General features: G+C 55.2%; 2 protein-coding genes across 4 annotated transcripts; both read right to left on the minus strand.

Annotated features, from left to right (window-relative positions):
• Positions 1–18,730: 18,730 nt before the first annotated feature.
• Positions 18,731–40,826, minus strand: gata2b (GATA binding protein 2b). Of its 3 annotated transcripts, none has more exons than XM_088915671.1 (6): positions 40,434–40,826; positions 30,182–30,688; positions 28,463–29,059; positions 24,007–24,152; positions 20,818–20,943; positions 18,731–19,939 (listed from the first exon to the last, which is right to left on the minus strand). In XM_088915671.1, exons 2-6 carry the CDS (start codon positions 30,414–30,416, stop codon positions 19,655–19,657), a joined length of 1,389 nt encoding a protein of 462 aa, XP_088771797.1. In that variant the 5' UTR covers positions 30,417–30,688; positions 40,434–40,826; the 3' UTR covers positions 18,731–19,654. The 3 variants fall into 3 exon arrangements, with proteins under 3 accessions (XP_088771797.1, XP_088771798.1, XP_088771800.1); XM_088915672.1 differs by lacking the exon at positions 40,434–40,826 and adding an exon at positions 31,053–31,567; XM_088915674.1 differs by lacking the exon at positions 40,434–40,826 and adding an exon at positions 30,962–31,017.
• Positions 40,827–64,412: 23,586 nt separating this feature from the next.
• rpn1 (ribophorin I) lies at positions 64,413–69,353 on the minus strand. The gene is made up of 10 exons (XM_088917093.1): positions 68,856–69,353; positions 67,883–67,947; positions 67,466–67,772; positions 67,032–67,241; positions 66,344–66,536; positions 66,158–66,257; positions 65,926–66,064; positions 65,723–65,842; positions 65,294–65,539; positions 64,413–65,147 (listed from the first exon to the last, which is right to left on the minus strand). Exons 1-10 carry the CDS (start codon positions 69,102–69,104, stop codon positions 64,965–64,967), a joined length of 1,812 nt encoding a protein of 603 aa, XP_088773219.1. The 5' UTR covers positions 69,105–69,353; the 3' UTR covers positions 64,413–64,964.
• Between the last annotated feature and the right edge of the window lie 84 nt (positions 69,354–69,437).

Raw genomic sequence — 69,437 nt, forward strand, 5'->3', positions numbered from 1 at the left:
TACTCTAGACCCCTGATCTACTCCAGACACCTGGTCTACTCCAGACCACTGATTTACTCCAGACTCCTGATCTACTCTAGATTCCTGATTTACTCCAGACTTCTGTTCTACTCTAGATTCCTGATCTACTCTAGACCCCTGATCTACTGGAGAGCCCTGATCTACTCCAGACACCTGATCTACTGTAGATTCCCGATCTACTCCAGACCCCTGATCTACTCCACACACCTGTTCTACTCCAGACCACTGATTTACTCCAGACTCCTGTGCTACTCTAGATTTCTGATCTACTCTAGACATCTGATCTACTCCAGACCCCAGATTTACTCCAGACACCTTTTCGAGGAAGAGAATGGGAGTGGAGGGCAATGGAGAATTTGGCGAACTGGCCGATTAGAATTGTGAGTGTGGTTATTGTTGTCATCAGAGTTGCTGGGGTGTCTTTCACCCCCCTGCGGAGATGGGCTGCTCCTCCGTGAGCGGGGCTTGCTGGTGAGGGAGAGGCTACTTGTGAACGTGATGGATGTGCCGGCGCGGTGAGTGTGCATTAGCGGCCTGGCAGCTCTATAAATACTTCAGCCTTAATTCAACAGGAAAAAGAATGAAAACCTTTTCATTTTCGCTGTGGTGTAATTGGGTTGAGATTCCTGCCTCTCGCTCAGAGCTGTCTTCAGGCTCCGAGCGGGAGAATGTGAGTAACGAGGTTAGTGCCTCTCGTCGCCGCACTGTCAGAAGCCGGAGTCGGGGCCCCACGAGCCTTAATTCACTGTGTAATGCTGTTTATTATGGGTATCAATGTTCTTTTATGCATTAGTTAAATGGGCTGGCACATTATAGTAATGGAGTGGCTGTATGAAAACAAGGGGAACTTGATCTCTCTCTCAGTACTGATTTGATGTCTACCTCAGAGACTGTATTTCCTGCTAATGGCTTCCTAAATTTTCTGAAAAGGGCTGCTCCTGCAGGGCTCAGATTTCAGCGGCTGGTAATTACCCAGCTGACAGCGGGGCTGGGTGGCCGCTGTCCCTGCTGCAGTGGCTGTGTCTCCAGACTGGGAACAGCCAGACCTCGTCCTCCTCTTCCTCTTTACCTTCTTTCTCTGCTTTCTCCTTCTCTTCCTCCTCTTGCTGAACAGCCTCTCACAGCTCCTGACAGTGTGATTGAGTCTCTGCACTGACAGTGTGATTGAGTCTCTGCACTGATGGTGTGTGACTCTCTACTCTGACAGTGTGTGACTCTGCTCTGACAGTGTGTGACTTTCTGATCTGGCACTGTGTGACTCTCTGATCTGGCAGTGTGACTCTGCTCTGACAGTGTGTGACTCTGCTCTGAGAGTGTGTGACTCTCTGCTCTGACAGTGTGTGACTCTGCTCTGACAGTGTGTGTGACTCTGCTCTGACAGTGTGTGACTCTGCTCTGGCAGTGTGTGGCTCTCTGCACTGGCAGTGTGTGGTACCAGTGGCAGTGGCCCCAGGTGCTGTCTGAATTCTGTCCTCCGATCTGGCCAGGCCAGGAGTTGCAGATTCTCTGTAATATGGGCTCCTGCGCTCTGCCAGACATGATCCATAATTCAAGAGCTCCTGTTAACAATTCATCAAGCCCTGCACTGGTTTAACTGATACCTGCCATTGTTCGGATGCAGAGGAGTGATCACCAGGGCTGGCTTTTATTTTAGCACCAAGGAGAAGAAGACAGAGGTGTGCAGGAGCAGTAGGGTTTGGAATTTACTGTTCCTGTTCGCTGTCCTGTAAAAGTGCAGAGTGTCAGGGTGTCATACGTGTATCCTGGAACACCCTAGAATGTCTCCCCACTGACACCCCACACTGTCTCTCTAGTGACACCCCACAGTGTCTCCCCACTGACACCCCACACTTTTCCCCACTGACACCCCACACTGTCTTGTCCTGGCTCGTCCTGGCTCTTCCCTGCCTTCCTGGCTCATGTTTCCTGAAGGATACTGGGAGGAACGGGTAGCGACCCCATATATCCAGCCTGTGCGAATCCGGGCTCGGCAGCTGTCCTGCGCTCCTGCGCTCTTGCGCTCTTGCGCTCGCGAGCCGCACGTTGTCTCGTTGTGCTGTGTGCGAGCCCCTGGCAGGACAGCCCCAGTCACATGCTGCCCTTTCGGCTGCCCTGCCAGGCTCTGTGGGCGCCAGGACGCAGACGGGAGACACATGACTGAGCCGAGCCGCTACAGCACGGCCCCCCCCTCGGCAGCCAGGCGGGGCCAGAGAGGGGGGGCCAGCGGGGCTCGCTAGCTGCCCAGTCCTGCTTTTCAGAGCCAGAGATAATCTTCACGTACCCTAAAGACTGACACCCTTCAATCTTAGAAGATACCCCCACACTGTCTCCCCACTGACTCCCCACACTGTCTCTCTATTGACACCTCACAGTGTCTCCCCACACTGTCTCCCCACAGAGTCTCTCTAGTGACACCCCACAGTGTCTCCCCACAGTGTCTCCCCACACTGTCTCTCTAGTGACATCCCACACTGTCTCTCTAGTGACACCCCACAGTGTCTCCCCACACTGTCTCCCCACAGACACCCACGGTATCTCCCCACACTGTCTCCCCACACTGTCTCCCCACGGACAACCCACACTGTCTCCCCACAGTGTCTCCTGTGGGTGTGTGATCAGGAGTGGACAGTGGGATGCGGTGTGGGTGTGTGATCGGGAGTGGACAGTGGGCCGCGGTGTGGGTGTGTGATCAGGAGTGGACAGTGGGATGCGGTGTGGGTGTGTGATCGGGAGTGGACAGTGGGCTGCAGGAATGTCTGGGCGGTCAGCTCTTGCTCTGGCTGCAGGCCACAGCGTGACACAGCGCCCGTTCTGTGTCTCAGCATCAGTGAACCTCTCAGTGCTGCCCCTGTGGGGCTCCACGTGCAGTTTTGGGGCACGGAGGGGGCCGCGGAACCTCCAGCCCCTGTGTGCATGAGGGGGACTGTGGTGCGAGGCAGCCAGCGGTCTCAGCACTGGGGCTGCGTGTGCATCGCCAGCACGCGGCTGTCAGGAGCCAGCAGCGACGCACACTGGCCCCAGGCCCCAGACCAGGACAGTCTCCCTGCCTCCGCGGCTCCAGCTCTTCCAGTTTCTCCTCTGCCTCGCAGACTCCCGCCCGCCCCACCACCAGGCCCCCTGAGTCTCCCCATCCTTGGTGTGCAGAGCGCCGACTCCGGGCCTCTTTCCTGTCATAGAATCGCCGAACAATACCCCTGCCTGGCCACCCCCCAACACACAGACTGCCCCCAGATCTGCGTAGGTGAGTTTCGCTCTGTCTGGGCTGCACACAATGGGGTCTGCCTGCTCACCACTGCTGCCACAATGGATGAATAAATAAATACCAGGAGGACCGTGCTTTGTGCTCGGTCACGCAGGAGGGTGTGCTCGGTTTTGCACGCACTTGCGACAGCTCACGCCGCCCCCGGCTTCACAGGGACCTGCGTCCGAGCCCCCCCAGCGTCCAGTCTCATGAGCTCGGGGCAGAGCTCTCCTGCAGGCCCCAGTGTGGGCACACGCAGAGCCCCCGTCCAGAGACCCACCTGCTCTCCCGGCCTGTCTGCGCGGCGCTCAGCGATCCGGCAGCCTGGCGGAGCCGAACAGAGGCTGCATTGCGCCGGCCGGCGGTTTATCCACCAGCAGTAAGTGAGGACAATTATCCTGTCATCTCCAGCTCTCTCCCATATTAATCAGCGTCTCCCGGAGTGAGTGTGAGCCCTTGTCATTTCTGTTTGCAGGCCGGAGGAGTAATGTGGCGCCCGGGGCTCCTTGACAACGGGCGCGAGGGTGGGGCTGGGCGCTCTGGGAGAGTGACGGGACAGTGTGCAAATCGCCCTGACAGTGTTGTTGTGTGAGGCGTGTGGAGCCGCACAATGACCACACTGTGCCCCCTCCTGCAGGCCCCGCCCCTGCCCTGCACCCCGGCCAATCAGCTGCACCCATCTCCCGATGCACACACGGCCTCCACAGCTTGACTCTGGATTGGGACCATGTGTGGGGAGACTGCATGCTCTGCTTCGGGCCTCACGGCTTTTCTCTGGGCACACTGGTTTCCTCCCATTTCACACAGACATGCTGTCTGGGTTAACTGGAGACTCTAAATTGTCTTTTTTGCACATACTGTATGTGTGCTTGTGCACAATGAGACGGACTAGAGCTCCAGGACTGAAGGACATTCTGAAGACAAATTAAATGTATAATTTATATCTAGAAAGAAAATACTGCATAAGCATAAAGGTCTTGACTTAGAAAAGGGCATTCTGTTTGGAAAACGCAGTGCGTTGCTGCACTAGAGAGCTGATGAGGTCAGGCCACTCGGGTGGAGGAAACAGGCCTGAGTGCAGTGAACTGGGCACCCCAGCGCTGCGCCCCCTGCAGGTCTAGTACTCTCACTGCGGGTTGTACTGGGAAGCGCTGGGGGCGTTTCGATCTGTAAAAGAAAATCCAGTGCGCTCATGAGGTATGTACTGGGGAGTCTGGCTGTTAATTGTAGTTTTCTGGCATCCCGGACGGCTGCGGTCAGGCTCTGTCACGGAGGGTGAAGCTTGTTTTCTGTCTGAGCTCCCGGCTCCCCCCGTGTGCGAGGAGAGAGGCGCTCCTGGCCCTGCTCACGGGGTCAGGCCTGAGGGTGGCGGCAGGGTGACCGCGTTCGTCTGGAAGCAGGGGCTCCGGAGTGGCTGGCCGAGCTCTCAGTCACGGCCTGCGGGGGGCCGGGGGGGCGTGGGGGCTGTAGAGAGAGGTGCTCTTGTCCACTCGCTGGCAGGCAGGAGGGCGGGGGGCTGTGTCTCGCTGTCGCTCGCTGCGCTCAGCTCCGGCAGAGGGGGGGCAGCAGATCAAGGAGACGAGAAGAAGACACGTTTCTTTCTCTGTGACGCTGCAGGCTTACTCAGCAGCAAGAGCTCTTTCTCCGCTGCCTGCATTCCTTACGTTTTTGCTCTCCTGCCAAGGAAGTGAATCAAACAGCTTTCTTCTCCCCTCCTTGTCTCCAGACAGCCAGGCCTGCCCCTGCCTCTGCAGGCTGCAGACACAGTCGGCCTGGTGACTCCTCACACGTCACGGCTGCTCCTTCATATAGCGCCTGAGCCGCTGCGTGCCAGAGGAAGTGAGAGATAAACATCCAGGGCAGCTCGTCACAGGAAGCACCTCTACTGGGGCCAGATCTGTGGGCTTGAAATCCCGAAAGCTCCCTGACAGACTCCGCCCCGTGGACCCGTCCAGCCCCTGCAGTGAAACGAGACCCTGAATGTGCACTGAGAGCTGAGAGCAGGAGGCATGTCTTTGCACAAAGAGCAGCGGGGGTCTGAACCACCAGGATCCTTGGACAAGCAGCTGGATGGGACCCTCAGCTAAGTGACCTGTCTTATGGAGCCGACTCCTGGGGGTGGGAGTGTGCCCACCAGCAGGTTTCTGCACAGCCTCTGATTGCTCTGAAGGGCCAAGTCTGGGGCTTCGAACTCCATTCCCACTGGTCTTCCCTCAGAGCCAAGACCACAGCCAACCCAGTGCGGCAGCTGGAATTCCCTAGTCTTCGAAATGAGAACGGTCCTCTGGGAATAACACCACCACAGTTTTAAAAAAACATCAGATCTAATGGGGAAACGGTGGGATTTGATTGTTGCTGAAAGGGGCAGTGTGAGTCTTTTGGCCCTGCAGGGTGAAAGTGGGTTTGGGGAGGATGGTCGGTGTCAACGCTGGTGTCAGTGTCGGTGCCGGTACTGGTGCTGGTGTCAGTGCTGGTGTCGGTGCTGGTGTTGGTGTCGACGCCGGTGTCAGTGTCGGTGTCGGTGCTGGTGTCAGTGCCGGTACTGGTGTTGGTGTCGGTGCTGGTGTTGGTGTCGGTGTCGGTGCTGGTGTCAGTGTCGGTGCTGGTACTGGTGTCGGTGTCAGTGCCGGTGTCGGTGCTGGTGTTGGTGTCGACGCTGGTGTCGGTGCTGGTGTCAGTCGGTGCTGGTACTGGTGTCGGTGTCAGTGCTGGTGTCGGTGCTGGTGTTGGTGTCGGTGCCGACGTTGGTGTCAGTGTTGGTGTCAGTGTCGGTGCGGGTGCCGGTGCCGGTGTCGGTGCTGGTACTGTTGTCAGTGTCAGTGCTGGTGTCGGTGCTGGTGTTGGTGTCGACGCTGGTGTTAGTGTCGGTGCTGGTACTGGTGTTGGTGTTGGTGTCGACGCCGGTGTCGGTGCCGGTGTTGGTGTCGGTGCTGGTGTCAGTGTCGGTGCTGGTACTGGTCTCGGTGTCAGTGCCGGTGTTGGTGTTGGTGCCGGTGCTGGTGTCAGTGCCGGTGTTGGTGTTGACGCTGGTGTCAGTGTCGGTGCTGGTACTGGTGTCGGTGTCAGTGCCGGTGTTGGTGTTGGTGCCGGTGCTGGTGTCAGTGCCGGTGTCGGTGCCGGTGTTGGTGTTGACGCTGGTACTGGTGTCGGTGTCAGTGCTGGTGTCAGTGCCGGTGCCGGTGCTGGTGTCAGTGCCGGTGCCGGTGTGAGGTAGAGAGCCCACCCAGCCGGGACAGGCCCGCTCAGCGAGGTGTGAAAGTGTGTGTCTGAGTTGCTGTTGTCCCGCTGTGCCTGACAGCGCTGGGGATGGACTGGCAGGCTGGGCGGCGGCTCCTCCAGCCGTGTGTCTCCTGGGGGGGGTGGCTGCTCTCTGCCCTGGCCTGCAGGCTGGGCCGCGGAGCGCTCCCTGTGAACGGAGCTCTGCAACTCGATCCCCGCGCTGCCCGCCGTGAGATTCCTGTGGGATTCCAGTGGGATTCCAGCGAGGCTCCAGCTCAGCTGGGAGGGGACGAGTCACACACGGCTCTCGTTGTTCCTGTCACATGGGTGTCGGCGCTGCGGACAGACCGGCCCCTCTCCTCGGTCCGCCAGCCTGTCCCGGGACGGGCCCAGAGCGCTTGCAGGCCGGCTCAGCGGAGTCATCGCGGAGGCGTGGTGCGGCACAGCGGCCGGAGTTACGGGAAGCAGCCAGAAGCCGAGACAGAGTTAATTCTCGGCACAAACGTTTTGCAACCATGGTGAAATTGCACATTTACCATAATAAACTTTCATAAGCGTGACTCCGCTGGCTGTGTCGGGCACTCTTGGCCGGCAGCATGCCAGACTCTGACCCCGAGGCAGCCTGTGCAGAACTGAAGGGACAGGTCTGTCTGCAGCCTCTCTCCTTCGTCTCCCCAACACTCCCTGACTGGCTCTGCGCCCCTTTTCTGCACACACCTGTGCCCTCATGCCCTTTCGCTCCTCTCTGTGCGGACGTGATGTTCTGCTGACAGAGAGCTGCCTTATCTGTGCCTGTGGCGAACGCACACAGGAGATACACATCTGGAGATACTGCACCTTCCCGTGTTTGAGGGATTCCGATCTACATGCAAACCAGCTTGAGATAACCAGGCCTGACTCATGGCAGCGGCACGTTTCCATTTTAATCAAAGCTGCCATAACACCAGTGAAAGAGAAGCTGAGTATTGAGCATCTTCGAAGCCTCTCTCAGTGAGACCTGGCCACTCCCCTGTCACCCGATCTCCACCTGTCGGATCACAGCTGCTTGTCGAAGCAGCTCTTCCCACAGCACAAACCAGGAAGAGGAGAGCCAGAGAGTCTCAGAAGCTCAGGGCTGAGTGGGATGACAGGAGTTCAGGGCTGAGTGAGAGAACAGGAGCTCATGGCTGAGTAGGACCATAGGAGTTCAGGGCTGAGCTGGATGACAGGAGTTCAGGGCTGAGTGAGAGAACAGGAGGTCAGGGCTGAGCTGAATGACAGGAATTCAGGGTTGAGCTACCTGTAGAGACAGCGAAGTAATCTCTTGGTTCCAGAAAACACCGAGAGACATCTTTCTTTTGATCGTCTGATCTCACAAACTCTTGCCCCTGTCCTGGGGTGGCTGAACCTTGTCCTGCTGGTTCAGTAGGTTACTGGTTTGTAAAAGCCAGTGACAAATATGAGATTTTGATCACCTCAGTGGAGAGAGGGATTTGGTCAGCAATATGACCAGCTCTGGCCTTGGCAGGTGTCATTCTGAAGGCGCTTTGAGATTCTGCATTAAATTGCAGTTCTGAGAGTGACCACTGCTCTGTCCAGTCCCATGAACACTCCGCAGTTTGTGCCCGTCAGCTGGACCGTCCAAGACAGGCCGGCGGTGCCGAGCAGCCAGAGCCAGCAGGCCGGGTCCTGTTGCTCTCTGCTCGAACCCAGAGCGAGCGAGAGAGAGAGGGAACGGTACGTGCCTCTCTTGAGAAATCGGATTGTGGTTATTTTTTTCAATTTTGCATTTTGCTTACCAGCAAACTGCATTTTAGAAATGAAGTAGTCATCTCCACAACTTTATGGTTTGCTATCCAAAAACTCATCTGTTTGCAGAGATAAGTGCAGCTCTGCCCGTTGCGACATCAGTGCTGAAGCAGCATCCTTTTCATGCAGATCTGAGTTATCGATAGGGTCCCACTCCCGGGCAGGAGGCACTGCAGGGCACCTCCTCGGCGCTGTGGCGCGCAGGGAGGCCAGGCCAGGCCGCAGCGTGGGGCTCATGCCTCCAGGAGGATCACACAGTGGCCCAGCTTGACAGGACGAGCCACAGAGCCCCGGTGTCGTCAGCACAGGCTTGCCCTCCGCTCTGCTCCCCTCGGCCCGGGAGGGGCAGAGGGGCAGGTGGAACCACGGGGGAGGACGGGGAATGAGAGATCAGGAATCAGCCCCTGCTTCCTGGCCTAGGGGGGCAGGGGCAGGTAGATTAGGGGGTTGGTTGCTGGTGCCCCGTGGTTGCCCCCCTCTCCTTGCTGCCCTGACGCCAGGCCGCAGATAAGGCCTGTGGAGGAGATGGGGCTGCGGCCAGCCTGCGACTGGGGAGAGACGAGGAGAGCATCTCAGCGTCTGGGCTGCCCCTGGATTCCTGAGCTCCGGTGTGAGAGCTGGGCCGCTGGCTCTGCTCAGCCTGCGTCTCTGTCTGTCTGCAGAGAGTGTGTGGGTGGGTGCAGGGCAGGCTGCTGTTGAGATAAGATAAGATAAGACTTTATTGATCCCGAAGGGCGGGACTTTATTGAGGCGTTACAGCCGCCCAGCCCAAGAAAAGCAAGATAGACATCAGAATAGGCTCAAAATAAACTACAGCATTAGAATAATTCTAAAGTATATAGAATACAAAAATAAAATAAAATACATAGAGCTGGGGTGTTGGCAGTGAAGTGGGGTGTGGGGGCCTGTCCCAGAGGATAGCTGGGGCGGGTGGGGAAAGAGGGGTGCTGTTTGTGGGGGTAACGCAGCCCCCTCTGCTCTCACTTCTCCAGGATGTTCTCCTTGTCCTGACTTCCAGCAAAATCTGGTCAAAACCGTCACAGGGCAAACGGGCACGAGTGTGATGTCCGGTTTCCTCTGCTCGGCCGCGTGTCTCCGGGGAGATGGGGCGGCAGGGCCGCGTCACTGCTCAGCTCGGCTTTGAAACCTCTGCACACGGAGCAAACCCTTCTTCCGCAGCTCTGGGGTGCCGGCCAGAACTCGCACGCTGCTATGTGCCGCGGTCCGGTACCGTGACCTCGCCCTGCTCAGCGGTGCGCCCTGCTGGGACTTCCCCGCGGCCGCCACAGGGACCCCCGAGGGCAGAGGGGGCAGGGGGGCAGAGTCGGCCCGCTGGCCAGCGGCTCTGAGGCCTCGTGAATGAGCGCCCTCTTGTGTCCTCCTTTCGGCCCTGCTGTCCGGCCTAAAGCCTCTTCGCGTCTCGGAACAGAAGGAAGGTGGCAAACGACCTGTGTTTAGCAGTTAGAAGCTGAATGATCCCAGGGTCTCACCCAGATCATTCCTGAAGGAAAAAGGGCTTGGGCTTCAGCAGCAGGGCTTGGGCATTTGCTCCACACTCCCACAGCTCTCGGTGCTGCTGCTAACAGTTTGAAATGCACATGCCTGAATTTTCCACGGGAGCCCCGAGGGTCAGCATCTGTGTGGCAAGTCCTGGCAGAGGGGGCTGCTGGGATACCAGAGTGCTTGTCCAACCCAGGACAGGGGCTGGCTGGCTCCAGGGCCCCTGTGTGCTTCTCTGGGCTTCTGTTCTCTTGTTTCAATTTCACGCTTTGTGGATTTGGTGGCTGCAGTGAAGAAAACATGATGTAAAACAGTCACTGGAATAATAACAACGAGGTCAGGTCATGCAGAAATTAGGGCGTGGAAACATGATATTGTAAGTGGTTAATGCTGGGGCTAATTTATACTGTAGTAACCCCTGACAACAGTGCTGCAGCAACAGTACAACACTGTATCCACTGGCTCTGTCACAGTACACAGCAGCACAGTACAACACTGTATCCACTGGCTCTATCACAGTACACAGCGGTACAGTACAACACTGTATCCACTGGCTCTATCACAAAACACATTGTATAGGACAATACTGTATCCCTTGGAAATATCACAGTACAGTTCACAATGGCTACAGCATAATAGGTTGTCCCTTGGCTATTCCACAGCACAGAGCACATTATCTAGTGTGAGATTTTAGACTCTGCAGATGGCTCCTGTATAATAACCAGACCATTCACACTGAGGTACCCATTCACAAAACGGTGCTGTTTCTGCCATCCTAATCTCCGTAATCAGGTTAGTGCCGCTGTGCTGGAGCCTTGCGGACGCCCCTGCCCGCAGGGAGGGCCGAGGGGCTCCTGTGCCCGCGCGGGGTCACTGTGCCGGATGCCGGGCCGCAGCCCGTGTGTGAGCCGAGCCCGCTGCTCAGCCGGATCACTGGAACAGGCCCTGGCCTAGATTCCGGCTCTCCGGTTACCTGCGGCTCTATTGTCCAGCACAGAGAAAGCGGCTCAGACACATTTCCCAGCCCCATTCACTGCCTGCCCGCCGTGTGCATTCGGCCTCCTTTCCTCCGCACCTGTGAAAGAGCCCGATTGTGTGCTGACAGAGGGAAGAATCCGTCTGGTCCGAAAGGGGAGAGGCGGAAGAAAGAGACCGTCTCCTCTTAGCCCTGGGCGCCCTGCCTGCTTTGTGTGAACGGGGACGACACCTTAGACACCTGCAGAGACTGCTGGGAGGGGAGTCTCTTCTGCACCTACCTGCCTGTCCGAGTGGCAGTGTGCTGGGGCTCCCTCTCCAGCAGGAGGCGCTGCAAGGGGCAGGGTGCGGGAAGGTACTGCTCTGGGAAGCTGACCCAGTGCCCGGCAGACTGTCCAGGCCGCACCAGGTCTCACTCTCCCCCAGTAGCAGCTGTGGAGCAGCGCCGGCCCGGGTCCAGCAGCTGGCCGGGTGGACTGACAGGCTAGTCTAGGCAAGTTCTGCGTCAGAATGTTTGGGGCTCAGGGCTCAGATCCTCAGGTCTCAGCTCCAGGAGAGCGAGCCGTGGGGCTCCCATTCCCTCAGTCAGGCTGCTCCTTCTCTGTCGACTTCCCCCATGAACAAAGGCTCAATGACTTCATTCGTGCTTCCAGGTGTGATGCAGACAAAGTGGATTATAAACAGTATAAAATCAGAGGGGCAAGGAGAGGGGAGAGAGGAGAGGGGAGAGATAAAGGTGAGGGGAGAGGAGAGGGGAGAGAGGAGAGGGGAGAGATAGAGGTGAGGGGAGAGGAGAGGGGAGAGAGGAGAGGGGAGAGATAGAGGTGAGGGGAGAGGAGAGGGGAGAGAGGAGAGGGGAGAGATAGAGGTGAGGGGAGAGGAGAGGGGAGAGAGGAGAGGGGAGAGAGGAGAGGGGAGAGATAGAGGTGAGGGGAGAGGAGAGGGGAGAGAGGAGAGGGGAGAGATAGAGGTGAGGGGAGAGGAGAGGGGAGAGAGGAGAGGGGAGAGATAAAGGTGAGGGGAGAGGAGAGGGGAGAGAGGAGAGGGGAGAGATAGAGGTGAGGGGAGAGGAGAGGGGAGAGAGGAGAGGGGAGAGATAGAGGTGAGGGGAGAGGAGAGGGGAGAGAGAAGCTGACGTCAGTAAACTGAGCTCCATGGTGAGAGCAGAGCTGAGGGGGAGCTGGGAGGAAGGAGCGATTCATCTGCCAGGCTGCGCGTGATGATACTCCTCACTGCCCCCAGGCCTCCGCTGTCTCGGGCTGGTGGGGCTGCTGTCCCGGCGGAGCCCAGCGGAGCAGAGAGCGGCGCTCTTGGGGCCCAGATCATGGGGCCGCACGCTCTGTGACGGAGAGAGGGGATACACTACTGGGGCTGCTGCTTCTCGAGCTGTGCGGCTTCCCTTCACCAGATGCCTTGCTGGCTTCTCTGAAACCACAGAAAGAAGTGATAATTGTGATCTTTAACCACGGCCAATAATATGAAACCACTCGATCGGCTTCTCTCTCGCTTTCTCTCTCTTCTTTTCTCCTCTCTCTTCCCTCCTTCTCCCTGCCTGTCTCTTCTACTCTTCCAGTGAGTCTGTCTCACCCTCTAACCTTCACATCTGTCTCACTCTCCCTCTCACATTCTCACTCTCTCTGTCGCACTCTCCCTCTCACATTCACTCTCTGTCTCACTCTCCCTCTCACACTCACTCTCTGTCTCACCCTCTCACATTCCCTCTCCCTCTGTCTCACTCTCCTGTTCTCAGTCTCTCTCCGTTCCTGCCCCCCTCGTCAGGGTCTTTCTCAAATTCAAATTCAAAAGAACTTTATTGGCGTGGCGGATGAGTTACAGTGCTCTTTCCGCCTCTCTGCCGCTCAGCGCCTGTCTCTCTGTGTCCCTCTCGCTCACCAACACTCTTTTTCTCCCTCCGTCTCACACCAGTAGATTTTTTCTCTGGTCTTAATAATACTTCATAAGTATTTCCTGTTTGAGTTTCTCACTTCCTGTTTTTCGTACTTGGAAAAAAATCTGGGCTCAGTGAAGCTAAAATGCAGCTGTGCTGAGGTGGGGCTCATCGGGGGGGGTAGGCGGACAGGGCGAAGTGGGTGGGGGGGCAGGGGCTGTCAGCTGATGGACATACAAACAATCCCTTTTCCATCACAAAATACTTGCAAATACCAGCATTAATCACACAGTTTGCCCTCTTTCTGCTTTGAACTGAAAGAAAGACACAGCAGTAACTCTCTCAGGTGCTGCAGGTCAGGACTGTGTCTCTCTCTCTTCCCTCGGCTCTCGCCACAGTCCCGGATTTTCAATCAGATTGGGTCACCAAGGCAACCCCGTTCCCTCGCGGACACACTGGGGGCTCAGCGGGTCTGACTGGAGGAGTGGGGTGTCTCACTGACACACTGGGGGCTCTGACTGGAGGAGTGGGGTGTCTCACTGACACACTGTGGGCTCTGACTGCAGGAGTGGGGTGTCTCACTGACACACTGGGGGTGCTGAGTACAGGAGTGGGGTGTCTCACTGACACACTGGGGGTGCTGACGGGAGGACTGGGGTGTCTCACTGACACACTGGGGGCTCCCCAGTCCCTCACAGAGTGAGAGCTGACAGTGAGCATTCTGGGATTGCCTTTCCTGGAGGGCTAACTGTCCAAAAATGCATCTAAAACGGAGAAGAGGAGACACAGAGAGTTGTGGGAGTGTGGAACTACTGTTGTGGAATCCGATTCCTTGACTTCTTTCCAGACACAGCTCGATGAGACCCTGGGACCAATGAGCTCCCAACTTCCCCACAACCCTCTCTCCACTCTCGTGAACTGACCAGAGGGGCCTGGCGGTCAGCGAGTGATTATTTACCATATTGGAAGGTGCTGAGAACCGCGGAGAGAAACGCCGGATGGGCTGGGGGTTGTGAAAGCGGTGAGCTGACCACTGTGGCCAGCTGCTTTCGCAATGGCCGCTCGGCCGGAGGTGGCGGGCCCCCAGCTCGACAGGGGCGGAGCTCGCCGGCGGCCCGCGTGCGCAGTCTGGGTCACGTAACTGTTTTCTTGGAAGGCGGCCCAGGGCGAGAGGGAGCACCCCAAGCGAAGTCCCACTGGGTGCCCTGTGATACCGAGAGGGCTGGCGAGTCTCAGTATGAGCCCTGGAGCCGAGGGGCCCCGTCAGCATCCTGGAGGAAGGGTGCCGTGTGTGTGTGTGTGTGTGTGTGTGTGTGTGTGTGTGTGTGGGTGGGCTGGTGTGTATTCCCATGTGTGTGCGTTTGAAAACCTCCATTCATTTGTCTCACAGAGGGTAGGGAGATGGTTAAACTTGCTTTCAGGTTAAGAAAAGTATATGAACGTCCAACTGGGCTTTGAAGTAGCTCAGATGTATGAAGATAGCTCAGTGTAGCTCAGTGTAACTCAGTCCAGCTCAGTGTTACTCAGTGTAGCTCAGTGTAGCTCAGTGTAACTCAGTCCAGCTCAGTGTAGCTCAGTGTAACTCAGTCCAGCTCAGTGTTACTCAGTGTAGCTCAGTGTAGCTCAGTGTAACTCAGTCCAGCTCAGTGTAGCTCAGTGTAACTCAGTCCAGCTCAGTGTTACTCAGTGTAGCTCAGTGTAGCTCAGTGTAACTCAGTGTAGCTCAGTGTAACTCAGTCCAGCTCAGTGTAGCTCAGTGTAACTCAGTCCAGCTCAGTGTTACTCAGTGTAGCTCAGTGTAGCTCAGTGTAACTCAGTCCAGCTCAGTGTAGCTCAGTGTAACTCAGTCCAGCTCAGTGTTACTCAGTGTAGCTCAGTGTAGCTCAGTGTAACTCAGTCCAGCTCAGTGTAACTCAGTCCAGCTCAGTGTAGCTCAGTGTAACTCAGTCCAGCTCAGTGTTACTCAGTGTAGCTCAGTGTAGCTCAGTGTTACTCAGTGTAGCTCAGTGTAACTCAGTCCAGCTCAGTGTAGCTCAGTGTAACTCAGTCCAGCTCAGTGTAGCTCAGTCCAGCTCAGTCCAGCTCAGTGTAGCTCAGTCCAGCTCAGTGTAGCCCAGTGCAGCCCAGTCCAGCTCAGTGTAGCTTGGTGGAGCCCACTGGGAGACACGGTGAGGCACAGTGTAGCTCAGTGTAGCTCAGTGTGACTCAGTCCAGCTCAGTCCAGTCCAGTCTAGCTTGGTACAGCCCAGGGGAGCCCACTGGGAGACACGGTGAGGCCCAGTGTAGCTCAGCCGGACCTATTCCAGTCAGAGCACAAGTGTGTGTCAACGCCCCCTGCAGTCTGCCTCCGGCAGGGAGCAGGCAGGACTACGAGGGGCGCTCGCCCGTGTCCGCACGCGCTTCCTGCGCCGTGCGGGTCCGGGGAGCAGCTGTCTCGTGAGCGGCGCCTCCAGTAGGCTGTGGGCTTCCCACGCCTCCCCCTGCCTCTCAGTTTCCACCTCCCGCCCGCCAGCCGTGCCGGGGGACCTTACTTCTATGAATTTCTGGTTCCTGAGAAAAGGGGAAGTACAGGGTTCATGTGTGACTGTGCCCTTGAAACCCCCGGCCCTGCGGCGGAGCTCAGTCTGCGCGGGCCGGTCCCGACCCCCCTCGTGACGGCCGGCCCGCCGGGGTCAGAGGTCAGTGTCCGCTGGTCGTCGTGTTTGTCTTGGAAGCGTGGGGGTAGAGTCACAGGCCGGCCTTCAACCCTCAGAACAACAACAACAACAACAACTGGGGATTTGGCTGCCTCTGAGCTCCAGCTGCTCTGCAGGGAAGCTGCTCAGGCCACTGGCTCAGCGGAGGGCTGGCCGCGTCCCCCCCGATGCAGGAGCGCCTGTTCTGTGTCCCAGAGTCTCACTGCCAGGGCGCCCGGAGTCGGGCGTGCTGAGACCCCAGCAGTGGTCAGCCTGGGGGTACATCACGTGGTGCAATGGCTGAATGGCTTGGGCCCGTTCAGCCGTTTGAATGGACACTCGTAGACTTGTTCCTCCACATCCTCAGAGCCCTGACGCCAGACCGCAGTAGCTGTGTCTGCAGTGCCTGGGGCAGGTTTGTACAGCGTGGGCGTTTAGTCTGTCCTTGAAAATCCTGGCTCGGACAGTGTTCAGTGTCAGGGAGTGCAGTGCGGTGTGAGCTCCTCATGGCCAGACTCAGGCTGCAGTCGGACTGTGTTCAGTGTCAGAGAGTGCAGTGTCAGGTGTGAGCTTGTGCATGTGTTTCTATACATTCATGTGTGTGTACTTGTGTGTGTTTCAACTCATTTTCAATTTTTCTCTTTTAACCTGTGCTGGCGAGGTTCCTCCAGAAATTATTAAGGCTCGGGTGAGGTGTTTCAGCCTCAGGTGAGAAAGGGGAGCTGTGTCCCATTGGGGTGTCTCAGTCCCAAGTGAGGTGTTGGGGTGTCTATCCCCAGGTGAGGTGTTGGGGTGTCTCAGCCCCGGGGGAGAAGGGGAGCTGTGCCCTGTTGGGGTGTCTGTGTGTGTGCTGTCCTGATTCACCCCAATTCAGTTCACCCACCTGGGCAGAAGGACCCCGAAGGGCGGGTTCTGGTCCTGGAGGGGCCCGGCAGGTTTCCGGGGCGGTGCAGTGGCTCTGTGGCTCAGGATCTGCGCCTGTGGCTGGAAAGTTGCCGGTTCGTATCCTGCGGCCGGCAGAGGAATCCTACTCTGCTTGGCCCCTGAGCAAGGCCCTTAACCCCAGCTGCTCCAGGGGTGCCATATAAATGGCTGACCCTGCGCTCTGACCCCCAGCTTCTCTCCCTGTCTGTGTGTCTCACGGAGAGCAAACTGGGGTCTGCGAAAATTCCTAATGCAAGTAGTTGTATATGGCCAATAAAGGGATCTTATCTTATCTGGGAGAACTGGACTGGCGGGTGGGACCTGAGCCGCAGGAGCAGACCGGTCCCATGCCTCTGACCGGCCCAGCGGGTTCCTCCAGAGTGTCACTGCTGTGCCACAGAGCTGCCTCTTGCCTCATCCGCAGGGTCCCGCCCGCGGCCTCAGGATATTATCCTCTGGCAGAGACAGGCCGGGCAGCTGGTGCTGGGCAGAGCCGGAGAGCCGGAGAGCAGGGGAGAGAACGCTATTGTGGGCCACGAACTGGCCGTATCTGCTCTCCTCATCAGCTGTTCGCTCTCGAAATGATTTCCTCTGCTCGGGCCAGCGCTGCGCCTCTGAAACGGTTAAGAAGGAGCTGCGCTGAGTGTGCCTGCGAGTGCTTCCTGAGCCGTCAGCTGTGAGAGCATCTGCGGCCCCAGCTCTGTGCTCTCCCAGTTTCTCAGGGGTCGGCTGATTGTCTTTCCTTCCGCTGGCCAGCTAAAGACCCTTCTGTCCTTCCTCTCACTCCCCGCTCAGCCAGAGAGAGACACAGAGAAACTCTAGGAGACACGGTGAGGCACTGGGAGACACTGGAAGACACCGTGAGACACTGAGAGAGGCATTAGGAGACACTGAGAGATGCTGGGAGAGATATCGGGAGACTGGTTTCCTCTTCTCTGTCCAAGGAAGATTTCTTTTTAGCTTCCGGTTCTTAGCCAGTGTCCCTGTTACTCCACTGGGTGTGAAATAACCTCCTGGATTGAGCCTGGCTGTACCTCAAGGTCTAGTGTACTTAACTCACCTCAGTGCCTGAGTGAATATTCCACATGGCCTCCACGCCTCCTGCTGTACAGCACATCGCTCACTGGAGGTCTCGGGAGAATCCGCAGCAGTAGCTGCTCAGAGCCGATGCATACCGCATGTTCCTGCTTTTAAACACTGCTCTGTTTCCTCCGTGACATCATCTAAATCTCCCTGTAGCTCCCTGTTTTTTGTTTTCCACCCCACCTAGTTCTGCTTCATCTAAGTACTTTCCAGCCATAAATCTAACCAGTTTGCCAACTACAGACAGAACTGAACTCGCTGATGATGATGGAGAAGCACAGTGGACCCCAGAGTGACCCCTGCAGCACACCACTGCTCTCTGCTTGTGCTGGCTACAAGGAGCGCCTGTCTCCTGCCGAAACGCTCTCGGGCAATCTGAATACATCACCTCCTCTTCCTCAGTCCATGTTGGATTGTCTCTGTAGTCTTCTGGTTTGACTCAGTACTGGTCGGCAGGAGAGAGATCCAGTTAGCCCCTTGTGCTCAATCTGGGGGTGCAGCTCCTCACTGAGGACTGGGGTCACGGCGGAGGAGAGCAGGGCGCAGTGACGGGTGTCACAGGGACTCAGTACTGACTGCTCCAGTGCTCATTTACCAGCCGTACTTTGTGTGCGATTTACTGTGTGCTGTTATTGATCCCGTTAGTGAGCGTTTGTGTGCGTGAGGCAGCGTGCTGGGGTACATGAGCAAACGAGGACACCTGAGGGGTGTGTGACTGAGTGAGGGGGTTTATGAATGAGTGAGGGAGTGTATGAATAAGTTAAGGGGTGTGTGAGTGAGGGGGAGTGTTAAAGTGAGGGGTGTGTGAAGGAGTGAGCAGTTTGTGAATGAGTGAGGGGTGTGAGTGTGAGTGAGGGGTTTGTGAATGAGTGAGTGAGGGGGTGTGTGTGAGTGAGGGGTTTGTGAATGAGTGAGTGAGGGGGTGTGTGTGAGTGAGGGGTTTGTGAGTGAGGGGGTGTGTGAGTGACGGGGTGTGAGTGTGAGTGAAGGCTGTGTGAATGAGTGAGTGAGGGGGTGTGAGTGAGTGAGGGGGTGTGTGAGTGTGAGTGAGGGGTTTGTGAATGAGTGAGTGAGGGGGTGTGTGTGAGTGAGGGGTTTGTGAATGAGTGAGTGAGGGGGTGTGTGTGAGTGAGGGGTTTGTGAGTGAGGGGGTGTGTGAGTGACGGGGTGTGAGTGTGAGTGAAGGCTGTGTGAATGAGTGAGTGAGGGGGTGTGAGTGAGTGAGGGGGTGTGTGAGTGTGAGTGAGGGGTTTGTGAATGAGTGAGTGAGGGGGTGTGTGTGAGTGAGGGGTTTGTGAATGAGTGAGTGAGGGGGTGTGTGAGTGAAGGCTGTGTGAATGAGTGAGGGGGGGTGTGAGTGAGCAGTAGTGTGTGAATGTATGAGTGAGTGTGCAGCTGATTAAACAGTCCTGAAACTTTTCCACACGTTGACGGTTTATTATCAGTGTACAGTCATGTTCAGATTGTCAGGTTATATTTATTTCAACAAAGAAGCAGGCGTTTAGAAAAACAGTAAACAAGATTGCGAGAAGGTGGAGGGAGGCAAGAGCCTGCAGGCTCGAACCCGGGGCACCCTGCTGAGGTCGCCCCCTCTGGCGGACGGAAAACAGATGTTTCTTCGCTCTGTCCTTCTTCCGGAAAGAGGGGGCCTGTGGTGACCCCCAGGGACAGAAAGACAGCGAGGAGTAAAAATAAATTATCATAATTATAACAATAGAATAATAACAACAATAATAACAATAATAATAACAATAATAAACTGCTTTAAAATTAAGCTTTATAAACTTTTTTTTGTTTCTTTTTATGGTTCCTTATAAAAAGGAGGAGTCCGTGATGAGTAATCCAGCATCTGTCCTGTCCGGAGCCCCAGGAGGGCAGGAGCCCACCGCCGCCCCCTGGTGGCTCCCTCCCAGGGGCAGTCCCGGGCCTGGAGGGGGCACGGCGGGGGGACAGCCGGGGGACGGGCACGGGGGGGCAGAAGCGGGGCAGGAGTGGGGCAGAAACAGGGAGGGAGTGGGGCAGGAGCGGGGCGGGTGGCTTTGGTCGTGGATAGTCCAGCCATCTGCTTGGGAAGGCGGGCTGGAGCAGGATGTGGGGGGGTGGCCGCTCTCCCTCTCCTCCGTTCGGACCGCTCGGCAGAGCCGCCCTGGGAATGCTGGGGGGGTCCCGCAGCCCTGCGCCCGAAATCTCACATCCTTCCCAGGAGAAAACAAAATGGGGACTCTAGTCCAAATGGAACCACCGTCCCCCGTGGTCCTCTCGCACGTCCAGACAGACCCCGGCGCTCGCCCCCCCGAAACACGGCGGGCGGACCTGCGGGGGGGGGGGCGCCCCCGCCAGTCAGCCCATGGCCGTCACCATGCTGGAGTGGGGGTGTGCGAAGGAGGGGTGGATGGGCGTGGGGGTGGGCAGGATGTGTCCCGAGTGGCTGAAGGGGGGCAGGTGTCCCATGTGGGGCATGTGTCCCGCCAGGGCCGCGGCGCTGAACGGAGAAGACTTGTCCTGCATGCACTTGGACAGCTCCTCGAACCCCTCCGGGCCCTTCTTGCACTTCTTGGACTTGTTGGACATCTTGCGGTTGCGTGTCTGGATGCCTTCCTTCTTCATGGTGAGGGGCCGGTTCACCTGCAGCCAGAGAGAGAGACAGGGTTAGAGCCGAGGGAGAGAGGGAGGCAGTGTGGGACAGTGGGTAGAGCTGAGAGAGAGGGAGGCAGTGTGGGACAGTGGGTAGAGCTGAGAGAGAGAGGGAGGCAGTGTGGGACAGTGGGTAGAGCTGAGAGAGAGGGAGGCAGTGTGGGACAGTGGGTAGAGCTGAGAGAGAGGGAGGCAGTGTGGGACAGTGGGTAGAGCTGAGAGAGAGGGAGGGAGGCAGTGTGGGACAGTGGGTAGAGCTGAGAGAGAGAGAGGGAGGCAGTGTGGGACAGTGGGTAGAGCTGAGAGAGAGAGAGGGAGGCAGTGTGGGACAGTGGGTAGAGCTGAGAGAGAGAGGGGGAGGCAGTGTGGGACAGTGGGTAGAGCTGAGAGAGAGGGGGAGGCAGTGTGGGACAGTGGGTAGAGCTGAGGAACTGGGGGAGAGAGAGTGAGGCAGCACTGTGCAGCAGGTTGAGATGAGGAGTTTGTGAAAGTTTACATCTGAAGGGTTATGATTGAATGCTCCTTCAGTTTGCCTGACTCTGACAAGCCTGCTTGGTTCAGCCATGATTGACCCCAGGAGCTGACTGGCAGCAGCTGCCGAGTGAGAGTGAGTAGCGGAGCTCTGCGCATCGCGGGGCTGAAGCCACGCCGGCGCTCCCGACAAGCTCGCGTCCCTGCGACAGACGCCGCTTTCTGAATGACAGCGCCACCCCTGCTCGTCTCTCGGGGGTGACGCCCCCCGTGGGAGCGCAGGGAAGAAGGGGGCAGCGACGCCGGGCGGGCTTGTCTCGTCAGTGACCCCCCCCCCAGCCCCTGGCGGGCCCGTCAGCGCGAGCTGTCCGCCCCCCGCCCGCAGCGCCGCTACTCACGTTGTGCAGCTTGAAGTAGAGCCCGCAGGCGTTGCACACCGGGTCGCCGTTAGCGTTGCGTCTCCACAGCGTGGTGGTGGTGGTCTGGCAGTTGGCGCAGCAGGTGCCGGCTCTCCGGGCCGCGGACTGGGGACAGAGGGGTGAGAGCGGTGAGACCGGGCGGGTCACGACCTCGCTTGCGGTATCCCTGGACGTCAGGGCGACAGAGGCGCTTGGGCGCCTTTTCCAATCGGCTTTTGCTCGCTCCCCTGCCCGGACCTCCGCGCTCTCGCTGCCCCGCACGTGGGGGCGCGTTTCCACACTTCTATTGCTCACGATCGCGCGTGCTGGGAGGTCTGAGATGCAGACCCCTCGGCTCGGGCCCGAGTCACACCGACCCCCAGGCGCTCAGCACGGGTGGGCTGCTGCCCGCGTCACGGTCACCCTGGGGGGCGCTCTGGGACCCCGGCAGTCGGGGCCTGAGTGACGGTTCGGCCGTGTCGTTCCTGTCCAGAAGGGGCCGGAGTCTTCCAGGGGCGGAATATATAGATAAATATGTAATATAAATAATGATAAATATATGTATTTATTTCCAGGAAGGGGTTCCGGGGGGAGGGGAAGCGAAAGTGATCAGACTTCAGCGTCACACCACAGGTCCCTGCGCTCGGAGCCCCGTTCCTGTAAATAAGAGCGACAGCCATAAATCCACTGGCTCTGCAGGCGCCCGGGCTCGGCCGCAGGGCCGGGGAGTCGCAGCGCAGACGCCCCGCACAGCCCGGCTACACAGAACCCAGCGCGGCTGCTCGGGGCGGAAACACGCGGGAGCCGTTTCCTTATCAAGGCCCTGCAGAAATCCGGACAGGAAACAACTGCGCGGCCTTTGAACGAGATTTGAAAACACTTGAATTAAAAGTACAAAGAGTCGGAGACTGACTCCATGGAAAAATAATGGATTTTTTTTAAAAAAAAAACAGACAGAGCAGAAAAAAAAACACCGAAAACGAGAACAGCCGGGGCTCTGGGGTCACCATCACTCCATCACCACCAGCCTCTTCATCTTGCTGCTGATGTTATTACTAGTGTTGATGATGATGATGATGATGATGCAGGCTGCCCTCCCACACTGCTCCCATCTCTAGCTCAGGGCTCGGCGGCCAGGTGTTCTGGGAGAATCCCGAAGCCAGGCGGGCCTGTGGCGCGGTTCTGGGATGGATATGTCCTGCGGGCTGCTCGTGTCCCGCCGAACAGGCGCAGCAGCCGGGAGACGAGAATGCGGCTCTGTCCCTTTAAATGCTGCCGGTTCCCGGTCCGAGCCGGTGTCCCGGGCCGCCATCGCCAGAGCGCAGCAGTGAAGGCGGCTGGACCGGACGCAGAGCTCTGTATGACGCGCGTCGTACTAACGTGTCAGAATCTGTTTTAAAAATTAAAGCTCTGTTGGAGGACGTGTAGAAACCAGGCCCTGAAGAACAAACTCGGTGAACTGAATTGCACGAAACGGAAGAATTGGTCCGACACTGAGAACGGGAGTCAGAAGAGCTGCCTCCTGGCGAGGAAAGGAGGCGCTCGGTGATATTTAGGAAACGTTTGGAAATTATTATTATTAAACGATGAGAAATCGTCATCTTCTCCAAAGCCGCGGAGAAAGGGATCATATCGATATTGTTCTAGATCATACGAATTCGTGTTCAAAGAGGTGGATTTAACCCACTGAAGTCTGAAGACCGTCCACAGCCCTGGAGCTCATCGAAGCCCATCGGCTCAATTTCGATCTGCGGCGCCGCTTTAACATGAACTGATGTTTGCTGACAGAAGCTCTATTTCGATTTTAATCAAATCATCTTGTTATTATACAACATCAAGAATAATAATAATAATAATAATAATATCCTAGCCTAGCCTCTAAGTGCAGGCCAGTGGAGTCTCCAGTAACAGTGCGATGTCGAGGGAAGACGAATCCGACGCGAGTCACTCCAGTCAGCAGCATCGCCACTGTTTACCAGCACTCAGACCACAGGCCGGGAATAACGCGATCGCGACAGTGAGCGGACAATTCCAGGAAAGCCATCGGGAAATATCATTTTTCCTGGAATTGTGCTACAGTTCACCACCGAGCTCAAATTATACACAGATCACAGGAGCAAGGCAGGTTGCTGGAAGGGGCAGTTAGTGTCTGTAGTATTACAGGAGGGGGCAGGTTGCTGGAAGGGGCAGTTAGTGTCTGTAGTATTACAGGAGGGGGCAGGTTGCTGGAAGGGGCAGTTAGTGTCTGTAGTATTACAGGAGGGGGCAGGTTGCTGGAAGGGGCAGTTAGTTTCTGTAGTATTACAGGAGGGGGCAGGTTGCTGGAAGGGGCAGTTAGTGTCTGTAGTATTACAGGAGGGGGGCAGGTCACTGGAAGGGGCAGTTAGTGTCTGTAGTATTACAGGAGGGGGCAGGTTGCTGGAAGGGGCAGTTAGTGTCTGTAGTATTACAGGAGGGGGCAGGTTGCTGGAAGGGGCAGTTAGTGTCTGTAGTATTACAGGAGGGGGCAGGTTGCTGGAAGGGGCAGTTAGTGTCTGTACTAATCTCAGGAGGGGGGCAGGATACTGGAGGGGCAGTTAGTGTCTGTAGTATTACAGGAGGGGGGCAGATTGCTGGAAAGGGCAGTTAGTGTCTGTACTAATCTCAGGAGGGGGGCAGGTCACTGGAAGGGGCAGTTATTGTCTGTACTAATCTCAGGAGGGGGGCAGATCGCTGGAAGGGGCAGTTAGTGTCTGTAGTGTTACAGGAGGGGGGCAGATCACTGGAAGGGGCAGTTAGTGTCTGTAGTATGACAGGAGGGGGGCAGATCGCTGGAAGGGGCAGTTAGGGTCTGTACTAATCTCAGAAGGGGGGCAGGTCACTGGAAGGGGCAGTTAGTGTCTGTACTAATCTCAGGAGAGGGGCAGGTCGCTGGAAGGGGCAGTTAGTGTCTGTAGTGTTACAGGAGGGGGGCAGATCGCTGGAAGGGGCAGTTAGTGTCTGTAGTATGACAGGAGGGGGGCAGATCGCTGGAAGGGGCAGTTAGTGTCTGTACTAATCTCAGAAGGGGGGCAGGTCACTGGAAGGGGCAGTTAGTGTCTGTACTAATCTCAGGAGAGGGGCAGGTCGCTGGAAGGGGCAGTTAGTGTCTGTAGTGTTACAGGAGGGGGGCAGATCGCTGGAAGGGGCAGGCAGGGGCTGCTCACTCACCAGTCTCCGTTTGGGCTTGATGAGGGGTCGGTTCTGGCCGTTCATCTTGTGGTACAGCCCGCAGGCGTTGCAGAGGTAGTGCCCTGTGCCGTCTCTCCTCCACAGCGGTGTGGACGTGGCGCCGCAGTTCACACACTCTCGGCCCTCTGTGTGCGACAGGAAGAGACGGGGTTACTCCCACGGCGGAGAGGAGCGGACTGTCGCCCGCGCTGGGCCAGTGAGCCGGTCAGACACGGGCACCCAGGAGGGGGCCTGGCGCAGGCGTCAGTGCCTCCTTGCCACACACAGGGGGTGCCAGAGCCCCCCGAGGTGCGCAGAGCCCTCGGTGTGTGCTGCAGGAGGCAGCCTCCGTGCCTGTGACGCGGCTCAGAAACAGGACTGCGGGCTGCCCTGCGTGTGTCCAGAGCCCCCTAGAAGATCCCCGGTCCAGCCTGGCCTCCGCTCGGCGCTGTGAGGACACGGGTTCAGGTGAGGGAGGTGCTGAGGGCGGGAACGCCCCTGGCTGTGCCCCGTGAGAGGGCACTGTGCGCCCGGCTGGGTGCAGGGCAGGCGCAGGTGCCAGCTGACTGACTGCTGGTGTCGGGTTTGCAAGCTCCGGAGCTGTGGAGAAGCAACCGGCAGGGAGTCCCGATCACAGAGGACTGTAAATCAGAACGGCCAGCTCTCTGAGCAGGAGAAGGAACTTCAACGTCATGCAGCACCTGAGCGGCTCTTCATCAATCGATTGGTTTGATGATTCTGGGGGTTGGAGATCCAGAGAGATTCAGTATTATCCAGCAGAGAGGGAGTTAAGTACGGCATTATCAATCTGGCTGCGATTACTAATGAATCGGTTGAAGAAACGACTCTGTGCCTACTTCCAAAGGCATAGTGCTGCCCAGAGTCAAGAGAAGCGATTTGCTCTCTGGGATTTCTGGGATTGAAGTGCCAGTGAAGAAAGAAGGGTTACAAACACAAGGCCACTCAAGGTATCTAATGATGAGGTGAAGGTGTCATCCAGACAGTTCTTGGAAGAAGCCCGAATCAGCTTCAGCCACAACAGTTCCACACTCCCACAGCTCTTTGAGTAAAGTGGTGCCTCCTGCTCTTGGTTTTAAATGCACTTCTGCGTAGCTTCAGCTTGTGCCCTCCGTGTGAAAAACAATCTGTGCACAAAGAATTATTTGCTAAACCGCAGAATCCAAAATGTGCTCTCACATCAACAAGCCGAAGATCAGTTTCCTGTTGGTGGGTGGGGTTGGTGTGAACGCAGATCGCACTGGTGTCGACTGGACGTGGGCTCAGGCTCTGTCCGGCTCTGCGCAATGTCTTCGAGCATTGGTCACAACACCAGCAGTCCAGCGGTCCGGTCGCTCGCCAGAGCCGGGTCATGAACTGAGACCCCGGCCGCAGCCGGGCGCCCTCTCTGTCGGCTCTCGAGTGGCCATCTTCGCCCAGGCTGAGCTGTGCCAGCAGGTCAGAGTGCTGGCCGGTGCTCTTCCGAACTGTTACTGTGTGTTTGGAACCCAAACAACTGTTTAGCAAAACCAAATCGTCCCCAACTGCCCACAGAGTGGTGATTATTCAAGGGGCTTCTTATTCTGGCACGAGTGAAGGCCCAAAATCTGACTTGCAGCCCAAGACCCATGAGCAGTTGAATGAAACAAGCCCAGGATGGGCTGTTTCTGGGCTTTGTGGACGTATGAGACTCCAGCTTGACTCCGGGGTTAATCAAACAGGAAACCAGAGTAAGGTATGTGTTGTGACTCTCAGAATAATGTCATGCCAGCGTTTTAGAACGGCTGGGAGCCGGAGGCACAGAGAAGCAGTTCAGGAACAAGAGGATTCCTTCGGTCTGGTTACTGGGAGCGATCCATGAATATTTTCCTGCAATATTTTGTGGGAATCTTACATCCTTCTAAACTTTCACTAAAGCAGAGGGACCAAACACAAGATGGCTGTGTGCTGGTCGCTGTTCTGTAGCTTTTTAAAGTTTCGCACTGATTTGTGGGCTGAACGTTTTGGTCATGTGCACTTAAACTGAAACAGCAGATTTCCTCTCCTCATAGAGGCGCTTTGTGCTGAAAGATGTCTTCTTCAAACAAAACAGCTGCTGACACAGAACCAGTGCCAAGCTGGAGTTAAAACCCCTCAAACTGCCACTCTGAACCAATTACACACCATCACCAGGGCAAGAGAGCTCCTCTGGTCTGCAGTGTCACCTAGCGGGACGGCTCTCTCTCCGGGACAGTTCTGTCCCTGGGACAGCTCTCCCTCTCTCTCTGGGACTCTCTCTCCACCCAGCGGGACAGCTCTCTCCCTGGCAGTGGGCCAGAGGTGCCAGTTTCCGCTGGTGCTGCCCAGTCCACCGGTCTCCTGGGCCGGGTCTCAGTGAGAGACCAGCAGCGCAGTGGGGTCGCACTCTTCTCTGATTTTCTGTGTCTAATGACCAGTGTGCTTCGTTCCTCCGGGGTCCGGCGCTTGGCTCGGACAGGGTCCCGTCACACACAGCCCTCGCGGCCGCGCTCGCAGGCGCCGGGTCCAGCCCCCTCGGAACCGCGTGCGGCCCTCGCGCTGCGGGGGCCAGAGTGGCCGGGGGAGCTGCGATTCCACGGAGAAACATCGGCCGTTTTGTCCGACTGTTCTGTAGCGCAGGGGTGAGGAGGAGGCGGCGTGTTTTTTTTTCATCACGCAGAAACCCGTGTAAACTAACAGCGGGGCGCGGTGGCCTTGTTGTTAGTGTTGGGCCCCGCGGGCTGGCGTGGGGTCCCGGGCAGACAGGATGCAGCCGGAGACTGCGTGTCGTGACTCGTGGTGCCTCGTGCGTCGCTTCTTCGTGTTTCTGTGAAAGTGGACGCAGGTCCGCGCAGAAACACGCCCCGCCCGTCACTCACATGGCTGAGAGGGCCGAAGGACAGCCGAGCCACGGCCAGCTCTCGTCACCGAGATGATGACAGGAACAGCTACAATTATTATTATGATGTCTGCTTAGAAACTTTTTAAGGAATAAACCAAATGAATGAGTTCTCAGTTTCGCAATTCTCATTGTGAAAATAAGAGAATAATGATCAGTGGTCGTTTTTTATTTTCTTCACGGCTCAGTTATTGCCCAATAACTTCTTTTCCTTCAGAGTATTTTTATACCGAATACAGAAATAAAAACATCGCTACGGGGGCGCTGCTACCACTGTTGTCGTTGTGTAGGCCTGGTGCCGGTTTGTTGGTCTTGTTTTGTTTTCTTTTCCCGTCCCTCCCACGCGCTTTGCTCTGAATCCCAGCTCCCGGGCGGGGGCCCGCGCGCCCAGCAGGTACGAGTGGGTTTCTTCAGGTGAGCCTGCGAGTCGGGCTCCTCGTCTTCTCGTGACCCCGGCGAGGTGTGTTTGTGTAACACCCGCTGTAAGTGCCCCTTTTCACTGAAGTGTGTTTACTTGCGGTCCAGGAGAGATAAGAGCTGTAGAAACTCCAGGATGAGATTGCACCCCACACAAAACACGAACTACACTCGCACAAACCTCAAGGTACACAGTCGTGGCAAAAAAACAAATAAAATATGAACTTTCGCTGCCGTTTTCGTCTTCATTTATTTGCACCGGAATGTATTTAATTTGTTCAGGACGATTAAAATGTTTACAAACTAAAACACAGCCGGAGGATTAAGAATCGGGGGCGAGATAATTATTATTAATTAGTGAATTGTGGGAATGCCGACTCCTGTCGCTCTCAAACCATTTTCTGAGAAGATGCGCTGCGACAGCATTGCAGTAGTTCTGCTAAACGAATATTTTAACAAAATAACAAATTTATTTTTTAGTCCTATGTGATTTTTTACTTACGATTTTTTGTGTGTTAATAGAATAATTTAAAACTAAAAAAATAGTAGTAAACGAATTACAGCCCTCGAAAAAGCTATAATTATTTTGAATTCTTTAAAAATTCGTTGCGATTTCAATTTTGAATATTAAAAATGAACTTTCTTCTGCTTGATCATTCCATTCAAATACTAGTGGAGCGCAATTTCACACCCTTCGAACAATACTATTGCAGTAATACAGCTGAGCGCCTTTTAAACGCATTTTATTCACCGAATTGTTCAAAAAGAAACTTGAGGTAATTTTTAATGCAGCTGTTCATGACTTAGCTGAGTTTTGTCAGAGAAAAAAAAATCCTAGTCAGGGCTACGCACTCTAAATCTCACAGGGGGAATTTCTGCAGTACAATCCCGATCGCCTTATTTGTCCAAGCTTGTTTTCCAAACGAAAGTAAAAGCCGTTGTGAAATGAGGAGCGAAATACACCCCTGAGCGCGCGGACAAACAGAGGAGCTCCCGAGTCACAGACGAAGCGCGAACAGTTACAGAAACTGACAACGAACTGATTCAATTCCACTTCTCCGGGAAGCTCTCAGAGACGGCAATGTTACTGAATAATAATAATAATAATAATAATAATAATAATAATAATAATAATAATAGACTCACCTGAGCACGACCGCGCTTTGCTCTTCATTTTCGGCGTGAAGCTGGAGGAGGCGCCGCTCAGCAGGCTGCCTGGGTGGAACAGGCCGCCGCCGTAGTCGTGGGCCGTGGGCAGCGAGTACGCGGGGTAGGTGGGGATGGGGTGGTGCGTGGACGGGGTCTGGGCGCCCATGGCGGCCAGGCTGGCTCGCAGGGGGCTGGGGGTCTCCATCTTCATGCTCTCCGCCAGGGACACCTGGTACTTGATGGACTCCTTCTCGTCCAGCCTGGCGGCGGAGGACGGCGAGGCGGCGCCGGGATCCGGGGACACGTCCTTGGGCGGGGTGGGGGGGAAGCTGTAGAGGTGCGGGCTGGCGTGCGACGCCGGGGTGAGGGTGGCCGCCGAGGCCGTGGCGGAGCCGCTCCCGGGCGGGTACACGGCCGTCAGCCCGCCCGGGCCCGCCGAGCTGGCGGGGTGGAGGCCGGGCTTGGTGAAGTGGCTCACGGCCCAGGCGTTGTGGTGGTGGGCGGCGGAGAGGGCGGCCTTGCCGCTGTCCAACCACGGAATCCCCGGGCTGTGCAGGAGGTGCGGCCGGCAGACCTGGCTCCCGGTGAGGCGCGCTGGAAAGAGTTTGTGAGACATTGACCTCCACACGCCAGCAACGGGGCGACAAAAAAAAAAACCAAAACAAACAACAACAAACAAACAACAGCAACTTTCGGAAGAAAAAGAAAGTCGAAGCAAGTTTCACTCCACCGCGAGCTCGCAGCCGAGCGCGACAGGACGGCCCGTCCGCCTCTCCGGGAGCCCGGCGCCTCCGGCTCGGAGGATCGGCCTCAAAGCGGGCAGAACATCCTCACCGCTCAACAGAACCCGAGAAACCACAGCGCTTTGTTTTTGTTGGTGTTTTTTTAAAAAAAAAAAACGAAACGAAAATAATAAAAAAAACCCGTTACGAAAGAACTTCGCGTGCTCTTTATAGCTCACAAGCCTGTGGGCTCAGTGCCGCCGGGCAGCCGGGCAGCCGGGCCGGACTCCGGGGGAAGAGAGGTGTCGGGGCAGCACTGCCAGCGCCCTGACGCGCGGCTCCGGCACCAAGCCTTCGAGTATTATTAGCGATTTTCGTTTTGATTTCACATCCGGGAAGTGCTTCTCTGTGTGAAACCTTCTGCTCTCTCTCTCTCTGTCCCCCGATGAAGGGCTACATGACTGCGACTTCCTTTCCCTTCCTCTGTCGGTTTGCTAGAAGTCCCCCCCCCCCATCGTTTGCTTTTCAACAACATTTCTAGGTAGCGCGGCAGACAGAGGGGGCTCGGGCCGGTACCGCTCAGCCAGGCCCGGCCGGTGTCAGCAGGGGGTTCGGAGTGCTTTTGGTCTCTCCTCGCCACGCTGAAGCCGCTCTGGCGCTGTCAGTGGGCTCAGCAGCGGGGTCACTCCCCCTGAGACAACCTCGACCCTTCACGGGTCACGGAAAGTGTCCCTTTGGAAGCAGGAAGGCGCAGAGCCTTTCTCCGCGCGCTGGAGCGCGAACAGGCGTGAAAAGACAGAGACCAGAGCCGGGAAGACACGGACCAGCACAGGGCAGCGGAGTGACTCCTCATTCGCTCGTTTCACTTCAGACACCGGTCAGGCCCGCCTGGCCGCGCTTCTAAAACCCATTCACGAGTTCAGACCCGCATTGCAAGGACACTTTCAACGTGCTGTCACAGACGAGACCACGACACCGACACGGGCGGTCTTACCGTGCGCCTGGCTGTAGGAGACCCGGGCCCGGGCGTGGGCCGGGTTGGGGTAGTAGGGGTTGCCCTGGGAGTCCAGGTGGTTGAAGAACACGTCGACCTCGTCCGGGGGCAGCAGCTGGGCCGCGGGCTCCATGTAGTTGTGCGCCAGTCCCGGGTGGTGCGAGTCCGGGTGCTGGCCGTTCAGCATGGCGTGGTGGTGCGCCATCCATCGCGGCTGGTCGGCCGCCACTTCCATGTCGCGATCCGGAGGCGAGCACACTCCGACACGGGACTTGTCCTGCGCGCCCTCTGATCCTCTCCTGCCCACTCGAGTTTCCTCCGAGCCTTCACTGCGGTGAGCCTTCGTGACAACAGCTTTATAGTCCCCGCCGGAAAATGCGCCGTGTTTCGTTCTCTCAAACGCAAGAAGTTTCTTTCAGCCGGATTTCAGGGCGTCCCGAGAAGCGCCAGGAGTCACAGTAGGAAAGGCTTCTACGATGGGCATCGACGCGCTGGCCGCTTGGGCACCTGCAAGCCAATCGGATGCAAACATTAGACATCTGACAGCCGGGCTGCCCCCGCCGGGACCCCCAGTATCCCCCGATCGACCGATCCAGCTATGCGCGCAGCCTCCTGGCGTGTGTATCCGTGTATCTGTGCGAGATGCACCGCGGAGCCGCAACACATGAGCTATACTCCAAACACACCGCCCCTCCCCGCCCCCCGCGGGCGCCCACGACTGTTTTGAGTCGAGACGCACAGGGCAGGTCATTCTAGGAATATCTGACCGCACACACATACCCGCGGCGAGCGAGCCGCCAGCCGCCTCGAACCCACACGGGCGAGCTCGTCCAAAGACTGTTGCAAGAGGGGGAAAAGTTTTCATACTCACAGATTTTTTTTTAAGCAGAAGCCGCTTTGATGTACCAAAACACGCCAGTCTCTCCGCGCCCACTAACTCTTTAATCGCTCAGTTTTTTCAACTTTTGAAACGCCTACTGGGGCCGGGCTGTCCGCAGACACGGCTTTGCTTTCGCTGGGTGATGCTGGGTGATCCGCCAGCTCCACGGGCTGCTGATGCTCTCACAGGCTGGGCTCTCTGCGCTCCTCTCGACCGGCGCAGCCCGGGACAGTAACGCGGGCCTATGAGCGACAGGCGGCGGCGGAGACTGCTGGGGCTGGCGCCAGCAAATTGGATATCATGCACGCAGGGGCGGGGCCGCAGGTTTGGCAGTGACCCCCCGCCAGCCAATCAGAGCTCGCACACGCCGCCATGGGCTACTCCCCCCTCCGCGAGGCCGCTCGCAGCCCCGGACCTGTTGGTCGGGAAGGTGATTCACCGAGATCTTCTCCTGAGCCCGAGCGCCCCGACAGCGGCATCATACCGGCTTCTCATAACACTGCCTGCGACAGCCTGAACTTCCACAGTTATCTACAGGGCAGTACTGAATGCAGCCTCTTTAAAACCCGCCTCCTGCTTCAAAGAATTAATTTATTATTATTACTATTATTATTGAAATATTAGGAGAGCCATTGGAAGACAATGACAATAATGAGCCAGAACTGGTTTCAGAAATGTTGTTGTTTTGTTTTTGTTTTGTTTTTGTTACGTGCAAAACGTTCCTAACGACTTTTAACCTGAACTTCGAAAAATCACAAAGCTATTTACACCACATTCTTGAACCCGGCAAGCTGGAAAACACGGTTTGTGAGATAAAGTTCGTAGGTGTAAAACAAAGTGATTTTTCGTAGGGAGTGGCACAAATAAACAAAAATCACTTGATTATTCGATCCATTTTTTAACCAATAAAAACAATAACAAAAACAACGTGCATCTCTGTGATTCCCATGGTAATGTGGTTTTTCTAGCTGGGCTGGGGATATTTTACTGATGCTAAATCGAGTTTGTCTCCATGAAAAAAGATCCCGTTGAAAAAACCATCTTGCCATTATAAATCAGATTTTCAGCGGTAGGAGGGGTGCGGCAGGCTGCTCATCCAAACCCTTAAGGGTCATTAGTAAGCTACCCCATTGGATGCCCCCGCCTAATTGTTTTAATTAGTGGTCGCAACATTCCTCTTATAAAAACGGGTTTTGTCTGTGAATGAGGGCGATCAGACGGCGCTTTGCATCTTAATGAGCTCTCGCTCCCGGCCCCCGTGCGCGCAGGGCGTGATGCAGCTCAGGTCTGTTGACTCTTGTTGACAATTAGCTGCTTCAAAGCGCCCTGCGCGGCCGCAGACAGGCAGCGAGGCAAAGACACTGTGTCGCCAGCTCATGTGGCCAGCAGCTCTGCGCGCCGGCTAGGTACAGCACAGCCTGTTGAAAACCCGCCCTGCGCCCCGCCCGCCGCCCAGGTCTCTGTCTTTTCACGCCTGTTCACGTTCGTCGCGCTTATAAAGATTGTTGTCAACTGTAGTAATGCACGGCACAGTTTTTTTTTAAGTGGATGTTCTGCGCCGTTTCGCTTCTCTGAGTTTCTGTAGGTCAGACCTGTCCTGTTCAGCTCGTTTGTCCTGCTGTAAAATGTCCGGGCAGGATGGGGGGGGGGTTCAAACTTCTTCCTCAATACCTTCTGCTACCTCGGACCATCGCGTGCGGGTCTCCAGCTCTTTCTGTGAAGACTCGCAGGTCCGGCGCTGTCTGCACTGCGCTCGCTGTGGCTCTGGGACTCGCTGCTGGTGTAAGTGGAAGGCAATACTCATGAGAAAAGTGAGAGAAATGTGCATATATAGACACTGTTAAACTGGTCTGCTGTTTTCCTGTCTTGAGCATCTCGCTGTAAAGGTGCTCGGAGGGTTTATCGCGGCAGCGCGCGTTCCGGGTGACTGTTCGGCAGGTATGCGGAGACGGCAGGTAACCGCCCGGCTGCTCACCTCGGCCAAACCCGCTTGTCCGGTCTGAGCGCCGGGCCGGGCACAGCGAGGGGCATTTTCACCGGGGGGGGGGGGGGGAGTGAAAACTCACCAGTGTGCGAACTGCGCTCGCGGGTCACGAGAATTACTGGCGACAATGGCAGTAATGGTGGAAGACCCGGACGTTAAAGTGTTAATATTGCCACCGTTCCGATGGACAGTCCTCTGTGCTACACTGGTGTAGTGAGAAGTGAGAAACCCTGCTTACTGCCCTCACCGTCTTATCTCAAATTAGGGGTTATAAGTGTAGTTGTTAAACAAAAATTATAAAGCCACAATCATAATAACCATTGATCACTGTTAGCTGAATTACTGTATTAGTTCTAATTCATTTCTAAAACTCCTTAGTTTTAGTCAATAAGAATGTACTCACATACCTCAAGAAATGTGGTTTAAGGTGGAACACACTCAGTTTTGATAGCTATATATCAGACTGCTTTTGCAATAAAGTTAAAAACTTTATTCCTAAGGGCAGCTCCGCTTTTGCTGGGACCACCTCGTGCGAATGAAAGCGTGAATTTAACGTGTCCACACAGAAACGCGCGTCCCTGAGCACGAACCGCTCACGACTTTGCGGAGCGCAGGTTCATGAGCGGACAGACCTCTCGGGGCGTCTCCGAGTTGCAAACTTCGACTGCGCGCTAGAGACGCTTGACCTTTCTCACTTTAGTACAAAAGAATCACAGGACCAGCTGCCCGGCGGCGGAGCAGGGAGCGAGCCGGCTGGACTCGGCGGGTCCGGGGGACGGGGCTGTCCGCCCCTCGCTCGCTCTGCTCGTACCTCTCGGGCTCTCCGGAGCTGCTGCTCGTGCCCGTGCCCGTGCCCGAGCGCTCGAGCCCCCGGACCGCAGATCCAGCCACTCTGACGCCGCGCTCTGACGTCACCACTTCTTAAAAAATCACCAGGAAATGAACTTTTAATAGTGCAAGCAGCGAGACGCGGAGAGAGAGGGGGAGAGAGAGGAGAGGCAGAGCGAGGGAGAGAAAGAATGGCATGTAAGCCTATTTATGTCCCAGACGCCGATGGACGGGATCTTTGTCTTGTGTTTGGTGTAGGTTTTGCCTGTACCTGGGCCTACAGGCTTCAGGCGTTTCTTCAGTCTGGACTTGGGTGAATGAAAGCGCTTACAAGTTTTCATCTCTTGTCCCGAATGCCTCTGCAGCCCCCTCTGCGGCGATCTGGGGGGGGGGGGGGGTGAGCAGTTAGACCCCCCCCAGACCCTCTCTTGCCCCAGGACAGAACAGAACCCTTTTCTGAACATCGCCACCGATACGTCGCCAGGCCGCGAAGCAAGATGCCTGCAGACTGGGAGAGCATTCTGGGAAAGAGAGGCCAGCAGGCGATGGGGTCTGCCTGGCCAGCGGGCGCCTGTGTTAAGTGTGTTTGAGGCGCGAGGGGTGACTGCAGGGGTTCTGTCTTCTGCCCCAGAGTCCCCACAACGCCCTCTGCCTGACAGAGCAGTGCTGCTCACACCTGGAGCACAACAGCCGTCCAGTGTGGCTCCAGGCTGTACCCCTGAGGTACGGCACTCTGCACGGCCCACAGTGCAGAGACTGGCCCATCCGGCACGACCGAGTGAGGAAGACGGATTGGGGCATCACCAGCGCGGTGTGTGCAGGACACGGGAAGAGCAGGAGCCGGGACGTTACTTTAATATCACTCCTGCCCGAGAGCGACCGGACTCGGACTCAGACGAGCCCTCAACTCCCAGCGAGCGACACCAGACATCGTGTCAAACTGGACACACATAAGCCTAATATTTCACCTACACACACAGTCAGCAGCCCCAGAGTAACGGCTGTTATGGAAGAACACTGCTGAGTTACAGCCTTCAGTTTCAGTAATAATGAATAAATCCTGGCATTTAAATCGCACGTCTCATCACAAAGGATCCCACATGCGCAACACACAGCAGCTCCCCTCCGGCCTGGGGAGGAGAGAGAAGCCAGGTGAGTTAAGGGGGAACTTGAGGGGGGGCAGACTACAAGACCAGAGTGGACATTAGCATTGACACCCCTACTCTTACTGAAAACTGTCCTGGGATCTGTACTGACCGGTATTTAGGACACTGGTGACAACACCCCTAGTGGAGCAGTAGAGTTGAGTTCACTGCCACATGTACATGTACACACCACACAACGTAGGTGGTACCTTACAAACTGTGCATAATAAATAATGACTTATTGACTTAAAGTCTTTTTAAAGACAGATTTACCGTATTGCAGACAGGTCCTGGGATCTGTACTGAGCAGTAGTCAGGACACTGGGGTCCATACCCCTACTCTTACTGACAGGCACACCTGGGATCTGTAGTGACCAGTGGTCAGGACCTCAGTTTAATGTCTTAGGTGCAGCAGTGTCACCTCGCCTACTGGTCCACCAACACCTCCAACACCACTTCCTAGACTTGAGTGTTCGGGCACAGACAGCTCATGACAGGGACAGCCTGCCCAGCGCTGTGTCTGAGTCAGGAGCCCTGTGACCGGCTGGTGGCAGAACACTGGGGCAGACAGGGGCAGGGCAGGCAGGGGCAGGGCACTGGGGTAGACAGGGGCAGGGCACTTGGGCAGATAGGGGCAGGGCAGGCAGGGGCAGGCAGGGGCAGGGCAGACAGGAGCAGGGCACTGGGGTAGACAGGGGCAGGGCACTTGGGCAGATAGGGGCAGGGCAGGGAGGGGCAGGGCACTGGGGCAGACAGGGCCAGGGCACTTGGGCAGATAGGGGCAGGGCAGGGAGGGGCAGGGCACTGGGGCAGACAGGGGCAGGGCAGGGAGGGGCAGGGCACTGGGGCAGACAGGGGCAGGGCACTTGGGCAGGCAGGGGCAGGGCAGGGAGGGGCAGGGCACTGGGGCAGACAGGGGCAGGGCAGGGAGGGGCAGGGCACTGGGGTAGACAGGGGCAGGGCACTTGGGCAGATAGGGGCAGGGCAGGGAGGGGCAGGGCACTGGGGCAGACAGGGCCAGGGCAGGGAGGGGCAGGGCACTGGGGCAGACAGGGGAAGCCAGCTCAACAACGAGCTACTCTGCTGCTCAGAGGACAGACGAGCCGACTGCTGCGGGGGGATTACAGCCAGCCCGCAGTGCGCAGGGTTAGGAAAACACATTTGCCTTTATATATGCTACACGTCAGTGTGTACCGTGCAGGCCTCTGAGCTGTGTCCTCAAACCGAGCTACAGTAAACACTCGGGATGCGTCTGTAACTCAGAGTCGTGTTCAGTGTTTAGACAGTACATTTTTGTGACCACAGGGGCGGCCCGACTGGTGTGCTACATTAACCAAAAATTACACAACGCAGATTCGACAATTACACAACGCAGTTTCAGGTCGGTGTCTCAGCACGGCCCCGGGCTAGGAGCTCACAGCGCTGGTCGATGGGGGTCTTAGGGAGGTACAAACAGAATCTGTCCGAACTCTGTTTAGTTCTCCTGACCACAATGCTCCCATTAACCTTAAATCCATCACACACTCACACACAGGAATCACAAGGGCCCTTTCAACGCACAAAACAGGAGCTCTGGACATTCTAGGGCTTCATATCAAAGAAGTGCATATTTTCTAAAGAACTGCTGAATTAATCATCCTTAACAACAAATAAAAATATCAGTATGGCAGGAGTTTCCACGCCGTGTCAAGCACAACTCCAGTCCCACACATCACCTCAGTGAATCGTTTCGACTAACAACAACCATGAACAACCACAGTCCTGACGCGCCGGGTTCCGGGCGCGCGTGGACAGCGGATTTGTGCATCTTTGTTATTATGACTTTCAATCGCCTCTGTTAACACATATATGTGTCGCAGTGATGGACCATACTTGCTCACGGGCGGGGGGGTCGTGACACAGACTGGCCCGGTGAGCCCCCCTGTCCCGAGCCAGGGCGCTGCATTAGCGCGCGTGCTGGGGGTAATTAGATTGCGCGGGACCTGCCTCAGCTCGAGCAGGAGGGCAGGAGGGAGGCGGCTCCTCTGACACTGCCCGCGCGATTGCAGAACTTCTCTCTCCACTGAGCTGAAGCTGCACTTTTTTGAAAGGATCGCGTATAGTTCTCGGCGCTATAAATAAGCGCTCGTTGATTCTAATATGAATATCCCACACACAATGCAAATCAGCCACTAAAACAACAGCGAACGAGCTTCACTTCTCCAGCTGCGCGTCAGGAATCTTGCGATATTGTTAGCTAAAATGTTGAGTAGACTAAAAACTTTTTCCCCAATCTTTATGGATTCCATAAATAAAATTCCCCATAAAGTTTATGCCATTATTTAAGTCTGGTGGTTTTATGCCATTCGAAGAAACAATTTATTCGTGTGTCAATGTTTAGCTCTAATCCTCGAGTAGATATTTTTGTGCAAATTCCGGAGTTCCTGGAAGCTGCAGCCGCGAGACCCGGTTCCTCCGCGAGCACCACAGGTACACATCTGCCCTGGCTCGTGCTGACCCGAACCGCTCGTGGCCAGGCTTCGTGACTCCCCCTCCCCGCGAGACGGCCCACACGCTCTCTGGGTTTTGCTGAACAGCGCCCTAAACACAGACCCCTTCACCGACATGACCCCGGGGTGAGAGGATGTGGCTGATTTCGGTGGTTTTAAACCGTCATTAGATAAAACGAGTGACACGTTTTCGATGTGTTATTTAATTTGACATTTGCGCCACCGCGCCGGGCCTGTCCTCGCTCGCCCGGGCCGCGGGGCGTGCTGCTCATCCGCCTCCAGCAGCCGAAGCGCCGCATTACCGAGTGAAATAAAATTACAGAAACGTTGATTGTGCTCTGTGTTTTCTTCCCCTCGGTGGGTGGGGAGCATCACTGAGGGAAAAACACCGTCCTGTAAACCTGATTTATCTGGCTGTTCCTGCGTCCTGCTTAATAAGGCCCTGGCGGAACACATTATTTCTGCTCGCTGTTGACTTAGTCCTGGAGTCACAAGAGAGCGATGAATCAGCGCGCCACTGACAGCCCTTTCGTCCGCGGTCCCCTCTTGGCTCTGGTAACTGTTCTGGCCCGGCCCGGCCTTGTGAAAACTGGCTGCCACCCCGCTCCCTGCCGCTGGACGTCCAGCTCAGAGTGGCCAGCGGCCCGCCGGCCCCCGCCAGCCCAGCGCGGACACCCCCGGGCACGCCCGACTGCGGGACTCGAGTCCAGATCCCCCGTGTGCGCGTCCGTCCAGACAGCCTCGGTCGCAGATGGAAAAATAAGCTTCTTCTTCAAAAAACAAAACCCAACAAGTTCATGTAAACTGTTATTATAACGTAACTGTGAGAGAAGAGACAGAAAACACCGCCCGTTCCCAAAGCATTAGGAACATGGCCCCCCGCCGGCGAAGGCAGTCGAACTACAGCTTTAACGACACAAAGAGCAACAGAACTCGCAGTCCGGCGACGGACACCGGCTTTTCTGACGACTCTAACACGTCTGAATGTGATCTGCTCCTGATGGCAGCCGTCACAAGCACTCCTGGACCTTTCTGATTCTGATCGTGCAAACCGATTTGTTAGGCACTCGTGTATATGTACAGATGTGTTGGACGCATAAGCACCGTTTTAAAACAACAGATGATTTAAAATAACTTAAGAAAGCGGGGTTCTGTCTGATAATTGCAGACATTAGCGCACCGCAGTCCGCCGCTCTGTGAGAATTGTTCATTTTCACGGGGCTGGAGATCCTGACGCAGCGGGGTCAGTCGCCGCCGCGGGTGAACAGTCACGCAGCTCGAGAAAACAACAATTCCACCTCCTCTTTGTTCCGGGGCCGCAAATGTGTTTTTCATCTGATGACAAGGAGATAAGACAGTGCGCGTCAATTAATAACGCAAACCGTGGAGCTGCAGTTCCTGAGCCAGCAGCAGCACAACACGTGTGTCAGCGCCGAGCAAAACACTTTCACAGGCGGGTCTAACAGTGTCACACAACCGCAAGCAGCAAGAACCTTCCCTTGTTGTTGTTGTTGTTATTATTATTATTATTATTATTATTATTATTATTATTATTATTACAGTTTGAAGTGTTGCATTTCTCCACGTTCAGTCGCAGAGTCGTTTTGTTAAACACACACATTTAAGCGGATATTTTCACACATTCTGGAACATAAACTGCATTTAGAAATTATTTAAAAACTAGAATTTAACCTTTTTGTACTATTATCATTATTAATAATAATAACAATAATAATAATAATTATTAAAAATAATTGTAAAGAATAAGTTATTATTATTGTTATTATTATTAATAATAATCGGAGCCTGTCTGTTTATGCACAAGGGACACCAGCTCACAAGCTGCTGATTTCAGTAAATTGTGTGAATTCGCTGCTCTGTCGTGACAGTCAGACAAGATTGTTAATGGTGGTTTATCAGTCCTTTACGGTCACTATTCATTTATTTACACCTTTTATGAATTAAACACATTTTTAAAAGCACGTTCTACATCAACGCAGTCAGTTATTATCTGCTTTGCAGAAGCTCTGTCCACCCTTGTAAAATTCTTATTGCTTTAGATCCTTTTTTAAAATACAGGGCTAATAAATGTCATTTTGATGCAATCTTTCCCCACGCACCGGGAGCCACGCGGCCGGCGCTGGTGCGCTGCGTGCCAGTTTTTCTGGCTCGCGATGCGTGTCTTGTCACGGTCTGTGGGGCTTGGCGCGAGCCACGGTGTCTCGCGCTGTCCAGGTAACACAGGAGCGCCGTTTACACACCCGCGAGCTCAGAGCGCGGCTGCTGGCCGGCAACCCGGACTGCTGCTACTTTGTCAACGAAAAATACAAATCAGGCATCGACATCTTTGAAAATACAACGATACTCTATTTGAAATGTATCCAAATCCCAGACAGGAGAACCTTGAGCTACTGTGCCGTTTGGTTTCGTATTTCTTGCTAAAGGACAGCAGCACTTTTTCTTGCAAATGTTGTGTTTTTTTGTTAGTGCAATAATATTTAAGTTCTTCTTTTTCTACGGTAGTTGTCTTTCTCCGCTTTCCGAGAAAGAAAACTTCAGACATTTTCATATTATGCTGTGAATACCCGAGCTCCAAGCTGGACTTTTCTATTTTTAAATAAAACCTCTGCCGTTATTCAATGTATAAAACTCTTCTATAGACAAGAAACACAATTCAAACTCGACACTCGAAACTCCGCCAGCGGCAGTAACAAAGCGAACTTGTGCTGTGCCTCGAGCTGAAACAAAGCGTAACTGTTCTGTCATTTAAAAGAATAAAATCAGAATGAAGTCCGTAGGAAACAGAAGAAAATCCAAGAATGATATGAAACCGGGCAGAATAAAAGACGAAAGTTATTGTCAAACAGCCCGGAGGCGACGGGGTTCCGCAGGTCCGAGCGCGAGGAGGGAAAGCGCTGCTACTCACGAGAGGGGTCCCGCCGCCGGCGCGCGGAGCTCGGTGCCCGTGTCCCCGTGCGCTGTCCTTCACCGCTCACGAGCCGCGTGCGTGCAGGTCGAGACCGTCCGCGTTTCTGAGGGCTGAGCGCCGTCAGGCAGCTCCTCTCTCTCCCTCTCTCTCTCCCTCGCCCCCCCTCTCCCTCCCTCATGCAAAATAAGAGGGGGAATAAACTTGTCTGCCCAGGCAGGTACACAAAAACAGAGCGACCTCCTGCTGCGTCAGACTGCACCCTGTCTTCCGGGTCGCCAGCGCAGCCTGGGCCCGAGCCGGCCGCCGCTCCAGCGGGTCTGGCGGCCGTGGGGCGCCGGAGGGAGGGCGCTCGCCCCTCGCGTCGCGCCGGCAGAAAGAGCTGCGGCTGCTGTCGGCGTGTGGAGGCACAGGCGCTTATAGCGGAAGAGCTGGCTCGCCCCGTGCTGCCGAACTGCTAAGAGACCAAGTTCTGCTGTCAGGGCTTAGTTAACTTTGCACGGAGAAACACGCGCTCTGCGAGGGCGCCCAGTCTTTTGCGTTGCTGTTGCTGCAACGGGTTTGAGGAACGTCATTCAAGCCCCGGACACGACGACACCTACACGGCGGGTTCTGTGGTGACGGTGGCGAGACAGACGTCCCAGTCTGGACCCAGAAGGGCCCGAACACACAGGGCACGGCCCCGTCCGCCCCGCTGCGGCAGCTGTGCGCGTACCGAGCTGAAATAACAACGTTTCTCGCCTGCCTCGCTGCGTGTGCGGATCTGTCGTGTTTGCCCCCTGGTGACCCGGGCCCCGAGCTCGGCCGCGCGCCGTGGGCCCGGGAGCCGCGAGCTCCGGCGGCCCTTATAGAGACGTTCACCTGCGGCGCGCGGCTGACAGGCGGCGCGAGGTGCCTCCACACAGGGGAGTTTTGACAAAGGAGGCCGGATGAAGACGTTAGCTTCTCGCCCGCGGAACTGCACCGCTCGCCTGGCTTTGATGAGACCTGCTCTCCTCTCCGCCCCTCCCTCCTGTCTCCTGCAGAAACCCAGTCTGAGGAATTAAAGAATATCCTGCGCGGCAACCGGGTGGAGGGGAGGGGAGGGGGAGTCTCGTCTCTCTTACGGGTTTTTCTGACTAAAAAGCCAAATAAAGCGCCCCCCCCCCCCCCGCACACTCTCGCTTTAACACATGCAAAGCCCTCGCAAATCTCCTGCACGAGACCTGGGCTCGCGCGCACCGCGGCTGCGGGGCAGGTGCAGCTCGCGGCCGTGTCCCGGGTGAAAGAAAGGAGCAGGGGAGGAGCGCGAGGCGGTCACGACCCCCGACCGTCCCCCAGGAGCAGCCCAGTCGGCCCGGCCTGCGGCCCTGCTGACACGGAACCGGGCCCCGGACCAGCCCTCGGGACGCGTGAGAAGGACAAACACAGAACACACCGGCCATCCCGTTCACTGCTCCTGAAGGACCACCATTTCTGTGAGCAGGCCGGCTCCTCCCCTGCGTGTCCCAACACGAGTGTCACTGTCCTGCGTGACCAGGCACAGTCGAGAGGTTCACAGGCAGCGCCGCCCGTCACTGTCCAAACGAACAAATACATCATTACTATTATTATTATGTTGTTGTTGCTGTTGTTGTTTTATAAATGGGACGTGCCCTCTGTATCGTGTCTCAAGAACTCGCTCTCGTTTTGCTGTTGATTTCTCCAGCAAAACTTCTTCCAAATACCTGAAGGATGATATTCACGGATTACACTAAAACAACAGCATATAATAATTATTATTATTATGATTGTTGTTGTTGTAGTAATTATTATTAATAACCAATAACCAATATTCGATAGATCTAATATGAGTATTAACTAAAATCATATTGAATAATAATACTGCTAATAATAATTGCTTGTTTAACGATATTCGATAGTGCGGTAAAATTATACGATTACGTGAATATTAAGTTTTAATACAAAACCACGATTAGCCCTTCCGGTGTTCAGAAAACACTACATAAATGTAATATAAATCTACTACACAAGAATATTCGACTGCAATAATAGATTTAGAAAATAATGTTTTAATTTAAAATCTGGATTTGATTCGTTTTTGTGTCTATAAAACAAGGTGAGATTACAGCGATTTTTTTATTTTCTCGGAGTTATACAATTAAACTAACAAATTACACGTGGACTCTGAAATTTCTCCTATGATCAAGAATTGCGGCGATGTTTTTTTATTTATTTTCAAAATCGAAATTTAAGAAGCAGCACCTTTTTAAGAAATACTTTACAGCTGCGAGTGTTCTGATCTTAATTTACTTTCATGACTGCAAGCAACAAAGAGGATTCTGTACGATATACTACTGGAATAATACTGGAATAAATTGGAACACGATACTGTTTCAACGATTAATATTACTGGCAGAGGGATAATAATTATGACAGCATAATAATATCAATGCCAGTGTAGTAGTATTTCTGACAGTATAATAATATCAATGGCAGTGAAATATTATTTCTGACAGTGTAATAATATCAATGGCAGTGTAATATTATTTCTGACAGTGTAATAATATCAATGGCAGTGTAATAGTATTTCTGACAGTGTAATAATATCAATGACACTGAATGCAGAGCTCGCTGGACTGAGGACTTAGCGGCCCGGGAGCCACAGGGTTCTGCTCGGCTTGTGCTGCTCATGTCACCCAGAGCAATTAGGACAAACTAACTGCCGCGAAAAGCATGACAATAATGACAATAATAATTATAACAATAACAATAACAATAACAACAACTACAACAACAACAACAACAATAATGATAATAATAACAACAATAATAATAATAATAATAATAATAATAATAATAATAATACACTCCGATCGTGTGGCTGTAACGCTACGTCATCTCACACAGAGAAAGTCTTCAAGCTCGAGGCTCTGCTCAGATCCTTGTGCTGCGACAGAAGGAGCTCAAGACGAGTCACCGCTCGAACCTCAGCGGGCTCCGATCCGGAACCAGCAGCACATCGGTACTGACCGGGTACAGCCGCAAAATGACCCCTGAACTGGCCTTACCGCTTCCGCGACCGCCGCGTCTCCCGGCCTCTCAGAGTCTTCCTCTGCCCGAGTCTTCCTCGCCGCGACCCCGCGGGCTCTGTCGGGGTGCTGGAGCGGGTGCTCGGACGCGCGTGCTGTCTCGCCGAGCGGGAACCCGGCCCGCCCGCTCGGCTATAAGAGGAGAGGGAGACGGACAGGGGGGGTTGCCAGGGTTTTGTGGTGCGAAGTGGCAGCAATCTCTCCGGGTTTGGATTGTGCAGACGCACAATGAGCCAGTTGTGTGTTTAGCAACAGAATAACGCCGCTCGTCCTTTTCGTCTTCATTTGCATCATTACAATATCTTTACAAGCGCGTGTCATTGTGCGCCTCTTGCAGCCTTTGTGCGGGCTGCTGTCACCGGTCCACGAGACTTGACTTTGCAATTTCAAATGAATCTGTAATTCCGGCTACAAAGGGCCCTCGCGCTCCCGATACAGCGCGGAGCCAGCTCGTGCGGCCGTGCAGCTGCTTCCTCGTGACAGCCAGTGCACAGGGTCTCGAGCTTCGCTGCTGCTCTGATGATAATAACAACAACAACAACAATAATGATAATATTAATAATATCAACAATAGTTTTTTATTTGTATTATTGTTGTTATTATTAGTTTGCGCTGCTCGGTACAGGGCTCAAGCAGGCCTCCTGGCCCATTTGTTCTGAGACGGAACTCAGAAGTTCGGGGTGGCGGAATTACACTGGAGCCAGTTTAACGCGAAGGCCATCAGCATGGAGAGGAGGGGGGATCGATACTGGTGGAACCCGCCGCCCCCCCGCCGCGAGCGCGAGCCCCTGTGGCCGGGAGAAAGGCGCTCTCTTGATGTGCGCGCGATAAGCCTTATCTGCGCCGAACATCCACTTCCATCTCGTGCCCGCATTAGAGCACGCGTTTAATTCATCACGCGACCGCTCACCTCTCTCCTCGCGCAGCTAACAGCCTGCATCACACCGGGACACCCCGCGAGCTCGCATTCCCCCCCTTGTCTGGCCGCAGGTACGAGGAGAGCACCTGCCCCGGCCCGGCCTGCGGAGGAGAGACTGCGATAGAGCTGCATTTCATCATTATTATTATTATTATTATTATTATTATTATTATTATTATTATTATTACTGCTGTTGTTTTACCTCGAGTGTCTAGCTCTGTAATACTCTAATTCCTCAAACAGCTCGTGCTAATAACACCAGCAAGAAGAATATTCCTCTCCTTCACTCCCTCTGTTCTGCAGAAATTATTTTGCGTATGTTTGCTCAGAAAAAGAATTCGCCGTTACCTTAAAATTGTTTTGCATAGTGAAAATGCTGCTACTACTTTTACTACTACTACTAATAATATTATAATAACAATGGCAATAATAATAATAATAATGATGATAATAGTAACGAAGTGAGACGGAAAGAGGTCTCGAGTCCCCTCCGCGGGCTGAGCCCCTGGCAGGCCCGCGCCTCTCGTTTCCAGCAGTAAAACCAGCAGCGAGAGAGAGAGACCGGGGAAAAAACAGAAATAAAAAATCTGTTCGTCGGATCCCCGGGTCCTTCTTCTCCTGATTATTACCATCCAGGGTAATTTTTCATCGGTGCTCGCTAATCTTTGTTCTTTGTGAAGATAATAAATAGCCTAATCGTTATCTCGCGCTCCCGGAGGTGCCGGAGAATGGGGCTGGAAGAAACTCCGAAGTGCCGCCGGATAAATGGCGTTCTTATCTCGCGCTCCCAGATTATCAGCGTCTTTTCAAACTCGCACAACAAATACATTCACTGCATCTAATGCATCATTTACAAAAGAAGATATCGCCGTTTGATAGACAGATAGAGAGCGAGGACGAAACATATTTACACGTTCAGCGTGGCTCAATGCGAGTGTGTTTGTGTGCTGTGTATAATATATATAGGCCGGTACGCGTCTATGAATTTATTCGATCGGGGGGAAAAAGTATTCGTGTAATCTGCTCTTGAAATTGCACCATAACAGTACCGCGTGTGCGAATGGGGAGAATCTGGCCAAGTCAGCAGCAGAGCACGATGATACTTGCTGTTCGACACAGGTTTACCGTTTAAAGGCAATGAATCGTTGTTTCAGAAAAACGTTTATACTTGTTTTACTTGTACAATCCCCTTTCTGCTGATAGCGTGTCATTAATTTCTACAGCTCGCTTGCATTAAAATCGTCTTGTCGATCGTGTCGCTGTCTCCTGGCGGTCTGTGCGAAGTTGGAGAACCCCAATGTGTTGACACCCCGTGTCCCTCCGCTTTTTCAGAGTTTGTGCGCGTGTTTACGAAAAGAAGGTCGACATTTTCTATCTCGTTCTAAAAACACCTGGACTTCACACATAACTACTGATGCTGCAGTAATTGGTGTGTGTGCCCGTGCAGGTTGGCTCTTACAAACAAAAAAATCCTGACGCCTTATACCCTTTTATCCTCTGGCCAATCTTGTTATTATTAATATAATCAATACAAATCACATCACTGTTGCTGTGCTCCGGGCTGGTCAGGTGAGTATCTGAGCGTGGGTGAGCAGCAGATTCAGCAGGTGATAATGACACTGCCACGCGCACCAGGTGTTTATCTCAGGATAATTAACGATCTTAACTCTGGTGACGTCTCTGTATTCGATTATGACATCACCCCACTTGCTGCAGCGCGCACTTACCGACTACACCTGAAATTCAAACGAATGAAAGTTTCTTTCACCTTGAAAAATTCAGAACTCTTGAAACTGAAAAAAACTCATATCAATAAATACAAAAACACGCAAGGTATAACGCTTATAAACTGCACGCCAGAAGAAACAGGTCCGTGCAGAAACTGACATCCTCGATTACAGAACATTGAGCACAAAGATTTACGCCAGTAAGAAAACCCCCAAACATTTTTGCGTTTCGATAGTTCTCGTAATCATGTATTTATATACATCCTTAAAGGTCTTCAAATGCTGTGTAAACGTTTTGTGCAGCGTGTAAACAATTTACAATTAAACTATTTTCTTTTGAATTATGTTCTCAAGAACAATGTCAGTCAACCTGGAATTATTTTCAGATGTTAGTCTAGAACATAACGCAGAAGAAACGATTTTAAAAACTACACGTTTAGACGGATGCCTTACTATCACTAACTCACACGGTGTTTTTTTATTTCAAGCGGCTTGAAAAGTGTCATGAAGACAAGTTATCCCCACCTCCTGCTCTAGTTTATAAACAGTGTATCTCCGCTGTTTGCCCTGTGGAATTAATGATTTTTTTACACTCACCTATCGGAAAACCCTTCATGTCAGAGCACGTGCCACTCGACTCGCTCGCTCCCAGAACCCTGGCTCGTGTCCGCTCACGAGCTCGGGGGCTGCCGGGACGGTTCGGTCTGGCGCTGGCCGGACCCTGGACCGGTCAGCATCTGTTTCACCGCGGGGACCGTGTCAGAGTATCCCCCTACAGAAGAGGTCGGGTCCACTGCACTGCTAGGAACGGGCTGATTCTCTCGTTCGATAATTCAGTCTGGCTACTCTGATGCTGAGCCCTGATTCTGAGACTCTGCACGGAGACACAAACTTCGCCAGACGAACAAACGAATACGAAGCCAAGCCCGTGTTCAGGCGTCCGGCAGTGATGATGTTAATCTGTGACACCTGGGCTCGGAGCGTTTCTTGGCCCGGTGAGACGTCAGAGGCGCAGACACGCAGTCTTGTCGACTTTTCCAGACAGAATCCACCTTTCTGTGAGAAAACCGTGGAATTAAGTTCATCGTCTTACCAGACCGCTCATCGCTCCTCCGCCCTGACAGGAGACGCTCAAACGCGCGGAAGTGACCGGCGCTCAGCGCGAGAGGAGCTCGGTGCCGGTGGCAGCTCGAGCTGTGTCTGTCGAGCAGGCACGCGGCCGTCTGTGTGCACGCGACGGCTCGAGATTCGAACCCTGATCCCTGCAGACACGTTTACTTCCCTAACACAGTTTTGCGAACTGAGAACGACAGGAAACTTCAAACATAACTCCCAGACGTGTTTATCACCTATGGAATACGATTCCTAATTATTATTAGATGTATGGGATTATTATTATGATTATGATGATGATGATGATGGTGAAGTGGAGGAAGAAGAAGACCTTTAATTTATTTTTGCTTCTTTCCAAACTCATAGACTCTGTATATAACGTCACAAAAAAGTACAATGAAAAGTAAAAAAAAAAAGGAAAAATGAGACAGGAACGCAGAGGACCAAGCAGGTAGAACGCAGGGCAAGCCGGCTGTCCCCCGGCCAGGGGTCCGAGAGCGGGCTGGCGGGATGTCCACGGTCACGGTTCAATAACGCACACAGGAGGCACGAGCGCAGCACGGTCTTTCGGACCCGGGGCTTTTAACGGGGAAGGGGTGGGCTCAGAATAGGCGGGTTGCGGATGTCAGCGCCAGCAAAATAATAATAATAATTATTATTATTATTATCTAGTTTTGTTTTCGCTTTATTTTCCTGCTGGGGGCTATGCTCCACAATGTTCTGGACCTTCCGCTGTGAGCTATAACTCAGATTCTGCTCGGGATTTCTTAAGTCTTTGCTTTAACTTCGCAGATAAAGTCTACGCCTTTGTTTCCCATTAAACGTCTTTTCCCCGGGGACTCGTGACCGGACCGCAGGGAGACGAGGCACTGGTCGCCCAGGCCCGCCGCGCCGCCAGCTTCATTTTAAGCAGAAATTTGAATAACTGGTTCCCGGAATCCACGCCGTTATTCTGAAATTCTGAAATAGGTCGAGGAAGTTTTTCGCGTCTATTTCTGTGTGAGAAACGCCTCCGTGCTGCCCCAGCCTCAGATCACACAGGTCTGTCCCCCCGTGTCTCGTCTCGTCCCTCGGCCGCCTCCCATGCTGCGGTTCCGCCCAGACTGGAGCCCATTCGAGCCCGGTTCGGCGGTTCTGCGTTGCAGCGTGGAGAACCGGCCGGTTCTGATTCGGACTGCAGTCCTTTGCAACTGTCTTTAATACACGCAGTGCCGGGCCTCAGACAGCCCGAGACACCGAGCGCAAGCCGTCTGTCCGCGCTCAGCTTCCTGTATGCGAAACCGCCCACTGCGGTAATCCGCTGAAATCCTGACCACTGTCCTTCACACACACGGTCAGTCCCGACAGCTCTGCCCGCCGGGGTCCGAGAAGAGCAGCCTGTCAGTGCGGGGGGTCTGGAGGAGCAAGCGGGGTCCCAGACCACGAGAACCCGCCGGTGAGTCGATCGGATCCGATCGGTGAAGCCGACAGATCGGCGGCTCGTGTGCGGGCGAGCCGGAGGAGTGAGGATCAGTGTGAACGAAAGAACACTTCTTTTCTTACCTGCACCGAGTTAACAAAGGTAACAAAAGTTTCAGTCACAACCGAATACACGAGTGGAGGCTTTCAGTGACATGCTGGTGCTCGCGGTGCACTCGGACTGTACCTCCCGAGAGCTCTTGGACAACAACCTCATTTCACAGTGAACTCGCTTAAATCGGACAAACTCTGCGTCTCTTGTCTGAAAGGGCCCACGTACAGACCTCATAGCTCTTAGGTGTATATATATATAGTTTATTTAAGCACAGAAAAGGGGGAGGGTTTATTAAGTCCCCGATTTCACTGTCTTTGCACGGCTGTTAAAAGACTTTCCGCTTAGTAGGCCGGGATCCGGCCAGTGAGCGTGGTTCTGGTTCCTCTCGTCCGGGGTCTGGCCAGGCGCTGAGGCTCGGGCCTCGGCTGACATCCCGAGCTCCGTGTACAGAAGACCCTGAATGCAAACAGGCTGGGGGATAAACCGACTGCATTTCCTTTCTGCCCGGAGGATTTGCATTTGTACTCCGGCGGCAGTGAAGAACCGAGAGAGAAAAAGAGAGAGAAAGGAGGAGACAGGCTTCCGTTTATGAGCAGGACTGGGAACATTATGTATTAGAGGCTGTGAGTGACACGTTATGACAAAAAGCTGTATTTTTCCAATATATACAAACTCCGCGTTTAATAACACAGCATCTCCAGCAGCCCCGCGCTCTGATGGTCGCCCCGGCAACCGCGATAAAGAAGCAGCCATTTTCCATATCTCCGTCAAAGTCTATTATATTCCGGGATTAGTTCTTTTTCCGGAAAGGTCACACACAAAGTCACGGAACCTGGAATATTCAACAGCACCCCTGTATGGATATATGCATGTATACCTTCTCATTTCTTTGTTAATGACCCTGCTTCCCCAGAAGAAAACATCGATATAACGAGTCTGGGTCCTTTTCCAAAGCTGTCAAACGCAATAAAGACCTTCACAAACACAAACACAGAGCCATGGAGTGTGTAATTATTTTAATGTCGGCATGGAGAAATGTATTATACCCTTTACATGATTATAGCCTATTAGGGATGAGTACCGCTCCGGCGGTTACAGCGCCAGGCGGCCGCCCGGCAGGCGCTATTCGCGGGCGGACACTGCCACCTGGCGGCCACGCTGCACAGAGCAGGCTATAGCAGCGCTACCGCTGTGCTCGACCAGCCCCAAGGCGGCCCATCGGTACAGTGCGCGAATCTCCTTGAATTTTTTAATCTCTTTCGTGTTGACGCCGTTGTTTATCCTTCTCCTGGCAAAGCTGCTGTAGAGGGGAGAGGAGACAGGAGCAGGAAGACAGGAGAGGGACAGGAGAGAAGCTCCTACTCTCTCCTGCCCGGATCTCCGTCCAGCGGGCCTTTCAGGAGCAGCTGAGGGAAGCTGCAGCTTCTGAAGGGATGCGGCAGGAGCACAGCTGTCCTGGCGAACACGTTCGGGCACGGGCTGACCTTCATCGACGAGTGGCCACGAGGGGAGTCCGCACTCTGTCAGCTGCAGGGTTTGTGTGCTGTCCTGAGGAGTGAGCTGGTGTCGACCCTCTCCTCCTTACTCCTGCAGCCTCTAAAGACAGGAGAGTGACACTGTGTCTCCTGTCGGTATTGTCTGTACAATAGTCTACCTCTCCTCTCTGTACAGCCTGTATCTTCTCTTTATAGTGACACTGTATCTCCTCTCTGTACAGGCGGTCTATACATTCCCATATAAAAACTGCACTAAATGCTCCACTTCCTCTGGGGTTCAGAGTACAGCTGTCACTTTTTTTAAAAACTTGCTTTTTAGTGAGAACAGAGTAAGTAATAATGGCAATAACAAAATAAACAGAAAGGAAAGCTTGAGTCATAACAGGCCTGGCTGTCCAGAGAGCTGCAGGCTTTCAGCTGGGCTAATGCACCGTGTTTGTTTTTGGAGCAGGACCAGGATTAGGACAGCAGCCACTGGGGAAGATGTCTAACACACTGACGGAACGCCCCCGACACACACTGCTCTCATTATCTCCCATCTCCCTTCCCTGCTCCCTCTCTCCAGTCTTTCTCCCTTTCTCCCCCCTCTCCTGTCTCTCTTTCCCTCTCCAGGCTCTCTCTCCTGTCTTTTACACCCGCCTCTCTCCCTCTCTCATGCCTTTCTCTCCTCTCTCTCTCCTGTCTCTCTCTCCCATTTCTTTTTCCTGTCTCTCTCCCCAGTCTCTCTCCCCAGTCTCTCTCTCCAGTCTCTCTCTCCAGTCTCTCCCTCTCCAGTCTCTCTCCCCAGTCTCTCTCTCCAGTCTCTCTCTCTCCCCAGTCTCTCTCCCCAGTCTCTCTCTCCAGTCTCTCTCTCTCTCCCCAGTCTCTCTCTCCAGTCTCTCTCTCTCTCCCCAGTCTCTCTCTCTCTCTCCCCAGTCTCTCTCTCCAGTCTCTCTCTCTCCCCAATCTCTCTCCCCAGTCTCTCTCTCCAGTCTCTCTCTCTCCCAGATCTCGCTGAGCTGGTCTGTCTTGTTCGTCCGGTGTTAAACAGTTCATATCCGGCCCCTAGGGCAGCCGGGGTCACAGGAGCTTAATGGATGGACAGCAGGGTAGGGGGGCAGGACCACAGCACCTCTCTGTGCCTCCCGACACGCTGTCAGTCACTCTGCTCTCCGAGAAATGTCCCGGGGTTAGAGAACTCCTCACGGGATTAGAGGAACAGGGTTAGAGTTTCCTAGCCTCTCCCTTCTTGGTTTCTTTTCATTTCTTTTCAGTTCAGTTCTTCTTCTCTGCGTTTAACCCTTTCGCACTCTGTCTCCCGGTGAGATCAGAGGGACAGGAGAAGCTGCTGCAGCACAGGAGCCACGTCTGTACACAAAGAGTTGCAGGAGTGTGTGCCGGGCCTTGTTATTGCAGTAGCTTGAGCCCTGGATGGGACCGCAGATAGCAGATAGCAGATAGCAAGCAGACAGAGGTGAAGCTGTGTGTGGGGCTCTGGAGCCTCTGAGGGACGAGCTGTGAAAAGGGCTTGTTGAAGAGTCTCTGCACTGCAGTGCTTGGCTGTCTTGCCTGTGAGTGACTCCTGTCTTGGTGCTGCCAGTTCAAAAGCCCAGATGTAGTTGGTGTCTTACATGTCTCCCTGGGCCTCCCTGTGTCTTACAGTGCTGTCACTGCCGTTTCTCATGCATTTACCATGATCCAGCACAGTCTGTGAACCCCTGTGGACTCCACCTACAGTCTTACAGTCTTGAACCGGATTGGCTGAGACCTTTCAGGTCTGTTAAACACACCTGACTTGTTAAAGACTCAGAAGAAAGACAGCTAGCTGGTCCAGTAACTAATGAGGAGCACACACTGGCCAGAGGAAGAGATCCCGGAGAGATTCCTACTGCCCCAGAGAGAGAGAGAACTCCTGACGTGTTCATTCTTTGAGCCACAGGGTGTTTCCAGTGGTCACTGTGATCTCAGCTTATTAAATGGAAGAATTACTTCATCAGATGCTGGTGTTTTTTTCCAGCCCATTAACAATGGAGGAGCTTGAGAGAGACCGAAACCCTGCGGGGCAGGGCTGGGCTGTTTCCGAAACTGTGGGAGCTGGAGAGCCCCAGCCCAGCTCCTGGGGAACTGGGGTGCTCTCTAGGGTTCGGTCTGCCTCAGGCCCCAATTACTCCATGGAAGCACTTTCATCACGTTGCTTATTTAAAGTGCAAACCCGAGCTGCAGCCAGCGAGCGCTCTCCCCCGTGCTGCGCCACCGTGCCCGGCCCTCGTCGCCTTGCGGGTCTGTCCCCAGAGTGGCACACTGTGCCAGCGCGCGGCACGGCTCCGCGCTCGCCGAGGGAGTGGGAGCTTCCTGTCAGGCCCACACTGCCTGCGCCCGCCAGCCGGACAGGAAGTGTGCTGGGGTCTGACAGGAAGCGCCTGCTGGGAGGGAGAGGTCAGGGAGAGCCTTCCTGTCAGAGCCTGCTGCTGGGGGGGTCTCCCATCCCCCACTTGCGCCCCAGCCTGACGCCCCCGAGCCCAGAGAGACGCAGCCCCTGCCTCTCTCCCTGCATCCTTGCATCAGTCGGCTGGCGATGTTGCCATGGGCGTCTCCATGGCGACACGGACAGAGGGCTGCAGCGCCAGCCAGCAACGATTGGGGAGCAAATAATAGTGTCGCACAGGAAGCAGGTGCGCCCGGGAATGTTTCCTGACAGGCCGAGGACTCCTGGCAGCTCGCGGGGGCGGCTGGGGGGGGCTGTTTGTTTTTCTCGATGGCCCTCAAACACAGCTGGAGCTGAGATGCAGCTGTGTGCAGATGGGGGAGGGGGCAGGGCTATGTGGCCGGGGGTCCAGGGCTGCCCAGTCACGGCGATGGGCTTTGATGAGCTGCCCGGCTGTCCTGGAGCCTGATGCAACGACCCCACCCCTGCGCTAGACTCGTCGATCGTTAGACAACTCGAGTGTCAGTGTGTGTCAGTGTGTGTTAGTGTGTATGACAGTGTGTGACTGTGTATGACAGTGTGTGTCAGTGTGTGTCAGTGTGACAGTGTGTCAGTGTGTGTTAGTGTGTAACAATGTGTGACTGTGTAACAGTGTGACAGTGTGTCATTGTGTGTCAGTCTGTTAGTGTGTGTTAGTGTGTGACAATGTGTGACTGTGTATGACAGTGTGTGTCAGTGTGTGTCAGTGTGACAGTGTGTCAGTGTGTGTTAGTGTGTAACAATGTGTGACTGTGTGTAAGTGTGTCATTGTGTGTCAGTCTGTTAGTGTGTGTTAGTGTGTGACAATGTGTGACTGTGTGACAGTGTGTGTCAGTACGTGACAGTGTGTAACAGTGTGTGTTGACCTCTCTCTCTGTGTGCTCAGCCTGATCTCTTTCTCTGCATGTCTCTGGCGACAGTCTGTAAATCTCCCTTCTCCTCTGTGTGTAGCCCCTGCTCGTCATCAGGCAGGGAGTCCGCTCTGAGCTGGAGGCAGATTTATCACTATCAAAGACTTGTTGGTTTTGGTTGTCAGAAGCATTTTGAACCAAATGGCTTTGGTTTATCGGAGGGGGAGGTAACAAAGAAGCCAGCAAGATGTTTCTGTATCTTAACTGAATCGTGCATCGTGCCTCCTCTTTTAAAATACAGCAGGCAGCAATACTGCAGTAAACAACCACAAGGCTTGCAGTGCTGTGCTGGCTGGATCCTACAAGTTGTTTTTTATTTGTGGACCTGTCACAAACTCTGTCATGGCTTTTCCACAGAAACACATGTTCATCTATAAGGGAGAAGAGGCCATTGGCCCGTCATATTGGTTTGGCTGCTCAGCAGACTGAGCTCAGAGCCTCCTCGTGACTGGAGCGTTAGAACCTGACACCCACTCCTCTCTGTGTGGAGTGTCTCCCAGTCTCAGGCCTGCAGGACCGTGCTCTCCAGTGGGATCGTCCTGTCCGTGTCTTTGAGGATTGTGAACACCTGTGTTTCCTAGTGTTCCTGGTACCTCACACTCTGAGGGAGACAAGTAAGAGACACTCTCCTTCCTCTCCCCCCCCTCCCCCTCTCTCCTCTCCTCTGTCTCGAGTGACAGAGTGTGTCCATCAGCACCAGCGCCTCCCTGTGTTTGAAGTGCAGCCCAGGCCTGACGTCTGTCACTGACCCCTCCAGCCACGGTCGGTCTGTCACATCCCCCGCCCAGGCCTGCTGCAGGTGCGAGGACACAGGCTGAGCCATTGTCCTGCATCTCTGTCTCCTGTCTCCGCGGCTCAGACACCTGCGCGCGGCGCTGGGGCTGCGGGGGCTGCGGGGGCTGGGGGGGGGTCTTTAATCTCTGCGGCTGTCAGGGCGGACAGGGATGATCTTACTCAGACACAACCTCGCTGTGACACCGCAGAAACACTCACAGGGTTGCATTTATAATCCTGTTTAAAAAACAGATTTGTTCTTTTTTTCATGTGGTAGTGCTGTGCTCTGGGGGTTCTCTGCTCTGGGGGTTCTGTGCTCCTGGGGTTCAGTGCTCTGGGAGTGCTGTGATCTGGGGGTGCTGTGCTCTGGGGGTTCTGTGCTCTGTGAGTGCTGTACTCTGGGGGTTCTCTGCTCTGGGGGTTCTGTGCTCTGGGGTGCTGTGCTCTGGGAGTGCTGTGCCAGGCAGCACAGAGGCTGTGTACTTTACTGCCCATCGTTACTCTGTTCTCAGAAGCTGAACAGTTTCTCACCGTCTGAACTGCACGCAGCAATCAGAACTGCTCACGCAAATTCACTGTTCAGACCACCCCTCCTCCCGGTTAGAAAACTGAGTTTTCAAACATCCCCACATCCCTGAAATGGAAGTCGAGGGGGCCAGCCCTCTGTTTCGGATCCCCAGATCTGCCGGTGAAAGGCCACCGGGAGATGACAGCTGTGAGCAGATCTTGAGCCTGCTAGTCTGTCTGGACCGCACGTCCTTCAGCTCCAGCAGAGGGGACACTCTGCCAGCGATGAAGACAGGCCACTATTCCTTTCGAATGTGTGAGCGTGTGCGTGACACAGTGTGGTCCCCATGCCTGTGTGGAGAGCCCACCCATCATTCACTTCGCTTGGCGCCAGTGATTTCACTTCCTGTGTCGGCGCAGGGACCTTAAATCACTTCAGGCACTGAAGAGGGAGGAGAGGAGAGGAAGCAGGGAGAAAGGAAAGAGTGAGCAGGGGAGAGGGAGGAGGGGGCTGTAAGAGAGAGGGGAGACAAAGGGAGAGAGAGTCCCCCTGTCACTCTCCCTTCTCCCTCCTGCTCCACATCCTTCTCTCCTGCTCTTTTCATCCACAGAGCTCCTTCCTGTCTTTTCACTTTCTCTTGCTGTCTTTACTGCCAGCTTCTCACTCATCTGTCAGCCCATCAGACTCAAGGCCTTTGCTTTGTTGAGCAGCGATCTTACTGCTGCTCTGCTCTACTACTGCACTGACCCCTTGTGGTGAGTCATAGGATTACAGGTATAAAAATCTCAGTACAATCTGTCTCAGTTCCTGTGCTCAAGCATTGTGTGCAGCAGTGTGAGTGTGTCAGACAGCAGTGTGTAGTAGTGAGAGTGTGTGTGACAGGAGTGTGCAGCAGGGTGAGTGTGTGTCAGACAGCAGTGTGCAGCAGTGTGAGAGTGTCAGACAGCAGTGTGCAGCAGGGTGAGAGTGTCAGACAGCAGTGTGCAGCAGGGTGAGTGTGTGAGACAGCAGTGTGCAGCAGTGTGAGAGTGTCAGACAGCAGTGTTCAGCAGGGTGAGAGTGTCAGACAGCAGTGTGTGACAGCAGTGTGCAGCAGGGTGAGAGTGTGTCAGACAGCAGTGTGTAGCAGGGTGAGTGTGTGTCAGACAGCAGTGTTCAGCAGGGTGAGAGTGTGTGACAGCAGTGTACAGCAGGGTGAGAGTGTCAGGCTCAGTTGAGGATTAGGACAGAAAGACAGCTGCCCTCTCATAACTTGGCGCCCCTTTGATATGAGATTATCTGCCTCATCCACACCGCCCCTCCCCTCCTCCTGCTCTGCTCTTCCCTCGCTGGTCTCTGCTTTCCTGGGAAAGGTGAGGGCTGACAGTCAGGCGTAGGATTAGTCAGGAGCAGCCCACAGCTCGGAGCAGAGTTAACCCCTTCACTGCCTCTGATGAGCTGATACTTGCAGGTGTCTGGGTTTGGAGATTTTAGGAGGATGAAGCCTTGTTCTGGTCCTGCACTGCTCTGATCTTCAGTTTTGTTCCGGATTGCGACCCAGTGTTTTCCAGTGTAGGAGCTCGATGACAAACCAGGAGCTGATGGGTGGAGTGGGACTTACAATACTGGACTAAAGTGATCATTAACTCTTTGCTGCATAGGAAGAGTCAGGAACCCAGCCTAGTCTGTAGGCATAGTTCTGTCAGTCTGAAGTCAGCTGTTATCCATCTGTTTTACTGGCACCGAGATGCTTGTTCCCTGTAGTATATCTCTAGAGACAGTGTGTCCAACACAACAATCACACCTTCTACACTGGACTGTTTAATAGATTTCGGTCAATCTTTCCAGTTCTGATTTTTGGGGAATCTAGATTAACTAACTCTTCCTATCCTAGACAGAGACGTGGCAAAAGCAATCCTACTGAACTGAACTGGGATGAGTCAGTAATGATCAGAACAGCTCTCAGTAGGCCTCTGCTTTCCCAAAGGCTTGTAGGCTCATTGACAGTAATATCAGAAAGAGAGCCTTTAAGAAATTGGCAACACATTTTGGAAAATGTAATTGTCATGCTGCTCCAGACACAGCATAGTACCTCTGATATCAGGAGAACTACTGCTCATAAAACCTTCTACATATCAAACACTTTCATTATTGAGCACGAAACAAATAATACTCTCACTGCAGGCGACGCCCTGTTTTCCAATCTGGGTCTGGGGTGCTGTCTGTGTGGAGTTTGTATGTTCTCTCTGTGTTCACATGGGTTTCCACTGGGAGCTCCAATTCCCTCAGACAATCCCAAAACATGCTTTAATTGGCTCCTAGGACAATTGGCCCTGGTGTGAGTGTGTGTGCTCTGCAATGGACTGGCGTCCCATCCAGGGTGTACCCCGCCTTGTGCCTGTTGATTGCTGTTCGAAAATGCCAGCATCAAAGCAGATGATCTCATATGCACTGAATTGATTAACACCGTTTCATCAATGCAATCTGATAAGACAGGACTGGGTGAATTGCCTCCAGAAATAGTTAAAGAACCTAAGACCTTTCTGGCTCAACTATTCACAAATATATTACATCACGAAATAATATGTAATTAGTGAGAGTGCCGCAGTTTCTTTACTTTAGCCTCGAAGAGCCAATCCTGCACAGACCTATTACCCTCTTAAACATAGACATGAAGCCTTTTGAAACATGTGAGGTGTTTGCGTTGCCACATCTCTTACCTCTTTCAGACAGTGTGAGGAGCAGTATAACACCGAATATTAATATATAGAGGGTAGAGCAGAATGTCAGTCTAGGCGTGTTTTTATAAAACCGTATAAACACTAGAATGACCTCATTTTGGAACAAGGTGCACAATTTATTAAGGTCTATTGGGCTGGAAAAGCTGTCTCCCCAGTCTTAAATACAGAGGACTTTGAGGAGATCTGATACCAGTCTTCACAATCCTCCAGGACAGCGACAGAGTCACCCCAGTGGACCCTTCCAGACTGAACAGAGAAACACAGACCGGAGGAGACTACTCAAGCATTGAAAATGGGAGAACAGAGGACACGTCTTTACACAAAGGGTGGTGGGAGCGTGGAACAAGCTACCCCACCATGCTGTTGAAGCCGATACTCTGGTTTCTTTCAAGAAGCAGCTGGGGGAGATCCTGGGAGCACTGAGCTACAAACTACTGTAACCAACAGGCCAGAGGGGTGGAACAGCTCCTCTCGCCTGTAATGGGTCTTTTTGTCTTGTGTTCTAACGTATTCTACAGCTCAGACTCGTTCTCCTCTTTAGCACAGCGTGTGAAAGCATATGGAAATTATCAATTGTTTGAACCTGAAAGCTGAATCCTGAAGTTGCCCTGGGAAGTTCTGCCGAGCGGGAGGGCTTGTGCCCAGTGGCGGCTCTCCCTGGCACCAGGTGATTAATGAGTGTGCCCAGCACAGGGGTCTGCGTGAGGGAGACTATTCACTGACAGTGACTGGGCTATCACCGACCTGTCACCAGTGCGCGGACACACACGCCGAGCAGACAGGAGGCTGACTGCTGCTGGATCTGTAATTAATCACCCTGTTTTCATTTTCTCCTGAAGACTGGAAAGGGATGAAGCAACACGCAGTTCTCCTGTGAGTTCCTCTCTCAGGCCTCCATCAGTGAGAGAGAGCACTGGGAGTCCATCACTCTCATCCTCGAGCTTCACAGCGCCGAGAGAAACTCTGCCTGACTCTCCCAGAACTTCTGATTAACATCCAGAGAGTGCGTGTGTGTGTCTTTGTGTGCCTGCAGTGTGAGTGTTTGAGTCTTTGTGTGCCTGCAGTGTGAGTGTGTGTGTGTCTTTGTGTGCCTGCAGTGTGAGTGTGTGTGTCTTTGTGTGCCTGCAGTGTGAGTGTGTGAGTCTTTGTGTGCCTGCAGTGTGAGTGTGTGTGTCTTTGTGTGCCTGCAGTGTGTGTCTCTGTGTGCCTGCAGTGTGAGTGTGTGAATCTTTGTGGTTCTGCCATGAGTGTGTGTGTGCGTGGACTGCCTGGTGTGTCACCTGTAGCCTCGGTGTCTGTGAAAGTCTCCTACTCAAGCATATGCCCTCCAGTCCAGGTTACACTGGATGTGAGCCTGCAGCTCTGGGGTTTGGAGAGGAGACGCTCTTTGAAAAGGGCAGCTCATTTTAACCTTCAAGCCCGACCCCTCTACCCCAAACTAAGAAAATCTACCACTGTTCAAAAACAAGCACACCCCCGCCCTCTCTCTCCATCGCAGGCAGTCAGTGCGCTTTCTGCCTCACAGCTTTACCACATCAGGATACAAGGCTTTTCACGAATTCCGGTTTAAACGGAATTTTGCACAGCTCTGGTCAACCGCAGGCCTGGTATATTTAGCAGAGGCATCCCATAGATCACTGCAGCCTGGCACTGAGCAGGGGGCTCCCCCCGGGGTCCTAACGGACTCCTGCCCCCGCGCCCTGGCTGTGTGTGCGCAGGCCTGTGGAGGTGTGTCTGAACGGAGAGCGGCACCGGGCAGGGGAACATGGCGCAAATGGGCAGGGGACCTGGTGCCAGCGGGCAAGTCTGGAGAGAGGGAGTCTGGCTGAGAGTCACAGATTTCCAGAACAAATCAAGACACAGGGACAAACGTACATACCTACACAGCCTCACACATACAGAACCCCCTCACACACACACAAAACCTCACACACAGAGCCCCCCCACACAGAACCCCCCCCCCACACACACAGAGAACCCCTAATATACACACAGAACCCCTCACACACACACAGAGCAACCCCCCACAAACAGAACCTCTCACACACAGAGAGAACCCCTAATACACACACAGAGCACCCCCCACACAGAACCCCCCACACACAGAGAGAACCCCTAATATACACACAGAACCTCACACACACAGAACCCCTCATACATACACAAAGAGCAACCCCCACACAGAACCTCACGCACACAGACCCCCCCACAGAGACAGAGAACCCCTAATACACAGACAGAGCATCCCACACACACAGAACCCCTCCACACATATACCATTTGTGTTGTATACTTCTGAGACCTTCCTCCCACTGTCTCCCACTGACTCCCACTGTCTCCCACTGACTCCCACTGACTTTCTCTGACTCCCACTGACTCCCACTGTCTCCCACTGACTCCCACTGACTCCCACCGACTCCCACTGTCTCCCACTGACTCCCACTGACTCTCACTGTCTCCCACTGACTTCTACTGTCTCCCACTGACTCCCACTGTCTCCCACTGTCTCCCACTGTCTCTCACTGACTCCCACTGACTCCCACTGTCTCCCACTGACTTTCTCTGACTCCCACTGTCTCCCACTGTCTCCCACTGACTCTCACTGTCTCCCACTGACTTCTACTGTCTCCCACTGACTCTCACTGTCTCCCACTGTCTCTCACTGACTCTCAATTCAATTCAATTCAAGGTGCTTTATTAGCATGACTGATGTGTACAATCAGTGTTGCCAAAGCAAATAAAATACAATTAACATGAAACAAAACAAAAAAATAAAAATAAAATAAAATCTACAGACATTTACAAAAAAGACATATCATAAAATATTTACATATACTGTAAACATATTGAGCATTATTGGGAGACAGACTCACTGTTCCTCAGGCAGGAACTGGTGACAGGAGATCACATACTGGGCTGCCAGTTCCACTGAGTTCCCTCCTCCCTCTCCCAGTAGGATTGGGACCTCTTGTGATTCTGGGAGGTGTGGGAATTCTGGGATTAGATATCTGAATTTAGGTGCTCCCTTCGGCAGAACATACACTAAATACACTGACTCCCACTGACTCCCACAGACTCTCTCTGACTCCCACTGACTCCAAATGTGAAAGAAAGCTTAGTGATAAAAAAGTTCTTCTTGTTTTTGGGGGTGTCTCCACGTCATCTGGGCGAGGGTCCCTGTCTCTGTAGAGCCCCACATTGTAAGTAATACATAATTACAGCCTCTCATGCACACAGATCCTGATGCATCTCGAGCGTCTAGAGACAAGCTCAGTGTTTTAACGTTCAGCTCCCTGTCGGTCCAGACATAGGCACTCACCTGACTCGCAGTGCTGGGGTCAGAGCTGCTGTGCTCTTGTGCAAGAGTGCACCCCAGTGGTGCACAGTGACGTGACAGGTGCTGATGAGAGTGAGCCAGCACAGAGACACATGTTGTGGCTTAGCAATGCTGGCTTCAGAGAGGAAACATCTTTACATCTCTCTCCTGCCCCACACTGCCTCCCTCTCTCTCTCAGCTCTACCCACTGTCCCACACTCCCTCCCTCTCTCTCAGCTCTACCCACTGTCCCACACTGCCTCCCTCTCTCTCAGCTCTACCCACTGTCCCACACTGCCTCCCTCTCTCTCAGCTCTACCCACTGTCCCACACTGCCTCCCTCTCTCTCAGCTCTACCCACTGTCCCACACTGCCTCCCTCTCTCTCAGCTCTACCCACTGTGACACACGGCCTCCTGTGAGGTTGTGGCCTGGGTTCTTGGATTATAGCTCCCCCAGTGTTGTCAGTCTGTGTCTGTAGTTTACAGAGTGGACTATATATGCAAATACACATAGTTTATTGTTCAGATTTTCACTCTCAGCTAATAGAGCTAGACAATTTCACAAGGTCAGTTTCAAAAAGTGACAGAAACAAACCCCTTGACTTTCGCTGTCTGTTTGATGAGGGTCAGTTTGAAAACTGCAGCTCATTTAGAAAAAAGCGGGAGCTCACTTCTTCCTCAGCCAGGGCTGGGCTCTGCCAGTCCAGCCCATTCGTTACTCAACACTGACATCTAGTGGCCGCAGCCTGACGCTCCTGCACCAGCGACCGCAGCGGCACCCCCAGGCTCCACTGGCCGAGCGCGTCTTGACCCCGTGGACAGGAAGCAGCCGGGGGGCTGACGGCAGGCAGCACTGGTCCGCACCCCGGGGAGGGAGCAGGACCGGAGCGCCATGGCGGGAGAGAGGGAGGCAGGGACTTCGAGCTGCGGGAGTGGACGCCAGCAGACAGGGGCGGCCGCACTGTTCCTGTGGCCGACAGCCATTGCAGAGGGCAGGAGGGGCGCTGGGGTTGCCCACACACCAGGCCAGAGCCCCGCTCCAGCCCGCGCCAGCGGCCCGCCCCGGCTGTCCGCGCCCCTCCGGCCCGGCCCCTGCGCCGGGGCAGCTGCACGTTCTGAAACAGCCCTGCGCCCCAGCCGGTCCTGCTCCTTCCTGCGCTGGGGCGTGCGGGGGGGACGGGGGGGGCAGCTCGCCTGGGCTGGGTAACCGCTGCCAATCCTGGGCTTCCGGCGAGGAGGGGCCCGGCGGACAGCTGCCTCCGAGCCCCTCGCTATCACCCCGCTCCAGACCTCAGGCCAGGATACTGTGGCGACATGTGCAGGGGCTCGGTCTGCGGCCGGGTTCCTCCCGCGTCAACAAGACAAATGAGCGAAGAAGAAGAGGAAGAGGAAGAAGGGGAGACAGAGGCTGGAGAGCAGGGCCTGCTCCTGCAGGGGCCAGCGCCTGGGCTGACCGGCCTGTCCTGGAGCTGGATGCCTCGGCCGTGGGTCAGGAGGGGCGGGAGCAGGACAGCAGAAGAGCGGCGGGGGTCTGTGGGTCCAGCAGGCGTGGCGGGGGAGGCCCACCGTTCCTGGAACAGCCCGCAGGGGGTAGAGGTCAGAGCAGAGGGGGTGTCCCCGGAACAGCGGACATGGAGTCGCGCACTGGCGTCCAGTCAGAGGCAGCGGCCCGGGCAAGGAGACCCGGCGACCAGGCGGGTCTGGACTCCCGGCACCGGACCTGCAGGGCGGGCGGTCGGGAGGGCAGCACGCTGCAGCCTGCTGTCACAGGCCTCACATCTGCACGGTGGCGCCAGACAGCACATCTGGCTCACATCTGCCTCCTGCCCGGCTCGAGGGCAGTCTCTGGGAGCCAGGAGCCCCTCAGTCCAGATGTGGCTGCTTCTGACTGGGCCTGGCTGTGGACTGCAGTCAGCCAGCGGGCCTTGCTCTCCCAGTGGTGACCCCTGGGAGGCGCACTGCTGCTGCGATCAGCGCCCCCCACAGGAAACCCCACTAACACACTGATTAAGACCCCGAAATGTTAATGACATGGCGCTCACAGCGCAAGAAGGGCAGCTCTTTCCCAGCAGTCCAGCAACAGGAGCAGAGACAAGAAATGCTCACTCCTGATTGACCCAGCTTTTCAAAACTCTTTCTCAACCAGAACCCTGCAGGGAGGAAGTCTGGGCACTTTCAGATTTGAAAGAAGATGGTGTTTGATTATAGACAAGTCCTTCCCACTGTGGGGAATCTCCACATCTTCTAACACAAACTCATAGTGCAAACACATAGTGCACACATACCAACACTCAGTTTCACGGTGCACACGCACTGACGCTTACAGACTCGCAGTTTCTCTGGGCAGGCCGTGGGCACTGAGCCTGTCCGCTCTGGTCAGCCAGGTCTGCCTGTGTCCAGTTTCTCTGGCCAGGCTGTGGGCACTGAGCCTGTCCTCGAGAAGCTTAGGGGGTTATAGGGGGGAGCCGAGTCGGTAACGCGACTATTTCCTCCGGCAGAGGGCGCCAGAGAAGCCCAGCTTGCGCATTCCAGAGGCCCTCTGCCGGAGGAAGGCAAGAATACATTTACCGGAATAAACCACTCATGTTGCAATACTGACTCTCCCGGCCTAATAACTTTCTTCTAGCCCGTTCCTGTCTCTGAAGTACTTTCTTTGCCCTCTTATTTTGATGTAATGAACCAGCTCGTCCACGCGTGTGGAACTACCCAGTAAAGCTGCACGAATGTGTGCAGACATGAACGCACCCGACCCGCCTAGAGAAGACTAGTCAGAAACACCCTGCAACGGATAAATCTACACAATCTTTTGGGAGGGTAAATTAAAACCTCTTAAATCCACATATACACAACCATACTATTTACTTTATAGCAAACAAACTATTTAAATCATTGAAAAAGATTCTGCAGTATTAGCCTAACACGCCAACACATACTTGTTCTGCACGGCTGCCCTGGACTACCACACGCGGCTCCACAGCGCCTCCTGCTGGTTGGGTACAAAGGCTGTTGGCACCGATCAGAATGACAGGTTCACAGGTTGACAGGACCAGATGACTTTCCCATCAGTGTGGAGCTCATGTGCGAGGTGGTGTTAGACTCAACGTGAAGCTGTACGATCTGTCCCTGCCGTAACGGCTCTGGGCGAACTGCTGTACCAGGAATCCTCTGCAGCCGGCTGTTCTCTCCAGCTCCTCCGGGTGGCAGTGCAGGAGGGAAGGGGGGGGGGGGGGGGAGTCACAGATGCAGGGTGGTGGTGCGAGTGACTGAGCCTCCCCCATGACTCCTCCTCACCCAGCTGGGTCCCCGCACTGATGTCACACCCCTCCCCGCGGGCCCAGTTCAGAACCGTCCGCTTGGACGGGCGCCTTATTCCCCACACACAGCCGCGCAGGAGAAAACTAGCCGGGAGGCAGAGCTCACGAGATCAAGCAGTATCCAAAACGACTGAAAACACAGGAGAGCAGGACGACGGTTTGATTTTTTTTATTTCAAATTTGGTCTTTTCTCAGTTTTTTTTATACCAACAACAGAAGTACAGCCACACAGACCCCATGTGTCATCACTCACCCCCACCCCCCCCAGCCTCATCACGGTCGCCTGCACACAGGCCCCCCCGTCGGCAGCCGCTCGCCTGCGGGCCGGGTCAGACCGGGCCGGTCCAGTCTGGGCGTCGGAACTCTGCAGCCCAGCAGCGACCGAACGAGCGCCTGGAGCACACAGCCCTCCCGATAGCTCTCCCTCCTCCCCGCGGAGCACGGCCGAGGAGGAGAGAGGCAGCTCAGGACCGGCTCCTACCCTGCCCTGTAGAGGGCGCCACCCCCACCCCCCCCCGCGACCCGACGACCCCCCCAGCTCTCCTGTCCCCCCCACTGCTGGTCCGTCCCTCTGGAGGGAGACAGGGCAACTCCTCTTTGTGGCGTTAATGAGGGGAGAGAACAGCGCCCCCTGCAGGGCGCGCCGCCCCACGCCGTGCGTGTGCCGTCTCCGGGGGCTCGGCTGCGGGCGGCGGCGCTGCGCGCCTAGAGGGCGTCCAGCAGGCTGTCGATGCGGGCGACCAGGTCCTGGCGGCGGCCGGCCAGCTGCCGCTCGCTCTCGACGTATGCCTCCTTCTTCACCTTCCCCGCCACCAGCCGCTCGGCCTCCTGGCAGGACCGCGCCACCAGCTCCCTCACCTGCCCGTCCAGCTTCTGGACCTCGCCCACCTGGGGAGCAGCCACACAGAGGCCGGTCAGAGAGGCGTCCCACCGACAACCACCCCCCCTCGCCCACCCGGGGGAGCAGCCGGTCAGAGAGGCGTCCCACCGACTTTACTCCTGCTCCGACGCTCATCCCCCACCCCCCTCCTCACCTTGTCCGCGAGGTCGGAGCCCTCCGCCTTGAGGCGCGCCTGCAGCGACGCGATCTCGTTGGTCAGCGCGCGGTGCTCCGCCTCCAGGGTCTTGCGGCCGCTGTTGAGCGCGCCGCTGTCGCGCGACTGCTTGTACTTGTTGACGGCCTCGTCGAAGTGGCGGTACAGGCCCAGCCGGCGGTTCACCAGGGTCAGCACCTGCTCGGTGATGGACGCCACCTTCATGCGTACCTCGGCCGCAGGGTCCTGCGGAGATCAGGAGAGAGAGAGCAGAGCTCTTCAGAGCCAGCAGCAGGCCAAGACCAGACAGGTACCACTTCACACACAGAGCGGCGGGGGTGTGGAACAGCCAGGACAACACTCTGGCTTCCTCCAAGTAACGTCCGAATATTATCCGGGGATCAAATCAGCTAATGAGGTCCCCCTTACCTTGGTGATGGAGAAGTCGAGGCGCACGTACACTATGACGGTGAAGAACAGGATGTAGAAAGCGCCGACCACCAGCAGGGGCTCCTGCAGCATCAGGATCTTGTTGAAGGTGTAGTGGACCTGAGAGAGAGAGACAGCAGTGACCACCCCCTCTCTCTGTGCTCGACTGGTCTCCCCTGGCGGCTCCGCGGCTCAGGGCTCACCACCATGTCCTGGATGTGCTGCTCCACGAGGTTGGTCTTGGTCGCCACGACGACGGGCCTGCCGAAGGTGTCCAGGTAGGTGTAGTGCAGCTGGTCGGGAATGCGGTCGATGGGGTAGGGAGTGTCCACGTGGATATTCCTGCAAGGACACCAGGGACCGTGATGGAGCACGGCATGCGGGCCGAGCCGGGCCGAGCCAGCGGAACGCCAGTCCAGGCCGCGGGGGACTCACCTGGCTCCCTCGGGCAGGATGATCTTCAGCGTGAGGGAGTCCATCACCTGGTCGTCAAACACATGGTCCACCAGCCGCATCTTCAGAGCGTACTGGTCACCTGAGGGAGAGCAGGTGGGAGAGTGTCAAGAGAGTGTGCGCGTGTGCGTGCCCCGGAGCCAGTGTGCGCGCGTGCTCGTCTCTCACCCAGGGTGTAGAGGTACTCGTAGCTGGGCAGGTTGTACCCGATGATGTAATGAGTCTTCCAGCCTCCGAACAGCGGGAAGCGCGGCCGGATCTCCATCTCCACGGAGTCCTCCAGCACCAGCAGGTGGGAAGTGGAGATGTTGCCGATCTCGTCCCGGTAATAGACGTCCTGGGCCGCAGCTGGCAGGATGGTCTGTTAAAGAGAGCAAGAGAGGGGATCAAGCCCACCCTGGTCTCCAGAGCCCCCCGACGCCCGCGCTCCGGCTTTCCAGGAGGGAACGGGCAGTTCCTTGCCGGCCGCTCGGGAGCCCGTCCTCAGGAGAGCCGCAGTGTACTGCGCTGCCCGGCCGCAGGAACGGGACCTCTCTGGTCTCGGAGAGAGCGGCCTGACAAGTACAAGTCGAGACCCTACTGTATTCAAAACCCTCCAAGTCACCCCAGCGGACGTCTTCGGAGCAAACGGAGAAACAACAGGGAAGAGCATTCAAAACCCAGAGCAGGAGGCGCTTCTCTGCACCGAGGGTGGTGGGAGAGTGGAGCGAGAGCAGCCCAGCCACACAGCTGAAGCCTGAAGGGCCGCCTCTCATTCGGGACCCGTCCCGTGCCGCTGTGCTCATCGGGGAGAGCAGCCCCCAGGTCCCCAGGACCCCCTCCTGCCTGCGGGGTACCCCTCACCCCCTCAACGCACCTTGAAGGACTTGATGGAGGAGACGCCGCTGTCGGACTGGCGCTGGTAGTCATAGCGGGAGAAGGGCCCCCGGAGCGTGGCGCCGGTGTGGCGCAGGTCCACGGTCTCCTCCACCGCGATGTTGCCCCAGTGCGACACCTCGATGGTGCGCGTGAGGCTGCTGATGGTCAGGAAGGGGCTGTTGTTCTCGTAGTGGATCTTCATGGCGTCCTGCAGGGGAGGGGGGACGCAGAGCCGGTCAGCGAGGAGGAGGAGCAGCAGAGCCGGCACCCACCCTCCACTGACCGGCCGATGACCCCTCCCACCCTGGCCGCCCCCCCAGGTGGACGAGACCAGTGCATCAGCCCCAGAACCAGCCGATGTCGGAGCCGCTCCTGTCCTGGGGCTGTCCGTGCGCACCCCCGGCACAGGGGACCCCCCGGGCGAACACCCACCTGGCTGTAGGGGGCGACGTCGCGGAAGGGGCCGTACTCGATGACCTCCTCGCTCCGGCTGGGGCTGCCCAGCTTGGTGTAGCTCTCCACGGTCTTGGAGGCCAGCCGCACGCGGGTGCTCTGCGTGCGCGTGGCGTAGGGCGAGTACAGGTAGTGGCTGCCCTCGAAGACCACCAGCTGGCGCTCCGCCTGCGTGATCTGGGTGGGGAAGGGCCGCAGCACGTGGGTGAACACCGTCTCCACCGCCACGCGCAGCCGGGCGCCCCCCGCCAGCGCCGAGGGCAGCTGCGCCCGGAAGAACCTGCCGCTGGGGGACACAGGAACGGGAGGGACAGACGTTGGAGCCGGGAGCAGAGGAACCGGCGGGGCTGCAGGACTCGGAGCGGGTCGAGCCACTGGTTCCATTAACAAACTCACCTTTGACCTCTGACCGTCGTCTCCTGCAGCTCCAGAGCGCTGTCCTCCTCCTCCTCGCCCTTCACCTGCCAGACACACAGCGGCAGTCAGCCCCGGGTTCAGCCTGGACTGGCCGAGGCGCTCTCCTGCCCGCCCCTGAACCCCTCGGCCGCAGAGCCTCTGGACCCCTGAAGGAGCCCTCGGCAGGGACGCCCGCACACGCAGACCTGGGGGGACTCTGCGGCAGCCATGAGGTTCAAGATTGACGTTTAAATCTTAGTCTTGGTGGGGGGGGGTTAGGGATAGGGGTCTGGTATTTAAGACTCATCACAGAGCCGTGCAGACTCTTCCAACGGGGCATGGCGGGGCGCGCGCACCGCCCCCGGAGCCTGTCCGCGAGCGCCAGCGCCAGCGCGAGCCGAGTGCTTACGTGTCACCGAGCGGCTCGAGGACCGCCGAGGAGGCGGGGGCACGCGGAAGCCGGAGCCGTCAAGCTCACACACAGCAGTGGACACGGTCGGTGTCCGGGTGCTTGTTCTTAAAGTGCATCCAGAAATTCGACCACTCAAAACAAGAAGGTTATCTTTTCTCACTGCCGATTTATTCCCCACCACGCAATTAGCTCAGGGCAGCAACGCTGCAGTTTAAAATGTCTCCTGCGCCGGCTGGGTAACCGCATACGCCAGCGTGCAGAGAAGACCAGTTTAAAACTTCATGCACCACAAAGTGCGAAAAGCCTTGAGCTCTGTCCTGCACGTTATAGTTACACATAGTCATAACTACACACGTTATAGTATTTCCCCAAAACGGACTGAGAAGCAATGAAGTCAACACTCATCTAACTTGATCACTCGAGCGGTTGTGGAGCTTTTGAACAGGCGTGTGTATTATCTGCGCAGTAACTATTATGGCGAGTTGGACTACTGACTCCCCCCACCCCCGGTACCCTGCTCAGACCCGCTGAAACGGGCCCGTCTCTCCCGCAGGCACTCACCGTCACCCCGACGAACGCCAGGTGTCCGGCCAGCTCCGGCTCCAGCGCCACCACGAAGCTGTGCGCCGGCGAGCCGCCCTGGTTGGCCAGCAGGATCTCCGCGGTGATCTTGGCGAGGTGGGAGCTGAGGTCCACCGTGCGCTTCACCTCCTCGTTCACCAGGGAGGCGTCGGGCGCTTCCGCGCCGCACAGCCCGGCGACGAGCAGCAGAAAGCCGGGGACGGACCAGCCCAGAGCGGGGCGCTGCATGATTTACAAGCCGAGCCGGGCAGCTGCTTCTGCAAACAGAGAGAACTTCGAGATCAACGGTGATCACGAAGAGGGACGGATTTTATCGACCTAATGCTTTTGCTTCTTTCAGTTTTGTTACGGCGCCTCCAAGGCCAAGTTTCCGAGCGGTTTTATAGAGGCCGCACTCCGCTTCGCTACACCGCCGCGGTGGGAGCGATGACGCCTCATTCACTCTGCGCACACTCGCGCGCAACATGGCGGCCGCCCTTGCACACGCCCACCCCCGGCGCGAGCACGCCACTGGCGCCATGTTGGCTCTCCAGACGCGCCCCTGCGGCGTCGTGGTGCAGA

The sequence above is a fragment of the Atractosteus spatula genome, chromosome 5 (assembly GCF_055471065.1).
Source record: "Atractosteus spatula isolate fAtrSpa1 chromosome 5, fAtrSpa1.hap1, whole genome shotgun sequence".
Classification (NCBI taxonomy): Eukaryota; Metazoa; Chordata; class Actinopteri; order Semionotiformes; family Lepisosteidae; genus Atractosteus; species Atractosteus spatula.

Bases quoted from the DNA above. Each gene is read 5' to 3' on its own strand.
- gata2b (XM_088915671.1), bottom strand. From the start codon at position 30,416: ATGGAAGTGGCGGCCGACCAGCCGCGATGGATGGCGCACCACCACGCC. The intron at 20,944-24,006 runs GTGAGTGAGCAG...CTCTGTCCCCAG, and splicing joins TCAAGCCCAAACGGAGACTG to TCCGCGGCCCGGAGAGCCGG. The intron at 19,940-20,817 runs GTGAGTAGCGGC...CTCTGGCTGCAG, and splicing joins TCTACTTCAAGCTGCACAAC to GTGAACCGGCCCCTCACCAT.
- rpn1 (XM_088917093.1), bottom strand. From the start codon at position 69,104: ATGCAGCGCCCCGCTCTGGGCTGGTCCGTCCCCGGCTTTCTGCTGCTC. The intron at 67,773-67,882 runs GTGAGTTTGTTA...TGTGTCCCCCAG, and splicing joins ACGACGGTCAGAGGTCAAAG to CGGCAGGTTCTTCCGGGCGC. The intron at 67,242-67,465 runs GTGGGTGTTCGC...CCTCCCCTGCAG, and splicing joins ACGTCGCCCCCTACAGCCAG to GACGCCATGAAGATCCACTA.